This window comes from Homalodisca vitripennis, chromosome 5 (genome assembly GCF_021130785.1).
Source record: "Homalodisca vitripennis isolate AUS2020 chromosome 5, UT_GWSS_2.1, whole genome shotgun sequence".
Taxonomy (NCBI): domain Eukaryota; kingdom Metazoa; phylum Arthropoda; class Insecta; order Hemiptera; family Cicadellidae; genus Homalodisca; species Homalodisca vitripennis.
This window is the reverse complement of record NC_060211.1, coordinates 92,844,577-92,916,665: the sequence shown is the minus strand read 5'-3', so window position 1 is coordinate 92,916,665 and position 72,089 is coordinate 92,844,577. Positions and strand designations below refer to the sequence as shown.

Here is a 72,089-nt window from a genome sequence, read left to right as displayed (position 1 = left end):
AAGACAGTGAAAATATACTTTTTTTATTATTCCACATAGTGTGATAAGAATTTGAAGCGGAGCTTCGGGACATATTATAATCTCGCCGAAAGAAAAACGGTTGAAAAGATTACTGGAGACAGTGACACGTTTTCTATTAAAAAGATTAGTTTCCTCAAGAGAATAATACTAAAATATGTTCCTTTTTATTATATTAATAGATAAATAAACTCATTTTGTATTAGTTTGCTCAAATAGTGAACATGTGTCTCTTTGGAAGTAACTCTTCTTACATGTTTAGCCATAACAACATCAATTTTAGAAATTGTAACTCTACAAGTTACAAAAAATTACCATTGTTATGCTCGAAAGGAGACTCTTTTGTTCCTCGAAAAGCCAACCCATGAGATCCTAAAAATTGGACAACACAAAGTAAACATTTCAACACTTGGCTCCAATGTTCTGTTTCAGCTTGAATGGTTCTCTCATGCTCTTCGTCAATCGTTCTATCCAAACGTCCCTTTTTGCTTGGCGCCCTACGTAACCGCATACTTTGCTTACCCATTAAACCGGTTCTGAGCAGAGTCAAACCAGTGCTAATGGGTGTTTTTGATAACACCTCAGTGAGTGTTGAATTCAGACACCATTATTCCACCAGAATTGGATAACACTACAAGAGGGTTTGTATAGAGACAGCATCACTATGCTGAAAATGTCACCCCCCCCCCCCCCCAATTATCTGGTCGCTTCATACTCTAATCTACATATCCCTGTCTCCTTACAAAAATGGTATAATTACAACTCCAAGACACAGAGCAACCGATTGGTCTAAACTTACGTAAAAATACACAAGATACAGGCCCACATGTGTGTCCTGCTCGTTGTCTGCTTCACGGTTCTAGTGGAGACTACAGTATGACATGTAGGACATGTCACAGTGCAGCTATTAGGTCCTACAGCTACCATACTCATGGCTGAATCTGTAACAATAAAAACATCATTATTATGCTTTCCAAAAGACAAACTTAGCGAAATGTTTGTGTACCTCAATAAAAAAAAGAAAAAAAACCATTATCATAATACAAGAATACACATAAAATAGTCAGTATATACAGTTTAATATACCTCAAAAGAGTTTCTGTTCAAGGATTGAAATTTCACAAGGAAATTTATTGTACAAATAACTTGTATTAAAACAAAAAAAATTACTTTTTATCTTATTTTGAATTTTTGTTAACTTTCACTCATAATAAAAATCGATATCTTCCCCCAACCCATAGCAATTAAATGTTTTTTAAATTATTACTATTAAAAAAAATTACAACTACAATTTAAAGTGTACCTAAAATTGTACTTTGATCTAAAACATATAAGAGCCAGAGAGTAAAGAAAACATTGTTTAGAGATTTGTTTCTGAAACGTTTTTGTCTGCTTTCAATGTTGCTTAATTTCATTAAACTTAACGGAACAATTATGAAAAAAGGTTCAATATACCCTAAATGTACAATATAAGCAATTCTGACAGATTATGTGTTGGGAAATGAATTGACATATTGCTTTCTATAACCTTTTTCACACAATAAACCTAAAATAAGAGCCAGTGGAAATTTTGTTTACCTTTTGAATCTCTTAGTAATACACTGAAATAATACATAACAAATATATCTACTTCCGATTCAAAATTATTATATGGCTCTATAAAACTACATCACATGTGCCTCCACTAAGATTACTACAGACTTAGTATCCCTCCACTCTTGGAGTAAATATTTGAAGAGTTACTGAAATTGTTGGAACTATTCAATTATTATAGAATGCTGCAGAGACATTTGTGTTATTCACTTGTACTTATAAAAATTCAATATGAAATTGTGTGCAAAGCTACATAACTGCTAGTAAAGATATAATACTGGTAGTATCAGACTTGCTATACTGGTTAGCAACTTTGTTATCAAATATGTCATCATCAGTAATGTAGCTGCTCCATTATTTATAATCCAGCTTCATTATTTATACTCCAATTGTTTTACAGTGTGCTTAATTAAGAAACAAAGTATAATTATTTCACACCACATGTGTTGTAACAAGCTTAGCTATGGTTGCATGCAGAATTTAAAGTCTATAGCTTATTTCATTTTTAAGTAATCCTGCGGATAAACAGACAATCATACAGAAAAGAATTTTGTTATCTCCCCTTGAAATATAATCTCTCTTTAAATAAAAAAAGAAAACACCTAGGATATAAGAGTGCATAATACATACTAGAGATATCCAGCCTACGAGTATTTCTTTAGAAAGTGCCAAAGACTTCGAGACTGTTTTAGGAGTACCTGCAAATTTAGAAACATTAAGAGAGGGGGAAGAGTGATTCTGAAGAAAGTTGTTCAAGATGAAGCAATACACTTCTGATGAATATTTTTAATCCTTTTGTCATCAATCCTGTTGTTACAGAATTAATAGATTTTTATTATTGGCGTCAAGTCCCTAAAGGGGCATTCACAAAGGGGCCTGACAAAGCCAGTTTGATAGTTCTGTATTGCCGGTCAGCGTCTTTACAAAATTGACCTTCCCTCTCCTCGCCAGATCTACAGCCACGGTCTCCATGCATTTTTTACCCCGAAAAACAAGGAAACATTTTTAATCGTGAGTACTGTCGCAAGTATCAGCGATAACCGCTGTCAATGCAGAATCTATTTGCATATGACAGAGAAACTTTACTGTCCGACACTGGGATCTCCATTTCTCGCAAACATCTATCGGGCACTGGAGAGATTTATCACTAACTAATGTAGCTCTATTGAAGAGTAAAACACAGCCAGAAGTATTTCAGTCCATCCCTTATACCAAAGTAAATTACCAGCGGCGGAAATAGACGATTTTATACCGAAGGCTTCTTAACTGAACTAAATTTTTTTGAACGGGGAAAGAGGTGAACTAAGGGTGTTATGTGACTCAGGATCTTACGTTTCTACACGCACAAAATCGGAATAATAAAAGCAAGTAGTAATTTTGCTTAACGTCTTACCTATGATTCTCTCGATCGTAAACACTGCAATAATATCTACTTTATACATGCCAATTTCCGTATCAAAACCATCATTAACCTCCATCATATAACATTATAAATGATTCACTAAAAAGCCTTTGAACTTCGATTTTATTATTCCTGCAAACTGATCTAAAATATTTGTGTTACCGAAATTATTGCTGCTATTCTATTAATGGTTTTATGTGGAAGGTTAGTGAGTGCAGACCTGTTGTGACCTGTTTTCTGTAATCCAGTTATAATTATTATTTATGTTACTATTAAGAGCATGTTGTAGAGTGAGTCTACATGGGTTTGACACACAACATGGTTGTTATGATTCCTGACTTATGCATATCACAACGCTCAGGTATGATTGGTTTATTTTAACATAGATTGTAGTTATGTGTTAGGTTAGCTATTCACCTAAAGAAGATATCAGATTGCAGATCTCGAAACGTAGTGCACTGGTATTGTATCACGGAACGATGGCAAATGTCCAGGAAAAGATTCTGTTTCCTTTAGAACTCTTCCGTCATCAAAAACAAATTTCAAACAAAGCATTTATTTTCTGTCTGAAAATTCATATCATTACTAGCTCGTTTATATTTGTAGTGTATAAGTATAGAATAAGCTTGATAGTAACACCACCTCTTATTTCAACCTTTTCCTCAACCGCTGTTGACCACAGAAAACAATCCAGATAAGAAAGTTAAAGTTTTAGTTAAAATATACTTTTAACTATATATTTTAGCAAATGTTGAGTATGCAGTGCTTGGTGAACTCGCATACCACACGGCGACAACGCAGCATGTGCCACATCCGTTGCTTCCTATCTTGCAGCCGATAAGAACTCCACCCTTTTCTTAGAAATGTCTACACATTCTGTTTTCTTGCTGCATAAGCGTCTGCTGTGCATACTCTTGCTTTCACTTAAGAAGAAGTAGGTTATGTTTGAAATAACAATACTTTTGAGTTGTGTGTGAGGATAAACTAATGTTGCGGTCAAAGCTAAATTTATAATAATACGAGAGTTCTAACCACTGAAGAATATATATACCATTCCATTTCGTGTATTGGCGTAGAAATAATTAAACTTATATGTTTAATGCAACGCAGAATAGGTTTATGTAGTAAATTTTGCGTTGAACGAAAAAACGTTAAAAATCTCTTGTTCAATATTACCCCAGAGTAAATATTTTGTAAGTTAAGAATACGTGCACATCAAGTCTCGTAAAAGGCTTCACTGAGGTTGTATTGAACATTTCAAATCTATTACTCTTTTTAATCACGAGATGTCCTGCAGTCAGTTAGAGAGGCAGACAATCAAACAGAAAAGACATTTCTTACACTACCTCGGCAGAGAAAATAAAAATTGTGTCAGCCTACTAAGTGGTAAGCTTCATTGACACTCAGCCAAATTCCATGGTTGGACATGCACCACCATAGAACTCATTTTTCGCTATTCAGGAATGAAACGTCACACAAAACTTAAACCTTTTAGGTGAAATCTTTCTCTAAATATCTTACCACGTGATACATCCACATTACATTTTTTTCATAGCAGTGACTAAATAATTCCCAGTTACCTAGTAAGGACATTACAATGCAAGAGTGATACAATGCCAACTGCTGTTTTATTACCTGACAAACACATTTGAACCAAATTATACGTGTTTAAAAAAAAACTGAATCGTAATTTTAACGTCATTATATTTGTTCAAGAAGTCCTCTAATACATAGTTAAATTCATATTTAATATAATTTATAAAGACGTAACAAATTCAAAGTGTTAAGCCTGTCAAACTGTTTTTCCAGGGGCGGCCCGAGATAGAAACTTAACCCGTGCAAGACATTATTTTGACACCCCTAATCAACAACCCTTTCGCCCACCCCTTCTATTTTATCACTCCTCTGTTAGTAATTATTTTTGGAATATATAATTTTTTATTTTAATAAATATCCGCTCTGTAACGACCACTCATTCAAAATTTCCATTATATGTACATATTTGTAGTGATTTTGAGTATGCAGATGAACAGCAGGATTTTAGTTGAGGCCAAACGTATTAACATGTAGGACGTATAATTTATTAAAAACGTAGGATGTTCGGAAAGTGTAAACCAAACGTTTCCGGAAAGGCAAACCGATCTTATTACATACACAATGTACAGAAATAAAACAGCTTCATTAACTACTAGTCCAGTCGTTTTAGCATTAAAACGGCACCAACCTTGAAATGAGAGGTAATAAGCTGAATATTTGTATATACCTTCATTTTGTCGTTTTAAGGTTGTCTCAAAAGTCTCATATAATCTAGCAACTGCGTCGTAAGTTATTCAAGGTTAAGGGTAGAAAACATCTTTTCAGGATCATGTTGATTTTTATTGCTCCAATTAATTAAGTTTACGACCCATTATAAAGTTTGGGAAACATTGTATTTAACACATTTTTCATGCACTCAATCGTTGTTGAGATAGAGGGCGGTGAGCTCGCTGCGCTCAGCCATACGTACTGTAAGCAAGGTTAACCGTGAATATCTGTGAACATTACCTCGAATTTGGAATAATCTGTATTATTTATCAGCTAGTACATTGTATTTACTAACAGTTTGCATATTTTCAATACATTAATTTGATAATACTTACCTATGTTGTGTGATTATAAATTCATTAAATGAAATACTTAGTGTATATCTTAATTTATTGAAAGTAGATATAATGGGTAATAACATCATTGGAGCAGTAGAACCCGAGATAATCTCGAAACACTGATTTTATTTATTCCTTTGACTTTGTAACTTACGCCGTAGACACAAGATTATATGAGGCTTTTGAGACCATTTCGAGGTTGATCGCTAAAATGACTGGACTAGATTGTTGCACTCGTCACGATTTTCTAAAGTGCACGGTGGCCGATGTGCACCAACAAACATTTACACTCTCCAATCTTAAACAAGTTTGGAGTATGCCAACCACGTATCGCGTAGAAGGCTTCACTGATGTCACATGCCACATTTCAATAGATGTGGGCAGACGACAGAAAGGCTGAAAAATACTCGTACAAAAAAGAACAATCTTGACAGCCCCCCTACCGAATTGGATTCTAGCTTTAGCGAAATTCCCATATAAATATATTACCAGTAAGGTAATGAATAATGTCTAATTAAAATTTATTAGTCTAATTTTTCTAATTTTATCTCTAGCGAAGTATACGACAAAATCAAACATTAAAAAGAAATTGAGTTCGAATCTACTACGTGAAAATAAGAGTTCTAATATTACTGTAAAAGGTGAGCTTCCAAGGGCGAGGTCGGTCAAGTCTCGTCAGTGACCGAGGTTTGGTTTGAGCTTAGGGTCGTCGGAAGGAGGTAACTATTTTCCTAGATTATGGAAATTTCCGGATAAACCGACGGTTGCATAACCCAGGCTAACCGAAACTAGCTACTTCTGAAAAGCTATACAGAGCTTTAAGTTTTTAAAGGTAAAAATTCAGAAAATTTTCAACTTAATTTCATACCAAAATTATAAGTAGAATTATTCTTTTATTAGAGGGTTGTATTATTAAGGGCCCGGCACGGTTCGTGTCGTTGTCCGACCGTCTATCTGTCTATCCTTGGGTGCGATACCTCTTGAAACTTGTAGCCTTGGTCCATTGGAGAGCTCTAAATATTAATATTGAGTCCAAAAGATAAAAGGGACTGCTATCCACCTACATAATAAGTCTTTCGTTGCGATATGTCGAGCCTTTCGATATTTTGTCGTATCGGTTTATTTTTCTCCACAGTGTGGAAAGGAAGAGCTCTCGGGCCCCTAGATACGTTGTTGCAATTACATAGCAATAACTACTTTGATTTTTTTTTGTATAAATGTAATTTCCTCATTTTCGAAATCGCGGACAAGATCTAACGGAAAGGAGATAAGCGGTTAAGCTGAATCACCAGACGATTCTTTTTTTTAATTCTCAGAAGGACAAGGATGAGGAAAGTACCTAGTGCCTGTAACAACGCAGGAGCTCTCCACAAGCCATTTATTATTGATGTAAAATTATCGGGAATTTAAAATTAGATAATATTCCCAGGCAATAGGCCTACTTCTAAAATTCATAAATTCCCGGGAACTTATGATTAATTAGCAATATAGCTCAAAAAACTGTACATTAATAGGTAAAAAGAGTAATTGTATGATTAAATCTAAATAAAAAACTTGAATATATTTAAAGTAAAATTATATGTAAATAAAGTTCCTAGGAATTTCCCCATCAAAACTTATTCTAATTAAATTACCCTTCAGAGCTAAACCATGTTTTATGAGACTTAATTAGCTATATAATATATTAATACATTTTATTTAAACATTCCTACTTTCTATTTTAAATTATAAAAAAATAGATTAAATTAATGGGTGGAATGAAAGCTCTTGGATTAAAATGTGTGGATTTGATTAGTTAGCCCCGTTTTAAGGTTCTTTAACTGTTAGTTAGGTACTGAAAAATTCAATATCTATACATTTTAATAATCCCCAATGTTTGGGAACATCTTGGGCCAAAGAAATATTCCCGGCAATATTCCCATTTCATAAGTTCCCTCCCACTCAGAATATTCCCGATCCACATCAACAATAATGATAATATGGAACTATATCAACGATACCTTATCTAATTATAGATGTAATTTTTAGGTGAAATCGATTTTTTAAAACAAATTTTTAATATTTCAATTGATTTGGCGCTTCGAGTCTGGAAACCGTGATGTACTGGAAGGGGTAAGGGATAAGGCAGACACGCCACACAGGCTGTGGCAGCGAACATTAAGATCGCTCGCATAAACAGGCCCGGAGAGGCGCTCGCGTGGCGGTCAGGGGACTCTCGTGCAAATATTATTGTGGTCACTACACCAGTCACCCTCCTCAATACTGCAGTGCTTCCCAAAGTGTGGGCCGCGGCTCTCTGGGGCGCCTCGAAATCCTGCTAGGGGTTTCGCGGTTGAGCGACTGTGATTAAAAAGATATCATGTCATGTTAACAAAATTAAAAATATATATTTATTATTGTTTTCACGATAGACTAGTTTTATAATGTCATATAAAACTATTGAATCGTCATTAATGTATCTACAGTTCCATAAATAACTTAAAATTACTTTTATACTCTAACAGTTTGCTATAAAGGAAATTGGTACATCATCGCATTTATAGCGTTCTGGTGAGAGACTCGTACGAACACTCACCACCATTTCTTAGATCTTGTTGCCTTGACGCTACACATCACTCCACCCAGACAAGCCAATAAGCATAACATTGACTGGAAAAAATGTGTCTTAATATAATAGGCTACTGATAGTGCATTTAAATGGGGGTTGAAAAAGAGGACTTCAAGCTCCGTTCGAGCAAAAGCGATAATTGTGATTTGAACCCATTGCGTGAGCCATAGATAAGCATTAGCCGCAGAAAATCTCATTCAGGAACTGCACGATACACTGGACATTGTTATCGACGCAGTCAACTACATTTAAAATACTCCTAAGAAGTAAAATTTGTTTGAACAAATGTGCAATGATCTGACCTCATGCTTTATTCTACAGTAGTTTTTGTTGGTTGTCTCTTGGTAACCCCCTGTCTAGGACGTTTGAGCTGAGACTTGAAATATATACCATTAATAACCATTAATATACAAGCAAACGCTTTTATTGTCTTATCAATATTTTTAATGGTTATTCAGAAAAATATATCAAACTATTATTGTTTACTTCATGATATAAATACTAAAAAAGATGAACTTATAAAAAAATAAAAATTGCTTGGATGCATACCTATTAATAACATCTTCAAAATGAAATACCACTCATAACTCTACAATCAAAAATAAGGACTTAAAATTCAATCAAGTTTATTTAAGTACAGTCGGCTTTTAACAAGTTTAAGTTTGTATTGTGAACAATATATATTTAAAAGGCTTATTTATTTCAACTCTGCAGTTATTGCATTAATAATATAAAGAGTATGTTACTTTCTTAATTTTAGTTTCTGCCCTTCTTCTATAGTATCTGTGTGATCTAACTTTAAATATACATAAACCATTTTCCTAAAATATATTTGATAACTATACCCATGATAAATTGATTTCATAATTTTTGTTTACAGAAGAATGCTCTAAAACAATAAGCATTAGGATTTTAATATTTTAGAGTACACATCCTTGGATAACTCCCTCCACTGCACCATGATAGCGACTGGGCGCTATCAAAAATCTTCAATTTTTCCCACATTACCAAATGGCAACCCACTCGTTTACCACAAATATGTCATTTTTAGAATAATCTTAAAGATTCTTCGCGTTCATAACTAACTTAGTTTGAGATTTCTGAAAGTACAACGTTTTCAGAGTAGGTGTTTTAAAGCTGTTCAAAGATGTCTTAAAATAAAATAAACTGTATTTAAACTTACTGTAGAAGTGTTGTTACGTTGAAATTAACCTCTGGAGGATCACAGTATCGCCAGTCTAGGACTTGTCCCTCACAAACAACAATAACTCGAAACCACTTGTCTTCGTGGTAAACAAAGTCACCGAAAGAAAACAATGGAGCTGGTCAACCGACTAGCTGTCGTCGCCTTTCTTAGGTGTATGTAGTATGGGTTGTGTGAAAAGTGGCGCAGCGTGGCGGCGCAACAAATGAAGTGGTGGTGGGGGGGGGAAAGGAGAATAGGAAGGAGATCTCAGATATAAGGAAAACTATTAACAAATGTGTGTATCACAATCTTATCATACACGAGGGTTTAGAAAAAGTTTTTTATTCGAAACGTGACACATTCTGTAAAATGAAAGGCCAGTTTACATAGCAATGATAAAAAAATGGATTTAAAAAAATATTTGACTGCTGCCTCATCTTTTATGGATTTAAAAAAATATTTGACTGCTGTCTTACCTTAAAGGTCTTACACAGGTCCAGTTTCTATCTTGGGTCGTCCCTGCAGTGTCTAAATTACTACTTTTAGCAACTATAAGATTCATTTGGTAAAGAGGTGGTTCAAGAAAGAGATTGGTCACCTTTATCCGAACAAAAATCAGTATTGTGTTATCCAACAGCTGATATTCCAATTTAACGGCGTCCCCAAATCCACAAATTCTTCACCCCTCCCCCCCAAATTAAAAACCCCTCTATATAATTAATCTCTGTAAATATAAAGTGTAGAGTTGATAGCAATCCGAAGCAGTACATATCATGATTATGTTCTTGAACCAAACCATAAAGAGTAATGAAGTTTTTTTTAATATTCCGAGCTAAAAATAGAAAATGTTTTTAATTATCTTCTAGGAATAGGTAAACGGATTTTTTTTATCCAGGAACTGTCTAAAACACCCTTTTCAACCAGTATAATTGGTTATTCATCATTGCCTGAGCGTAAGCGAAACTTATATCACTTTGGTGAGGGAGCTGGAAACTCACACTTTTATGTGTATGTGTTACGTATGTTCCCTCGATACTAAATTTAACACGAAAACTATTTTAGGTAGACTTTAAATTTTTCATAAAGCATTATTTCCATATAGGAATCTTCAAATTCGGTAATGGTATACTCCGTGAGATTTGTAAGGATGCTAACGAATCCTATCTTCCGCAGGATATTTGAGGAGTGACAAATCAAAACGTGTTTTGTCACAGTTACTAAAATATTGGGAAATCACAAACAATTGTTGATCATATGTTTTTAAGCTTTACATTCTTTAGGCTGCCTCATTATGAAGTTCATACGATTTAAATTATAATTAACTCTGTTTTTCTGTTAAAAGTTTCCTTTTTCTTTGTAAAAAGTGCTTAAAATAAGTTGGACATGACACTATTTGAACAAACGGGATGGACAAAACACGTTTTGTTTAAATTACTCAAGGACAAATCACGCTTTGATCGAACCATATCTTATAACCACGACAATGGATAAGGGGTCATAATGAAGGTAAAAACAGTATAGTTTGTTCAAAAAGTGTATTATTTACATTGATTTTAAGTTGCCTACAGTTGAAAATTAAGAAATACATTGATAAAACTATTTAGCATTTAATTCACCTTCAAGAAATCATTGTTTATATTCTTATGGCAACCTCGTCTTCCAAACACTCACACAAAACTTCATCATTGTCATTGTCTTGATTATTTACTGCCTCAGTGTCATTGATGATTCTCTTGTACCATTCAAAGTATTCACCTGGTAAGGTCTCCCAGTCCTGTTCAAACATAATCTCTAAACAGTTTTTGAACGTCATTTTTCTTTTCACTTGAAATTGGGTGGCCTAAAAGAATCTCTTCTAGTGCGATATCCATTATCTTCTTGTCGTTTACTTGCTTTTTGTACAAAGTCACAGAGTTCCCTTCATCCATATCTTCAAAACGGTAGTTTTTTGTAGCTCTCACGCCAACTTTAATAACTTTCTTCTTTGTCACCAATTGTTTTGTCTTTATTTTTCACTTGACTTGTCACAGTTGCTCTCTTGGTTATTGAAAATTCGTTTCATTACACTAATTGCTTCTAAGTTCTTGAAGTTACGTTGACAAGGATTTCGTATTCAAAGTTTGCCAGTCAATTCCAAGTTGTTTGACCTGTCCAATTTATTGATACAACTTAGTGTAATCTTCTTTCGATAAAATTGTGACATTCTTTCTTAGAAATTTTCTCTACTCTGCCAAAAATCCGGTCCGCAGGTAAAAAGCTGTGTCCTTTGACGGGATAATATATCTGAATTTCCTCTAAGGTTGTATTTACTGTGTGCATGTAAAACATAAGTGTGTTGAAGTACTATGTTATTTTTATTTTTGAGCACCGCACCCGTCACAAAATAAACGAAGTACAGTCTTACCGTTGAAGTCCATTGTGTTAAGGTGATAAAAAAGTGCTGATGAGACCCTCTGTGCTTCCTTTTCCAGATTGGTCTTCTTCCGTCCAAGTGTAAAAAATAGGGTCCTTTGTGGCCAAGTCAACTATTACCAATGAATAAAAAATTCAATTGCCTTAAATAAAATGCTTCCTGAATGCAAGTTTTAGGCAGCGGCTGGATCTGTTGGAGATCAAAACATAATGAAATGGAGTTATCAGGTTCCGTTTTAATGTAGTCGTAAAATGCCTTTGCTCTCCTCTTGTGGATGGTTTTTTCGGCCATTCACATAGCTTTTTCTTGAGAATTTGGTGGCGCCTGTTTCAATTTTTCTTTTATTACTAGGCACTGGCTACAAACATCAGACGCTGGAGTTTCTGAAACCTATGTTGAATTCATTTCTAAAAATGTCTCTGAACATAGAAAAACTAACTTTTAAGCTACCTTCTGCATCAGAAAGCGTTGAGTGATATGAATTATGTAGTTTTCTTATACTACACTGGCTGCTCAGATAAACCCTTTTTGATTTTGTTCTATTATAATGACTTTCAGTTTGCATGCAACCCTGATATAAATTCTCTAACCTTTTCTTTCTTTGCAATGCTTTTTTCTACTTTTTCTATCTCCACCTCTATGTTCAGCGATGCATCTCCAGAATTTTACCTTTTTTAATTATACTTGCTAGCCTAGTTCGCCCAAATTTTGGTAATGGATAAGAAGTTTTTCTTGCAGACTGGAATACGTTTTATTATTGAATTACTGAGAAGGAATAAAGTACTGAACTGAGAATGCATGTTTACCTGAACTTGGTAGCTCACTACGTTCCTTACGGGGCCTACGCCTCTTCACTGGCCTAGGTTGTACTAAACTGGCTATAATATTGTCTTGTCTAATTTTATCTGGGATTTTGTACAGTTTATCCATGAGAATTTTGACATCTCTTGGCCTAATTTGACAACACATCAAATGTGATGTGTTTATGTTTGCAAGGAACAAACAAACACTGATCCGGTTGGAGCTGAATACCTTTTAAGCTTAGCTGCCTTAACCTTAGTTGTTACTTTTTTTCTTTTTCTTGAATCGTTGTTAATTAAGGAAACTGGCACTCCACCATCCAACTCACTAATTGAAAAACTCTTCCATCACTGAAACTACTGTTTATCCTTTTTAAAACACAAGCAAAAATGCCATAAGTTTTTACAGAACTCACTGTAACATAACCTCTACCACTGTGAAATCAACACAACATGGTCACATGACTCATTGAACCAATAAGAACACTTCGCTGACTGACTCCCCATTGGTTGTTGGACAAAACATGATTTGATCCAAATGAGGGTGTGGACAAAACACAGTTTGATTAAATTCATGATTTTCCTACTTAAGTTACATGGGACAAAACATTTTTTTGGTGCCTTTTGCTATGTATAGGTTGATAGAATTCAGTGAGAGGAAAAAAACCATGTGCATAACTCAATATCGAATTTTTTGGTGACAAAACACGTTTTGATTTGTCACTCCTCATTTAAAGAACAGATTAAACAACATGACTTGGAATGTTTCAGTTCTTATCTGGATGCCGGTCAGTGCGGTCGATTCTTATCTCTGCTAATTAACCTGTTCTGCCGTGTCGCCGCTTGTATACTTATAAGTGTATCCGCGTGATATTTTAGTTTAGCCATTTCAAATTTGTTATTTATATTTAGTTATTTCAAACATTTTTACATATTAATTTCATTTAATTTCTTATAATTTTGTAATCTTAACATGGCGGTCTGTACTAAGTGTGCTGTTCAAGTTGACAGCGCTCATATGCTTGTGTGTGCAGAGTGCAAAGGGGTTTTTCATCCCAGTTGCACACGTTTGGAGTGTATAGATAATTTCAAAAAACTTTCGACACGAAAACGCGCAGGATGGAAGTGCGTGCGATGCATGTGCAACAGAGACTGATTCGGTGGTTAGCCATGACGGTCGGATGGAGTCGGAGCTTTCTCTGGCTTCACTGATGGAAGCGTTCCAGAGTATGGTAAAGAACTAGGGGCGAAGATAACCGGTGTCAAGACTAGTGTGGATAGTGTGCAAGAACAGTTGGTAGGCGTAAATAATACCATTGGAGTCATTCAAGCCACCCTGAACAACATGGTTACGGAAAATGAGCACAGGAAGTCTGAATTAGCTGCACTGAAACAAGAAAACCATGAAATGCGGGAAGAGATGGCAGACCTACATCAGCGAGTGCGTGAAATTGAACAATATTCGCGTAAAGATAATGTGGAGATAGTGGGAGTGCCCTTGACACGTGGTGAGGACATCTATAGTGTTCTGGAAAGACTCGCTAAGGTGTTAAACATACAGTTCGACAGCCGACATGTGTCCGTGGTGCATAGGCTTCCACTGAGAAGTAACCAGGAACACCCCAACATCGTAGTTAAATTTGTTCGGCGTGAGGAAAAGTCAGACTGGATCCGTGCCGCAAGGGAACATCGCAGAAGACTCACTGTTTCAGTACTGTTTGAATCTTGGCCTTCAACTCCAGTATTCATCAACGAGCATCTCACACCTCACTACAAGACCGTCCTTGGCAGGGCTAGGCGGCTGGTAAAGGAGAAGAGGCTCGCATTTGCTTGGACCAGGGATTGCCGAGTTTATGTGAAGAAGACGTCTCAGCCCGACAGCCCAGCTACTCTACTCCGCTCCCTGGACGACCTGGAAACACTGGTGAAGTGTTGAAACCATTCAAAGTCACTTCATAAAATTCAAAACGTTAAGATTGATATATGTCTTATTGGTATCAATTTACAATATCGTGACCATGGAAAGGTATGTTCATTTCTTTTCCTGAAAACTACAATTTTTCCTGAAAACAATAGTGAAAAAAAATTCGTCGGCAACGAAAATCAAAGGAGTTACGATTTTTTGAAATTCTCTGAAAACTCTGTTTTTGACAGTACCTCTGGCAACACTATCCATATTTGACAGTTTGGTATTACTCCACGGCTCTCTCAAATAAAGAAGGGACGCTATTTTGAACTATTTTGTTCCTCCGTGTCTATTCTTAACCTCCTAGTTCAGTAGTGGTAATGGCACACCTTTGTGTTGGATGTTCATTAAGGTAAGTGATAAGTTACTGAAATGATGCAGACTAGTACGTTAATCCTGTCAACGATGCCTGCCCGCTGCGCAGTGCTGCGCACTGCTTGCTCTTTTAGAAAAAAGATTAACTCGAGCTTGCAAAAGTCGAATCCCAGATCACGTGATGCCCCTGCTCCTTAACGCAATAATGCCCGAAAGGCATCAATATAATACAATAATATTCTTTCCCCCCAGTTTATATGCACCTGTGATAATAATACTAGGCTATAAATGCCCAACCCATGAAAAAAGTCCATTTTCCATGGTCACGGTATTGTAAATAAATACCGTCTTATTTTATGTATAAACCTTCTATTTTTTCAAATTTGTTTAAGGTCTAAGACAACCATAAAACAAACATTATAATTTATTCCGGTATAAATCCAATGAATTTGCTTTACTATCTTTTATTTATTTTGTTTCTATATAGGTTTAGAAATTTATTATATACCATAAAAATTCACTTTAACTAAAAGTACAACACTTGTTTTAAAGTTATTTGCTATTAATAACGTCATTGAATTGGTATATATTTTATATTTCAAATTAAACAAATTATTTTATTTCAATATTTTATACTGTATTAAACTGCGTGCAATTTATTTACCAGTAGCTTATGTATAAATCACCCAAATATTTGTATATACAGTCTATGTTTGGATATCATTGTAACTTTAATCTTAACTCTCAACATGAATTACTTCACATTAATATATTTCTTATTGTAAGTATGTTTAACTACTGTAATTATGGCTATATTTCCGTAGAATGGGTTTTTTGTATGTTAATTCCACTTACTACCATTTTAAGGATTGTGTTATTCTCAAACGTTATTCTATTAAAGATACATTTTTGTTACATTCCTATTACAAATACATGCTCTATTTCAATGCGCCTACGGTCATATATTATCATTCAATGAATAATGTTTGATCTTTTGTACATTTAAGGTAATTATTAGTTTGATTTGTCATTTATTTTGTTTGTATACTCTTAAAAATTAAGTATCAACTTTCTATTACTACTATATGAAGCAAAATGATTTTTGGTTTTTATTCCTTTGTAGTAAATATTATATTTTGTTGTTAGTAAATATTACTTACAGAAACTGACAGAATTTTGTTTTCTCATATGCAATACATCTCATTTTACTTATTTACACACTATTTAATAATGCTGTAGTCTTTACTGTTTGTTTTAAGCACATTTCACTTTATTTTATTCTAAAATGGTGGCATTTGTATACCATATGTGTGTATTATTAATATGTAAATGCGCGTGCTTGAACATGATATAGTTTAAATCTAAAAAAATGTTAAATAACAATATATCCAAGCATGACACGGCAGACGGTGTAGCGGCTGATGGACAGCGACGCGCGACTGCTTGACAGATTAGATCACTACAGACAAGTATACTGCGAACAGTTCGACTCACACATACAGGTTACACAACACTTTAACAATTCAAACAAAGAATGGCTTAGCATTATTCATTTCAACATTAGAAGTTACCACAAAAATGCTGACAGTTTAATAATTTTAATTTACAGCTTGAACGTTATAATTTGATATTATTGTGCTTACGGAGGCCTGGGTTGACAGAGATAGGACCTTGGTAGCACTGGACGGTTATGACGTACACAGCAGTGACAGCACAGATAACAACTGGAATAGGAAAGACAGTGTGATTGTTTGTATAAGGAGTGAATTGAGTGGAGTGACTAAACAGATTACTTTGGGAGAGGCGACTGGACTGCAGGTGGACTTTGACTGTGACGGTAGACACTGGAGGGTACTGGGGGTGTACCGCAGTCCGACTATGAACTGTGACTTGTTTTTGGAAGAACTTCATAACTACTACTCGCTTACTTCTAACGATATGGCTCATATGTTCGTAGGAGATACCAATATTGATATTTTAAACAATAGTAATGACAGAAAAGACTTATATTTAAACATACTATACGAAGCTGGCCTTACAGAATGTATTAACAAACCGACTAGAGTGACTGACCAATCTAGTACTTGCATTGACCATATATTTATCAAACACTCTGACTATAGTGTCGTGACTGCGGGTGTACTGACCACTGACCTGACCGACCACTACGCCGTGTTGGCCTGGGTGGAGCGTGGGGCCCCCGTGCCGGCACCCACACTGATACTGAGAGTACATACCTAGACCAACAGGAACTGCACCGTCTACTGGAGACTCAGTCGTGGGAACATGTTCTTGTACAGCAAGATGTTAATAAGTGCTGTGACGCATTTTTTGATGTTTTCGAGGATTTAAAACAGCATTCTCAAAAATATAAAAGACAGAGTAACCGCAATCAGATACTTAAACCATGGATTACAGCAGACCTAATTAGTGCGATTCGAAAGCGAGATAAATTAAGTAAGACATTAAAAAAGCAACCATTTAATACTACATTAAAAAATTATTATAACTATTTCAGAAACAATCTTTCATGGGAAATTAAATTAACGAAAAATAGTTATTACGAAGAACAAGTTTTAAAATCATCGAACAATCCAAAAATGTTCTGGAAGATAATTAGCGAGATAAGTGGTGCATCACAAGCAAAATCTGCTTTTCCTGTTCAAAATTTCGCCACTGTGGCAGACACCGGGGGTGGGAGGACCTTGGCCGTGGCTAACTCTTTCAATGATTTTTTTTCACAAGTAGGGCAGAGTTTGGCGAGTAAGTTGCCGCGGCCTGTCGGTCCGCCCCTTGTGGATGACGCAGTGTATCGAACTGAGCATGTGTTTCAGCTGGAGCCGGTCACCGACAGCCAGGTGGAGAAAGAAGTGCGTGGCTGAGATGCGCGGTGGCTCTGCTCCTGGATGTGACGGTTTTCCTTCTAATACCTTAAAAAATAATATTGCACATTTTCTTCCTCCTCTCAAACACTTAATTAATCTTAGTCTAACTTCTGGCATTTTCCCCGAAAGATTTAAACTGGCTAAAGTTATTCCGTTACACAAGGGAAACAGCAAATCGGACACGAACAACTATAGACCTATCTCCTTGCTTAGTGTAATCGGCAAAGTGCTTGAGAAATGTGTAAAAAAACAATTTCAAAATTATTTAGAATCCAACAACTTAATATCGGAATTACAATTTGGTTTTAGACAGGGAACAAATACTTCAGACGCCTTTTTCAAAATTAATAATATGTTGCTTGTTTTAGGTCTTGATTTGGTCTTGGATCTTTGTGGACAATAGATAAATAAACTCATTTTGTATTAGTTTGCTCAAATAGTGAACATGTGTCTCTTTGGAAGTAACTCTTCTTACATGTTTAGCCATAACATCATCAATTTTAGAAATTGTAACTCTACAAGTTACAAAAAATTACCATTATTATGCTCGAAAGGAGACTCTTTTGTTCCTCGAAAAGCCAACCCATGAGATCCTAAAAATTGGACAACACAAAGTAAACATTTCAACACTTGGCTCCAATGTTCTGTTTCAGCTTGAATGGTTCTCTCATGCTCTTTGTCAATCGTTCTATCCAAACGTCCCTTTTTGCTTGGCGCCCTACGTAACCGCATACTTTGCTTACCCATTAAACCGGTTCTGAGCAAAGTCAAACCAGTGCTAATGGGTGTTTTTGATAACACCTCAGTGAGTGTTGTATTCAGACACCATTATTCTACCAGAATTGGATAACACTACTAGAGGGTTTGTATAGAGACAGCATCACTATGCTGAAAATGTCACCCCCCCCCCCCCACCAATTATCTGGTCGCTTCATACTCTAATCTACATATCCCTGTCTCCTTACAAAAATGGTATAATTACAACTCCAAGACACAGAGCAACCGATTGGTCTAAACTTACGTAAAAATACACAAGATACAGGCCCACATGTGTGTCCTGCTCGTTGTCTGCTTCACGGCTCTAGTGGAGACTACAGCATGACATGTAGGACATGTCACAGTGCAGCTATTAGGTCCTACAGCTACCATACTCATGGCTGAATCTGTAACAATAAAAACATCATTATTATGCTTTCCTAAAGACAAACTTAGCGAAATGTTTGTGTACCTCAATAAAAAAAAAGAAAAAAAACCATTATCATAATACAAGAATACACATGAAATAGTCAGTATATACAGTTTAATATACCTCAAAAGAGTTTCTATTCAAGGATTGAAATTTCACAAGGAAATTTATTGTACAAATAACTTGTATTAAAACAAAAAAAATTACTTTTTATCTTATTTTGAATTTTTGTTAACTTTCACTCATAATAAAAATCGATATCTTCCCCCAACCCATAGCAATTAAATGTTTTTTAAATTATTACTATTAAAAAAAATTACAACTACAATTTAAAGTGTACCTAAAATTGTACTTTGATCTAAAACATATAAGAGCCAGAGAGTAAAGAAAACATTGTTTAGAGATTTGTTTCAGAAACGTTTTTGTCTGCTTTCAATGTTGCTTAATTTCATTAAACTTAACGGAACAATTATGAAAAAAGGTTCAATATACCCTAAATGTACAATATAAGCAATTCTGACAGATTATGTGTTGGGAAATGAATTGACATATTGCTTTCTATAACCATCACTGTCTTTTTCACACAATAAACATAAAATAAGAGCCAGTGGAAATTTTGTTTACCTTTTGAATCTCTTAGTAATACACTGAAATAATACATAACAAATATATCTACTTCAGATTCAAAATTATTATATGGCTCTATAAAACTACATCACATGTGCCTCCACTAAGATTACTACAGACTTAGTATCCCTCCACTCTTGGAGTAAATATTTGAAGAGTTACTGAAATTGTTGGAACTATTCAATTATTATAGAATGCTGCAGAGACATTTGTGTTATTCAATTGTACTTATAAAAATTGTTTCACTCTATCACTTCTAGGCCTTAAAACATTGCTCTTTAAACATCAATTTTATCTATTCTAAAATTTATCAGGAGTTTGTATTATTCCATTATAAAGGAAACACCTATGAAGAACCTGTTATTCAATATGAAATTGTGTGCAAAGCTACATAACTGCTAGTAAAGATATAATACTGGTAGTATCAGACTTGCTATACTGGTTAGCAACTTTGTTATCAAATATGTCATCATCAGTAATGTAGCTGCTCCATTATTTATAATCCAGCTTCATTATTTATACTCCAATTGTTTTACAGTGTGCTTAATTAAGAAACAAAGTATAATTATTTCACACCACATGTGTTGTAACAAGCTTAGCTATGGTTGCATGCAGAATTTAAAGTCTATAGCTTATTTCATTTTTAAGTAATCCTGCGGATAAACAGACAATCATACAGAAAAGAATTTTGTTATCTCCCCTTGAAATATAATCTCTCTTTAAATAAAAAAAGAAAACACCTAGGATATAAGAGTGCATAATACATACTAGAGATATCCAGCCTACGAGTATTTCTTTAGAAAGTGCCAAAGACTTCGAGACTGTTTTAGGAGTACCTGCAAATTTAGAAACATTAAGAGAGGGGGAAGAGTGATTCTGAAGAAAGTTGTTCAAGATGAAGTAATACACTTCTGATGAATATTTTTAATCCTTTTGTCATCAATCCTGTTGTTACAGAATTAATAGATTTTTATTATTGGCGTCAAGTCCCTAAAGGGGCATTCACAAAGGGGCCTGACAAAGCCAGTTTGATAGTTCTGTATTGCCGGTCAGCGTCTTTACAAAATTGACCTCCCCTCTCCTCGCCAGATCTACAGCCACGGTCTCCATGCATTTTTTACCCCGAAAAACAAGGAAACATTTTTTAATCGTGAGTACTGTCGCAAGTATCAGCGATAACCGCTGTCAATGCAGAATCTATTTGCATATGACAGAGAAACTTTACTGTCCGACACTGGGATCTCCATTTCTCGCAAACATCTATCTGGCACTGGAGAGATTTATCACTAACTAATGTAGCTCTATTGAAGAGTAAAACACAGCCAGAAGTATTTCAGTCCATCCCTTATACCAAAGTAAATTACCAGCGGTGGAAATAGACGATTTTATACCGAAGGCTTCTTAACTGAACTAAATTTTCTTGAACGGGGAAAGAGGTGAACTAAGGGTGACATGTGACTCAGGATCTTATGTTTCTACACGCACAAAATCGGAATAATAAAAGCAAGTAGTAATTTTGCTTAACGTCTTACCTACGATTCTCTCGATCGTAAACACTGCAATAATATCTACTTTATACATGCCAATTTCCGTATCAAAACCTTAATTAACCTCGATCATATAACATTATAAATGATTCACTAAAAAGTCTTTGAACTTCGATTTTATTATTCCTGCAAACTGATTTAAAATATTTGTGTTACCAAAATTATTGGAGCCATTCTAATGGTTTTATATGGAAGGTTGGTGAGTGCAGACCTGTTGTGACCTGTTTTCTGTAATCCAGTTATAATTATTATTTATGTTACTATTAAGTGTATGTTATAGAGTGAGTCTACATGGGTTTGACACACAACATGGTTGTTGTGATTCCTGACTTATGCATATCACAACGCTCAGGTATGATTGGTTTATTTTAACATAGATTGTAGTTATGTGTTAGGTTAGCTATTCACCTAAAGAAGATATCAGATTGCAGATCTCGAAATGTAGTGCACTAGTGTTGTGTCAGTGAACGATGGCAAATGTCCAGGAAAAGATTCTGTTTCCTTTAGAACACTTCCGTCATAAAAACAAATTTCAAACATAGCATTTATTTTCTGTCTGAAAATTCATATCATTACTAGCTCGTTTATATTTGTAGTATATAAGTATAGAATAAGCTTGATAGTAACACCACCTCTTATTTCAACCTTTTCCTCAACCGCTTTTGACCACAGAAAACAATCCAGATAAGAAAGTTAAAGTTTTAGTTAAAATATACTTTTAACTACAGTATACATTTTAGCAAATGTTGAGTATGCAGTGGTGCTTGGTGAACTCGCATACTACACGGCATCAACGCAGCATGTGCCACATCCGTTGCTTCCTATCTTGCAGCCGATAAGAACTCCACCCTTTCTTAGAAATGTCTACACATTTTGTTTTCTTGCTGCATAAGCGTCTGCTGTGCATACTCTTGCTTTCACTTAAGAAGAAGTAGGTTATGTCTGAAATAACAATACTTTTGAGTTGTGTGTGAGGATGAATGTTGCGGTCAAAGCTAAATTTATAATAATACGAGAGTTCTAACCACTGAAGAATATATATACCATTCCATTTCGTGTATTGGCGTAGAAATAATTAAACTTATATGTTTAATGCAACGCAGAATAGGTTTATGGAGTAAATTTTGCGTTGAACGAAAAAACGTTAAAAATCTCTTGTTCAATATTATCCCAGAGTAAATATTTTGTAAGTTAAGAATACGTGCACATCAAGTCTCGTAAAAGGCTTCACTGAGGTTGTATTGAACATTTCAAATCTATTACTCTTTTTAATCACGAGATGTCCTGCAGTCAGTTAGAGAGGCAGACAATCAAACAGAAAAGACATTTCTTACACTACCTCGGCAGAGAAAATAAAAATTGTGTCTGCCTACTAAGTGGTAAGCTTCATTGACACTCAGCCAAATTCCATGGTTGGACATGCACTACCATAGAACTCATTTTTCTCTATCCAGGAATGAAATTTTACACAAAACTTAAACCTTTTAGGTGATATCTTTCTCTAAATATCTTACCAAGTGATACATCCACATTTCATTTTTTCATAGCAGTGACTAAATAATTAAAGTTCCAGTTACCTAGTGAGGACATTACAACGCAAGAGTGATACAATGCCAACTGCCGTTTTATTATACCTGACAAACACATTTGAACCAAATTATACGTGTTTAAAAAAGAACTGAATCGTAATTTTAACGTCATTATATTTGTTCAAGAAGTCCTTTAATACATAGTTAAATTCATATTTAATATAATTTATAAAGACGTAACAAATTTAAAGTGCTATGTAATAAGATAATCATTACACGTATGTCGTATACATTTACTTTGATATGTTTTTCCAGGGGCGGCCCGAGATAGAAACTTAACCCGTGCAAGACATTAATTTGACGCCCCTAATCAACAACCCTTTCGCCCAGCCCTTCTATTTTATCACCCCTCTGTTAGTAATTATTTTTGGAATATATGATTTTTTTATTTTAATGAATATCCGCTCTGTAACAACCACTCATTCAAACTTTCCATTATATGTACATATTTGTAGTGATTGTGAGTATGCAGATGAACAGCAGGATTTTAGTTGAGGCCAAACGTATTAATATATAGGATGTACCATTTATTAAATATGTAGGATGTTCGGAAAGTGTAAACCAAAAGTTTTCGGAAAGTCAGGCCGATCTTATTACATACACAATGTACAGAAATAAAACAGCTTCATTAACGACTAGTCCAGTCGTTTTAGCATTAAAACGGCAGCAACCTTGAAATAAGAGGTAATAAGCTGAATATTTGTATATACCTTCATTTTGTCGTTTTAAGGTTGCCTCAAAAGTCTCATATAATCTCGCACCTGCGTCGTAAGTTATTCAAGGTTAAGGGTAGAAAGCATCTTTTCGGGATTATGTTGATTTCTATTGCTCCAATTAATTGAGTTTACGACCCATTATAAAGTTTGGGAAACATTGTATTGAACACATTTTTCATGCACTCAATCGTTGTTGAGATAGAGGGCGGTGAGCTCGCTGCGCTCAGCCATACGTACTGTAAGCAAGGTTAACCGTGAATATCTGTGAACATTACCTCGATTTTGGAATAATCTGTATTATTTATCAGCTTAAAAATTTTCACATCAAATTAAAATTAAATCAAAATTATCTATTAAATAATCAAATTAAAATTTTCACATTGTATTTACTAACAGTTTGCATATTTTCAATACATTAATTTGATAATACTTACCTATGTTGTGTGATTATAAATTCATTAAATGAAATACTTAGTGTATATCTTAATTTATTGAAAGTAGATATAATGGGTAATAATATCATTGGAGCAGTAGAACCCGAGATAATCTCGAAACACCGATTTTTTTATTCCTTTGACTTTGTAACTTACGCCGTAGATACAAGATTATATGAGGCTTTTGAGACCATTTCGAGGTTGATCGCTAAAATGACTGGACTAGATTGTTGCACTCGTCACGATTTTCTAAAGTGCACGGTGCCCGATGTGCACCAACAAACATTTACACTCTCCAATCTTAAACAAGTTTGGAGTATGCTACGCCACGTATCGCGTAAAAGGCTTCACTGATGTCACATGCCACATTTCAATAGATGTGGGCAGACGACAGAAAGGCTGAAAAATACTCGTACAAAGAAGAACAATCTTGACAGCCCCCCTACCGAATTGGATTCTAGCTTTAACGAAATGCCCATATAAATACATGTATATTACCAGTAAGGTAATGAATAATGTCTGATTAAATTTTATTAGTATAATTTTTCTAATTTTATCTATAGCGAAGTATACGACAAAATCAAACATTAAAAAGAAATTGAGTTCGAATCTACTAATTGAAAATAAGAGTTCTAATATTACTGTAAAAGGTGAGCTTCCAAGGGCGAGGTCGGTCAAGTCTCGTCAGTGACCGAGGTTTGGTTTGAGCTTAGGGTCGTCGGAAGGAGGTAACTATTTTCCTAGATTATGGAAATTTCCGGATAAACCGACGGTTGCATAACCCAGGCTAACCGAAACTAACTACTTCTGAAAAGGTATATAGAGCTTTAAGTTTTTAAAGGTAAAAATTCAGAAAATTTTCAATTTAATTTCATACCAAAATTATAAGTAGAATTACTCTCTTATTGGAGGGTTGTATTATTAAGGGCCCGGCCAAGGCCACACGGGATTCTAGTGTGGCCTTGACCAGGGCTGCTGTGGGGGGTGGTGTGCGGGCTCCTGTCATTGAGATGACTGAACCTGACGAACGCATACTACGCGGCGAGTACATTGTACAGGCGCTTGCCTCCAGTGATAAGGGACCTGCGGGCCGAACCAAGTGGTCTGCTCAAACGACTGATAACTACCTGGCTGCGGATGGTCGGCTCTGATAACGCTTGAGTCTCTCCTCACTCCCATTTACCGTTATTAACTACATTTACTATAACTACTTTCAGTTGCTGTGCCGTCGTGTCAGCATATACAACATGTTCAACCGCTTGCTTAGATATTTTTGTTTTCGTAACTTTTATTTTATTTTATTTTGTGGGACTGATTGTGTGAGCTGAAGTTTGCTTATTGTATGGATTAAAAAAAAGTCTGTTCTACTAAAATTGTTGTAAATAAGAGCTCGCCGTCACGCACAGGCCTCGGCCCATGTGACGGTATTTTCATAATAATAATCATTTAATTGTAATTATTGTATATTTGAAAATAAAGAGTAATTTGAATTTGAATTTTAATTCATAATTTCCTAAACATTGTAGACTGTCGAAATACTTCCTACGTATGTAAGTCTGCCTTCCCGCAGGATATTTAAAGAATGGATTAAATAACATGACTTGAAATGTTTCATAATTTCCTCCACATTGTAGACTGTCGAAATACTTCCTACGTATGTAAGTCTGCCTCCCGCAGGATATTTAAAGAATGGATTAAATAACATGACTTGAAATGTTTCATAATTTCCTCCACATTGTAGACTGTCGAAATACTTCCTACGTATGTAAGTCTGCCTCCCGCAGGATATTTAAAGAATGGATTAAATAACATGACTTTGAAATGTTTCATAATTTCATCCACATTGTAGACTGTCGAAATACTTCCTACGTATGTAAGTCTGCCTTCCGCAGGATATCTCAACGGATCAAGCAATACACATGGACTTTGTTGTACTTCACTACAAACACTGTTCTTCTGTTTGCCTGTCCATCCAGCTATCTGTGCTATTTTGAGAAGTAAATGTGCTATAAAATAGGTCGAACGAGTAAAATGATGGTGCTTGTCAGTCTATGGGAATTAGCTGAGTGTTAGTACTGGAGTGCGATATCTCGATATCTGGGTTAAATATAAAAATATGGATTAAACTTAATTTTTATATTTAATCGAGATATCGCACTCCAGTACTAACACTCAGCTAATTCTCATAGACTGACAAGCACCATCATTTTACTCTCGATAGTTCGATAATGGTTTAAGCACCTTCATGGAGTTAGCCTGATAGCTAATACAGATTATTTGGGGACATCTCAAGATAGAACTGTACTATAGGCTTGAAAATTGAATGAAACTTCGTTTATAAATAGGCATTATTAAGGTCGATGGTAGTACTGGTGTATGTCCCTTCATGGGATTTGACTGAAAATTAGCAAAATCCTTTCATTGTAGAGGATATATCGACAGTGAATTAAGTTATGGGCTTGAAGTTTTGATAAAACTTAACTTTTACACACAGGCAAGTCCGACGACCCTCATCTGGCAGAAACATGCCCATTGCTTTCAAGTAGCGGGACGGCCCGTGGGACAGTTAACGTCTTGGCATCATTATAGGTTACTTTTAGTACTTGTTGGCGGGAGTTAGGTCAAAGCTTTTAAAACAATGGATGCATACCTCAATGATGTTGTTGATACAACGTCCATAACATAGAGATTCAGGGAGGCCTGATATGCGACTCGGTCTTGTGTACTCCTAGCCACCTACATAACAAAGTGCGTGCAACATATATGATCTTATATACTTTTAGCGATAAAGAATGTGAACTATCGCATATATCATTTACTTTTCCTGATCTTATACTAGGGACAGGCTAATTAACGATACCAGATTTAAATTTATGCCTAACCTTATTAGTATGGGATTTTATGACATTCGTAGGCCTACTTAGGTTTGTAGCGAAAAATTTAGATTATAGTCAAACATTAAATGTAAGGTGGTTTAATGGAACCGATTTTTTGGTTTGGAGAATATTTTTTAAGTTAAATCCATTGATAGCTCTGATAACTTCCCAAATACAGAAAATGTTCTTGACAACTTCATGTTAACTTCAAATAGGCAATTTTGTAATTAGGGTCAAAAAAAGGATGAAGATAAACATGTGAAAGTTTTTAATTATGTACATGGGTCAGGCCTATAACTTCTGAGAGTCTTATACAGGGTGAGTAAACAGTCAGGATCCCCTCTTATGTTTTTTATCCTTTGGGTAGTGGTGCTATGTGGAAAGGAAGTTTCCATTCTTTTTGATAATTTTGAACATTTTTGTGTCTCCCGAAAATGCGGGATTTTGGAGGCAACCCAAAAATTTCAAATGTTAACCCCCGTCAAGTGACTTCTCGTTTTGAAGAACATAAACAAACTTAAAAAATGGTGAAAACCCGAGATCGCTATAGGTCGTCAACAATTTTGATAAAGTCTTTATACTAGCATTTACAAAAAACCAGTAGAAAACACTCAAGATTTAAGAAACAGGATTGATGAGGCCTACAGCCACATACCACTTCAGACTTTTAAAAACGTGAGAGAGGAGCTCACCATGTGTTTGTCTCACTGCCAAATAGTAGGAAGGGATTCAGTTCGATTTGATTTGGTAAATTAAAAATATTGTTCTGGTAACACTGGCTATTACTTTGATTGGGGGAGAATAACTGATCTCTGGTTTTCACCATTGTTTAAGATTGTTTATGCTCTTCAAATTTAGGGGTCTCTTGAGAATGTTTACATTAAAAATGTTCTAGTTACTCCCAAAATCCCGCATTTTTTGGGGATAAAAATGTCAAAATCATTAAATGAAACTTCCTTTCAACAATGTACCACTACTCAAAGGATTTGTCCTTATATAAACTTTAGAAAAAAGGAGGGTCTGACTTTTTATCAACCTGTATTTTTTACTGTAAAAAAGTTAATTTTTGTTCAGAAAACAAGTTAAATTCATGTAATTTTGTAAAATTATATTTAGCTAAAAATATAATTCCCTAGTCATAAATAAATAAATAAAAACATGTCAATCGCTGAAGCTAGAGCTGGGGCGCTGTTGCTTTGACAGCCTCACGGTTTGTGAGTTCAAATGAGTGGCAAATTAATTAAACATACTCAATTAAATAAACGTTAAAAATAAAACCATTAAGTTACATATTATACATACAAACATATATATATATATATATATATATATATATATATATATATGTGTGTGTGTGTGTGTGTGTAGAAAAAGGCCAACATATTAATATTAATTAACTATATTTCGCATTACGTTTCTTCAGGTCAAAAAAACATAACAAAACACATAAAATAATTAAAAGCATATATATATATATATATATAATTTTTCATTTATTGGAGTGTTTGATCATATATATGTATATATATATATATGATCAAACACTCCAATAAATGAAAAATTTTTATTTTGTGAGGCCTTTCGTACTCAATGAACACATCGTCAGACCCCCCAGATAAAAATTTTTCATTTATTGGAGTGTTTGATCATATATTAAGCATTTAGTTTCCAATAAGAAGAAGCTGGTAAAATGTATATATATATATATATATATATACTTACGTAGGACCGAGATGCCTACTTCGGTAAATAGTGCCTACTTAAGACCATTAAATTCACTTACCTACTATGTCACAGTTTAGCTTGCCATATTGCATCGATCAAATTTTATATACGTTCGATTATCTAGTCTCGGAAATCTACTTTGGTGAAAATCGTGCTGACATAGTTGAGTTTTGTCGTGATGAAGAAAATACACATATAAGTAGGACTGAAAAGCCTATTACGACCTAGGGGAGAGTCCTACCTACTTTTTATGTACTTTCGGTATAAGAGGGAAATTCTTATTAAGGATTTGCAACTTTCCAAAATAATCGTGATTAAATTTTTGTGTTACACTTGTTTTTTGGACTGTAGCCAGAGAAAGAATGAATCGTTGAGGCATGTTAGTATTCATTTCCCTGTTTTTCCATTAGCCATTGTTAAAATGTAATATCATAATGTCAAGGAAGCCCGCCAGTTTAAAGTAACTTATGTAAAAACATTCATAACTGTTCATTAAGGTTATTTTTGTAACAGTATTTAATGCATTAGATGATTTTAATTCGTCACTGGTGCAATCTGGAGTAAAATTTATATATTAATGTTTTATTTACTACCTACATTACACTACCGATCAAGCAATTTCAGTACAATCAGTATAGCAGTTTCAGCGTGATTCGAAGACAAACCTCCAAACTTTCGCATTTATAATATTAGTGGGATTTTCTGGTAGTTTTATTCTTCGTATTACTCGTAATAACAATATGCTGCTTTGCACTAACGATGGGCCCGGTAGCGGAGGGCGATGACGTTCATTGTCACACACTGGGCAACATGGCTGCGAAACGGTCTAAATAGTAGAATAAACATAACAATAAAATTGCTTCATTTTGTTGCTGCTCCATATTGGCTCAGTCTGTAACTAATCCCGGTACTTTTGCCTTAAGTGTTGTATATTATTGTAAAACGAAGATTCTCACAAAAAATATACAATACAAAAAATCATTTTAGGAGGAAATTAGCCGCAGAGGTGCTGACACCCATCAGATAAACATTTTATGCTATTCTTAGCCTTAATATTATATTTATTCTATTCTATTCAAAACCCTGTATAGAAATAGTTCATTAAAGCTTTCTGCCACGTTTAGAATAATTTGCGCGTGGCGTAGGACTCATACAGTACAGTATTCTTGAGGCAGACATATAATATACTTTCACATTTATATTATGAATTTAATAACATAAAAAACAACCACGTTTGAATAAAACAATATTCTCAGAGTTAGATTATCTCAGAAGAATTCCCAATTACACTGTGCTGAAAGCTATAAATATCCACTTCCATTTTTGATATTGTTGGTCTAAATACTCGTACTTGCAAAACATAACATGAAAAAGTACTCTGATTGTTAAACAACACACAAACATGTTCAAACCATCGTTTTCTTGTGTAATGTTCATCCTAAATAATATGGTTGCAACATAGAATAATATCGTAACTCTAATTAAAGTATAATATTGTATAACACTGATTTTTATCGCATGTTGATGAATATTCATATAGATAATGGGGTTGTGGTTCTCTATAATAATAGTTTTATAACTTAAAGAACGAAAGCTTATAAAAAATAGTCTGGATTAATTCGGGCCAAAAAAAGAAGAAATACTTGTATATGTTACACGTTTCACTTATCGTGGCTATAATGACACAGAGGTCAGGAGTACACGATGCCACGTATCGTGACAGGATTCACCGAGATCGCTTCCGGAATTTCAACTATATAGCTCATTTCAATCTCGAGATGTCTTTTGGAGATATAGGCAAACAGAAAATCACACATAAATGAAATTTGTATATCCCCCGGCAGACAAAAGAGACAGTTTTTACCCTACTAAGTGAATGAATGACGCTACGCAAAATTCCATCGTTGGGCATGCACCATTATAGAACTCAAATATCTATTAAGAAATTAATTTTCATTCACTGTCCAAGTTATACATTGTTTTCTCGGTTTGGAAACGAGAACCAATATAACAAACTACACCTCCTCTCTGTGTTGAACTCAATAATCTTTCATAAAATCCATTACAAATACACTATTAGTATTATTTATTCGTTTCATTTCGGTGATATTGCAAATGAACACTTATTTTTTTTATATAATGAGAAAATAAATTTGTAACATCATCTGCCAAAATACCCATTTACGTATGCCAGTTTAGAAGTAACAAACGGGCAGACGCACAATAATATTGTAATTTGGCATAAATAGAAAAACGCTGTAAGATACTGGATGTTTACGTTTATGTAACATTTTTAGTAGTTATGATTCCATACGGACCAAAATTTAAATGTTCTAGAAATTTAACGTATCTTTAATCAATATTTAAAAATCACAACCTGCACTTTTCTATTTTGGAAGATTTTAAAAAGGAGTATCTCCAACATTATAAGAAGCACTTTGACATTTTTAGACGTACTGGCTTCCAGGATTTGTTTTTAATGTGTCTATAGACATTACAAGCAAGCTGCTGAAAATCTATTTGTAAATATATACTGAAAAAAATATTGACCAACATCCCAAAATTAATTATTTTTTTTTTATAAAATAATTTAAATTTAACACTCAGTATTCCAATTAAAACTTTTCATAAGGGCATGCATTTAAAATTGTTTTGAATTTTGAATCTTCACCATCACAGTTTCCAAGTAACTTTAAAGAAATAGTATTGCAATCACCCTTTTATGCATTAATAAAAACTATGGAGAGAAAGAGAGAACTTATTGTAATGTAATAATTTATCACATTAACTGAAATGGCAGACTAACTCAATCTACATATATTTTTGGAAACCTCTGTTAATAGGGGCTTACAGCAGGTATCATTGGTTATCTTAGGTCATCATTGGTTCAGCTCATGACATTGGTCATCTTAGGCTCTTGGAAACTGTAAATTCAGTGCTCCCGTAGTCTATTATTACAAAGTTTATTTTGGTAATCATATACTTGCTATTTCCATGCATAAATTTAATTCCATTTTAACATTAAAGAAACGAGAGGTTTTGCTTTAGCTGTAGAACTGTATTAGAAAGGTTGGTGCTCCTGACAGCACCCACTCGTTCATGATGTTAGGGGTGTTAAATCAGTGCAGGGGCCATTTCCATGCCCGGAATAAGCACCCCCTCAGAATAGGGGGTCATTATTCAGCACCTTGGCTGCGTCCATAACCTATTTTAACACCCCCCTCGTTTTTATTTGCAATGGTCACAGGGTCGAAGCGCTCACTTATTCCTCAAATATTGTAGTGACAGTGCAAATGGTTCATTGGATCACATTTGCGCCCAGTCGCTCTTTTGTAATTACTTCAGCCACTGTAAATACTCCGTGCCACAATGTCCAAGAATCCCTATTATGACTAACTTATGTGCATATATTTACAATTTTGTTCATGAAATTGAATTTTATAGCATTAAAATTTTAAATTTTAAATATCCACGATAGCATTATTTGCAACTTACTAAAAAGTCAGATATTATACATCGTCATTGCTTTTAACAGTACACTACAATTTCTTAAAATGCTTTAAAATTAATTTACAGCAATTTATCTTTGTAGGACATACGGCAATAATAAAGTTATTTCTTGAGAAGAGATGATAAAGAACAGTCTGATACAGGTAATAAAGAAATCATTTCATTAAACCATACAAAAAGTGTCGTAATCGTTTACACTGATGGTTTATGCCAGAGTTAATTGTTTAGGTTTGGTGTACTCGTATATAGGTCACAATCCAGATTGGCGGTTCCCTTAGGAAAACCAACCACAATATTCCATGCAAAAATCATGGCAATTCAAACATGCTCCAGAATACTTGTTCAGATAAGCCTAAAGATGGATTTAGGTCAGACAGATTAATGCAAACTCTGTGGAAAAGCAGAACCAGTCAAAGAACAGGAACCTATAAATCTCATAGGTTTTAAATCTCAGATTTAAGGTTAAACAGAAATTAGCGAAATAAAAAGGGCCAAGTTTGATATTTACAATATCTCTTGAAAATAATTAATTATTATCACTAACCAGCTTATGAAAACCTCAATTAGAAAAGTTTCTGGTGCATATTATGGTTACTTTATAGTAATTGTTAATTATTTACTAATTAGTTTAAATGTTAATTAATAGTAAATTGTAAATAATTTCTGATTTTTCAATGCATTTAATTAATTTTTATCATATTTGTACTGTGGTAAATCTATTTTTACAGGGGAGTTACTTAGTAATAAAAATATTTGTAAAGTTTATAACAGGTTTTAAGCATACATTTTTTAAAAGTTTGGTGTATTGCAAAACCAAGCAATCCTTATAAAATAATCAATTTCTGCAGGGTAAATAAAATTGACAAATCAATTGACAGATCCTATACAGTGGACACAATGTTGACTTTTCTGTTTCCTCCTGTCTCTCACCAAGTACATCTTTTTATCACAGACTATATTCCTATCAAATCTAAAAGGAAACGAAGGAAATTTGACAATGAAACAAATTACCCAAGAAGCACAATATATTTTGAAATTACAAACATTTTTGTATAAAATCTAGGATTACGGAACACGTTTTACAAAACTAAAATCTTCTGTGACAATTTTATCAATTCAATATAAATGTTAAGTATTTGTATATTGGTGTATCATTATTTAAGGCACATTATTGGATACAATTAAAAGTGTTTTCAAATTACTCAAGAAGCACAATATATTTTGAAATTACAAACATCGTTGTTCAAAAACTAGGAAATACGGAACAAATTGTACAAAACTAAAATCTTTTGTGACATTTTCATTAATTCAATATGTATTTGTTAATTATTTTTATATTGGTGTATCATTATTTAAGGCACATTATTACTTAATCCTATGTATTTATATGAAATAAATCTATTCCTCGTTCAGAAAAACTAAAATACTAATTAAACTGGCTGAAACAAGAGTTGTTGAATAGCAGATAGGTCAGAGTAAAAAATGCAACAAAATTGTTCTGAAATATAAATATTGATGTAACGTAATTAAACATGGAATAGTAGTACCACTAATAATATTTTGTTTTGAAAACAGCTACAATTTTAGTATTGTATTTGTCAATTTTAAGGTTGTAAATGTATTGATTTTTGTGCTACATTTAATTCATCAGAGAAAAATGTTCATACTGATTACTACACAGTATAAATTAAAATAGTACCAGCCAAAAATACCCTCATTGACCTCTTGAGGATTGTTTTCATCTCTGAGAAATAAATTAACAATGAAAAAAAAATGAAAAGTCCTATAAAGAATCAATGGCATTTTTAAGAGACACTCCTACACTTAAGAATATAAGAAGTTACAGTTATACAATGTAGTTAAAATAATAAATGTCAAAAGAACGACAACAAATACTAACACATAGGACAAATAGGAATGTGAGTGGGCTCTGCGGCCCACAAGAGCTGCAAGTGCTGCATCAGTGGTCATAGGTGCCCAGGAAGGTGTTGCAGCTTGGACAGTAGTGGTTGGTCACTTTGCAACAGTCGCAACAGTAAGGACATATTGCGCACAGGCAACATCTGGAACGTAAGGCTTGTTTTAGTTGATTTATTCTATGTTAGTTGGCAAAATGGAACATCTTTAAGTCAATTACATGGAATTTTGAGCAACAGTATTAGCCATTATAAAGAGATAACATAAATAAGACATATTTCTTTTTAATAACTTTAAACACCTTCTAATATAAAGCATTCTTCTATTCCCAACATTTGTCTCAAAAGCCTATAAAAAGCGCATGCGAATTATTCCAGGAACTTACGTTAAGTCTAGATACAGGTCATAATAGGTAGATTAATAGTAATCTACGTTAATCGACTATATCAAATAAATAATAAAACACATTTAATTAATAATGTTTAATTCACTCCACTCTCATTGTTCTCTTGAGAGATTCAAATCATAATTTTCATACTCTAATCTACATATTCTTGTCTTCTTATATAAGTTCAGTAGATAATATAATGACAAAAATGAAATAATAGCAAATCCAAGACACAGTGCAACCGATTGGTCCAAACTTACGTAAAAATACACAAGATACAGGCACACAGGTGTGTCCTGCTCGTTGTCTGCTTCACGGCTCTAGTGGAGACCGTAGCGTGACAAGAAGGACATGTCACGATGCAGCTATCGGGTCCTACAGCTACCATACTCGCCATGGCTGAGTCTGAAACCATAGACAACATTCTTATTACATATTCTAACAGAATATTTTTGAAAACTTAATAGACAAACTTAGGGAAATGTTTGTGTACGCTTACTGTACTTTTTGAACCTCTTAGTAATGAACTCTGAAATAAATACGTAACAAACATATCTACTTCCAATTCAAGTTCTGTCATCAAATATGTCATCAGTGGCAATGTAGCTTCTCCATTATTTATGATACAATTTTTTAACCTATATTTTTGGAATTCAATAAAAACTATAACACATGTATCCTTTGTAGGATATTGCTTTAAAACAATATTTATTTATATATTATTCCAATTTCAAGTTCCATAATGTGCGTAATTATGAAAAAGTACAGTTATGCCACACCACATGTGCTGTAACAAGTTTAGCTATGGTTGCTTGCAGAATTTCAAAGTCTACAGCTTATTTCAATTTAAGTTGTACCGCGGATAAACAGAAAGACAACCATACAGAAAAATATTTTTCCATTCCTCCCCCAGACATAAGAGAAATTGTGCCAGCCTACTGAGTAATCACGATTTTGCCTTCATGAAAGTGAAGCTTCATGTAAAATTTCAAATCTGTAAGTCAGTTTGCTCTTGAGATATTTGAGTCTTTCAGCCACTATACCTCATTGCTATCTTAAAAGAACAATGAGAAAGTTATAAAATAAATTGTGCGCCCTGGGTAGCTCAGAGGAGTGCCAATACTGACTGAATCATACACTCCTGGATAGTTCAGAGGAGTGCTAATACTGACTGATTCAGACACTCCTGGATAGTTCAGAGGAGTGCTAATACTGACTGATTCAGACACTTCTCGATAGTTCAGAGGAGTGCTAATACTGACTGATTCAGACACTCCTGGATAGTTCAGAGTGCTAATACTGACTGATTCAGACACTTCTCAATAGTTCAGAGGAGTGCTAATACTGACTGATTCAGACATTCCTGGATAGTTCAGAGGAGTGCTAATAATGACTGATTCAGACACTTCTCGATAGTTCAGAAGAGTGCTAATACTGACTGATTCAGACCATCCTGGATAGTTCAGAGTGCTAATACTGACTGATTCAGACAATCCTGGATAGTTCAGAGGAGTTCCAATACTGAGTGATACAAACACTCCTCGGTAGCTCAGAGGAGTTCTTATACTGACTGATTTAAACATCCCATGCATTTATACGCAACTGTAACCTTCATGGAAACTAATTTTTTTTCATGTAATTATTATACTATAACATTTATTCTCCTAATCATCAACATTGGAAAACTGATCCACAACATTATTGATTTTTGAGGCCACTTTTATACTTTGTGTCATAATGTATTTATTCTGAAACGATTTAAAATAGATTTGCGTCTAAGAATAATTATGCAGCCTTTACATCTAGACCACCATATAAGCTAAATGCGAACTTAGGTATGTCGCTTTATAATGCAGCACCTTAGAAGATTACATATCATCTATCCTTCATTTGAATATCATTTAACAAAGCATACGGTACTTCAGGTATGTCGGAACATCAAGTCGCCAACTGATAATTATTTCGCAGGTTAGAATACCAGATGAAGAACCGATATTTGAAAAGTAAATATAATATAGCCTAAACAGCAATTAATAGAAATGAAGGTCAATGTTATGGTAGATTTTAAATCACTGCTTTTTGAAACTCTGCCTTTGTTCAGACGGACACGCACGTGTGATTTTACGAGCGGCCTGTGTTTTGCTTGCGAACCATAAATAAAGCGAATGCCTGTGCTCAGATGTCGGTTTAGTCAACAGTCTTATCAAAGAGCCCTTGTTTTGTTATATCCACTGTAGAAACCACAATCGATCGTAAATTCTAACCAAACGATACACGACACAATTCTTATCTTTGCTCCATCAGTAACAAACCCAGTAATGACTACCGCTGCACATTAGACTGATAACAATTCTGTAAGAGAACAAAACGATGTTATCGAAATAAGTAAATAAAGTTTCAGCGTGGTTTATGGGCGAGTGCTCACCAGATGGATATAGTATGTAAAGAACTTGCAAAGCACAACTCAAGTTAGTGATATACATAACTATATAACAAGAAATAGGCATAATGTAGCACAAAAAAGATGCATGTTTTCAGCGACTCTACAAAGCTTTGTGTATCAAGATATTCAAATGTACAATGCCTTATGGAAAATTAATTAAAAACTCTGAGACCTGAAAGTTTTAAGATAGCACTTAAGGAAATGGAATTGAATAAACCACTGTTTAATATTACAGATTTGTATGGTGTAATAGCTGAACTATTTCCTTGAGTTTATATTTAAGTTGCAAATTGACGTCAGTCATGCACTTTGTAAAATATCAACGACAATAAAGATTTCTGATGATTCCGCCAGAAGTACCTGGCGCTTAGCTTTGTAAACTCGCTTTGCTGACCGAAAGGCCCCATAGCGTATAATTTCGAATACACTGTATTGGAATTTATACGCAACACAAAATTTTAAACCACTCTATTACTGATTTTCACAATGGTTACTCCCAGCTTCCAATATAAACAATAGCTTACACCGGATATCTGTAAAAATAAATACTTTTAGCTAAATATTATTACCTCATTTATAAATTGGTGAACATAAATAAAAAGCAATATTACTTTGCAACGAAGTGAAATTTTACACAATGATTCTATATCATCAAAGTATTATATTTACCATGTTTATAAAGTCAAAGTAAACTTCGCTGCTCATTCAAGCAAGAATCTGAAGATATTCTTCAGTAATTACATCGATTCACTGTAAATCAAGAGAAAAATTCAGCATTTCATATGTTTTATAAATAACCAATTACTGGTAATGAGTATAAAATGAGTTCTCTTATAACCTTTCATTCGACGGTACTAAGGATCGGTAATTGGGTACAACATTTCTTTCGTAATTTATTATAGGGTTTAAATTCGAGAATCATCTATTATAGTACACGAGGAGCGAGTTTTTAATGTGCTCTTTTCACTTGACTATTTATTTCTTCAGATGTCTATACCGAAGCACCGTCCCTGATTATTAGTGTTTTGATAGCTAATTTCTTTTGGCTTGTATCAGTGTTTCAACTGTTGTTATATTCATAATAAATATGGTCATTAAAGATCCACCTTTTAATTCACCGTATTTGTTCTCAATATACAACTGTTTTCTAGTGATTTGAATTCTATCTATTGCGTTGTTACTAAACAGGAAGCATTATGTATCTATTATCATCACGTTTACCAATTGTAATTTAACCGATCTTTATTAACCTCGGTAAAGGGCGTTCCAAGCTTTAGCGGTGTACTTTCTCTGAGACAATCTACCTGAAGAGGGTTGAGTCACATTATATTGTATTCCACTCGACAATTCAATATACCTTGGGGTTGGATGGATTGATACCAAATCTGCCATAAATATTCTAAGGATGAATTCTTCCCGATGTTAGATCACAATCCAGAGTTAAAACCATTTCATGATTTATAATCCTTTAAGTTTTTAGGATCATCAGCGTCAAATCCTGAGCTAGTTGCGTTTTGGTTTACTGTCCGAGATCGCGGCGCGTGGAGCCTGTGCGTGTAACGTGGTCCTAATCGTTCTTTTGACTTACTGTACATTGAATGATTCGGTTGGACCCAACCTTAATTGTACTATACAAATTGTAATAAATATATTGTAAAAACATAATAAAAAAAATAAAATTAGTTGGTAATTTAAATGTGGCGCTATCCGTTGCCTGTTTGATTAATATATCCTGCATGAGTTTCAATCAAGAAATGTCAATAGTTAAGACATATAAAGAATGTTAAACGGCAGGGCCGTGCGCAGAATTTTATTTAGGGGGGGGGGGTTCTATACTTATTTTATGAAATAAAAAAGAAGAAACTTAAATAAGTAATAGATTAAAAATTAATACGTATGGAAAATGAGTTTATTATAAAATTGTAAAACTACATACTTTTAATACATTTTTAACTCATTCTTTAAACAAAGTAAAATAGAGCACAATTAAACTGATATATGGAAACAATATGATATATCCCAATCTTCAAGGGGGGGGGGGTTTGAACCCCCAAACCCCCCCCCCTTGCGCACGGGCCTGTTAAACGGATTCGGGTCAGTATGAAAGGCTTCGCTATAGCCCAACATCCTGGCCCGAAGATGGACTGTCAATGAATTAATGTGTACTATTTTTAAGTTATCCACTTTCATTTTCGATATAGAGGTGGAATTTCAAGCCAAATTTAATCCTGGAAGTTACCTCCGTCCGTTCAAGTTTTCATCAGTAATCCCAGCCATAACACACTAAAACCCCTGTACCTTGTGATGAAAATAACTTTGCAGGTTAAGCTAAAATATAAAAGCATTGTATGAAACCAACCAATCCAATAAATTTCATCACATGTGTTAATCAGCAAATGGAAAATGTATATGATTAACCTTTACCACATATTATGTTTATAATGTGTTTTCCTAGTTTCCAACATGGTTACCCATTAGACCAATGTAACCAGAGTCACTTTGTTGCAAAGCGATATTGAATTGAAACTTCCAGTTGACCTATGTATACCATTGTCAATAGCGACGTAGAGATGTATTAGAATTAAAGTTGCACTGAAAATGTCCTCTAGGTCAACTATAATTTATTTATTTAGAAATGTAGCCTCGAAAAGTGTTTGATATAATATACAATAATAAACCTTTTAACACTTTATATATATTTTATTCTACAATATAATTTCGAATACAATGAAATTAATCATCAGGTACTTGTTGGTTAAGATAAATGAAGTAAATAAATAATTGAAATCAAAAAATGCCACATGTTTTCAACTACCTTGTATATAGATATGCATATCAATTTATATAGTTTAAAAATCTATCGAATAATTATTTTTTTTTTTTAGAAAATCTTTGTCATATAATAGTACATTAGGATTACTTTTGACACTTTTGTAAATTTAAAAATGTTCTAAAGTTGACAATAAGTGACTTTTTTGCATGTGTTTAAAATTTCAAGGTTCTTTTCGATGTTTTTGTATGTATGGCTGGTGTTATTTAAATGGTCTGCATATTTTGAATTTGATGATGTCTTCAATACTTTTATATGTTCATTAAATCTAATTTTAAAGAATTGGCCGGTTTGTCCAATATGGTGGTTTTGACAATCATTGCAATATAATTTGTATAATACACACTATACTCCATTTACTTTAACCTACAAGTACCTGATGATGAATTCATTGAATTCAAAATGTACATTGTACAATGAAATATATAAAGTGTTAAAAGGTTTGTTATTGTATATTATCATTAATTTATAGTTCGACAGAAACTAAGAAATCGGATTTCGTTATCAACAAGTAACTGGCGGGAGGATTCGCTTAAGGGAACCACAAGAATTACATCTTCTCCATGTTAATTTTCTATACTTTGTGCACTATACTTGTACTTTCCATGTAGGCCTATTCATTAATATAGTAGTATAATTCAATGCATGGATTTTAAAAAGTATACATAAATAATTATTTTTCAGATTTTCACAATTAACACAATTTATCAAAAAAATTTGACTTATTATTTTTCTGAATTGAAAAAGAAAAGTAATTTTGTCATCTCTCTGTGTTAAAGTTTGTATCAGGATGTGGGGAATATGTGGTCAGAAGTTAGTTCAATTATAAGCAGTAGTTCCTTAGAAAATTGCGCACCAAATTATAAAAACATAGTTTTAGGGAAACGGTGATGAAATAAATAAATGAACAAACATGAATGTAAAACTTGATTTAAACAGGTCAGCTCTATAGCTTGAGTTATTAGGGTCTTCTTCAGAGTCCTCCACCTCTCTCTTAACTTGTCTTTTCTTTTGTCTTGCTAGTTTTTTTCATATCTGACCCAGTTGCATTTGGAATCCTGAATTCTGTGTTCATCCATTTTCTTTGTGCTGTGTATTTTTTTCTAATGTTCACGCCTAACTTTTCAAAAACCCTACTCTTAGTTGCATTTCCACTGTTAAAAGATGATACAGCATCATATACTCCAAAATGTAGTTTTTAGATCAACAAAGTCAATTATTTGTAACCGCGACCAAATCACAGCATTGACACTTTCATTAGGATTTTGTGCCTCACCATAGAGACATTTATGAAAATAAATCTTTGAAAGTTTCTAAAGACTGGCTTTATAAACTCTATTATGGTGACTGGAATATTATTCTTGTGAGAATTAGTTTTTCCTCCAGCAACAGCCTTTTTGGTAGCTGCACCAACACGTTTCGTCTTTAGGGCATATCCCATGGTGTGGGTCATCATCAGTTCACAATTTATAATAGTACAACGCCCAAATGTCTTTTGGCACTATCTCTACACTATGGGTATATCTCCTGATACCAAAACCATACTAAGCCTGTTTTTGTTTTATAGCTGCCTTTATAAAGCCTATTTTTCACAATAATACTGAGTAATATTTTGTCTCCCTTGTTTTGATATTAAGACTATAACAACAATAAAAACACATCACAGTTTGTTTTTTAATTATTTTGTGCACTTATATATATTTTTCCTTCAAGATGTTTTCCCGTTAAAGATGTATTGAAAATCAAAATGTTCGTTTTGCGTTCCTATTTCATAACATTTTTTTGAAATAAGTCGACTTTTTCATATTTTGTCCTCGAGGTGTCCAGCCAAAAATGTGCAACAATAAAATTTGTTTGACAGTTATCGTATTCACAATATTGCCTTACATAAAATAACCCCATAAAAACCAAAGTACATACATTTTCGAACTATGCAGATTTTGGGTACTACCCATCAACGTTTTGAGACGCAACAAATGTTATATATGTATAAATGCATAGGCTAATCTTGATCATTCATTTATGGTCATATTGTAATATAGGCTACCCTTAAATATAAATTATAGATTTTATTTATATTTGCATTTAAGTACAAATACAAGGTATCATGAATTAGATAGAAAATATCTAAAAAGAACATTGTATATTTACAATAATTTTATTCAGGAGAGAACATAAGATAGAAATAAATAGATGAGGAGGGGAAGTGACGAAAGTTACAGATAATCTGTGTCGAATGTTTTTTTATATCAGTTATCATCCAACACCAGATTCATTCATAGTCTTGTTACAGTTACTGCAATAATAATATTTATAATACTATTTCGATGAACTCTTATTGTGAGTAAACAATACATTCAAGTTGTAATTCCTAATAAATTATTTTTATCTGTGAAATCTGCAACTATACGAGAAAAGATCCGAGACACAACCTCCTGAAGAATCTCTTTGCATGACACAGTTCCCAAGGACTTATTTATTTGTTTCTTAGAAATATATATATAAAGATAGTCAAGCAAGGATTTAGGAACCTACAATTTTAAATACAGTAACTGTACACAATTTACAGTACAAATTCTTTATTGCTTGTAAGCAATTTAGTTATATTACAGACGAACATTATCTACGATATTGTTTGTGTTTATATATTCATGTGTATAAAATCTATCACTTTTCAATTTATACATTCCATAAAAAAAATAACATTTGATCCCAACTTTTTATTCTGAAATTAAATTTTATATAATTTCTTTCTAAAAAAAAAGGGACAATCCACAATCTGTGCTCCTTATGTGGAAACAGACTAGAGATGTATTGTATATAATACAAGAACGTCGTTCAATATCAGTGATATCTTGTGAGCTTTGTTATAACAGCTGTCAATTGCTGTCTGCAATGAAAATAATAAATTGATTCTGTGTTCATATTGGCAAATATTCTGTTGTACCAAAACATTTTTCAATATTTTTGAACGCATTAGGCGTTTATTTACTGTAATAATCTTAAAAGATTTCCTGTTTCACAAAACATGGCTAGTATAATATGCAAACGAAAGGCATTTGCATTTAATAATACCACAGATTGTGATATAAATGTAGAGTAAACCACAATCGTAAAAGTAAGCTGATAGTATGTTGGTTAGTCAACCAATCAGCTGATATTAACTTGTGGATTAAGAATGCCTAAGCAACACAGGTGTGTTTTAGTGATAAGCTGTTAATGTATAAAAATTATTGGCAATTTAGGCGCTCATCGGACATCGCCTCAAAATTCTTTTTACACATGGTAGTTTTATGTATTTCAAATTCACAAAAACACATTAAAGAGTAGAGCCTTCAGTTAATACCAAATATGTATAATACAAACTGAAAATGTTTTAGATATAAAATCGCCGTACAAAAATTAAGAAATTCTTTTAAAAGTATAGATATTTGGAGTAAAAGTTTGAGCCTTGATATTTTTTATACGGTAACATTATTTTGTAAATAGATGTAAATTTGAGATTTGTATTGTAAGTTTTATTTTAGAAAGAGGATCTCTAAGTCAGTTAAAGTTATAAAATGCCTTCTAATCGGTAGTAAGGAATTACCCACCCACTTATTGATAAGCTTATCAGTTAACAGTGCACCTCAGTTGACCGGTCAGCTAATCGCCTCTTGGATAACATTATTGAAAAGCCTGACTGTCACAACAACCAAGCAAAGCCTGACTGTCACAACCATCAAGCACGTTTCTTGTTCATGGACACTATCCAGGGTCTCCTGGACAGATGGTTGCTTGTCCTCCTTGCCCGCCCCAGAATATTGGAAAATATCCTCTTAGGAGGTAATGATCGCACTCCGGTGGACAATCTTACCTGGATCTATGTGCGGTCTCAACCATACTCTCCCGTATGAGCGAGGACAATAGACCATCAAACACAGAAGAGTAATACAAAAATATATTAATCTAATACTGTCTCCGCCAGGTGAGCGCAGCCTATACAAATTTAGCGGCAACCGTGAAAGAATCGTCCTATATATTTTTTATAGTAGCGAAAGGTCTGGGCAATGGGCAGAATAGAATACGCCTATACAAATACGGTGGCCACCATGAAAGAATCGCCCTATATAGTGGCGAAAGGCCTGGGCAGTGGGCAGAATAGAATACGCCTATACAAATACGGCGGCCACTGTAAAAGAATCGCCCTATATAGTGGCGAAAAGGCCTGGGGAGTGGGCAAAATAGAATACGCATATACAAATACGGCGGCCACCGTGAAAGAATCTCCCTATATAGTGGCGAAAAGGCCTGGGGAGTGGGCAAAATAGAATACGCCTATACAAATACGGCGGCCACCGTGAAAGAATCTCCCTATATAGTGGCGAAAAGGCCTGGGGAGTGGGCAAAATAGAATACGCCTATACAAATACGGCGGCCACTGTAAAAGAATCGCCCTACGCAGTAGCGAAAGGAATGGGCATTGGACACTGTTCCTGCTTGCTCCTCGAGTTGCCTTACTTGTTTTGTTTGTGCTGAATTCGCTATGGAGAATTTGAATAGTAGCAATATGATCACCTGACGGAGGCCTTTAAATAAGCTTATTTCACAATTTTCTGTTGCTTGCTGTTTCAACAGAGGGACAAATGAAGCTACCTATTAGTATTATGCGAACCAGTGAAATAATATATTGATTTAGAATTACAACTGTAATTGTAACAAGTATATGTTATTTAGTATTTTTAATAAACATCCTCTAAAACAAACTGTTCTTTATCATTTAGTATTACTATTTAATACTGTGAAGCGGAAACATTATACGAGTATATCTATAAAGGGTGGTGTACGCTGATCTGTTTGTAAATTGAAATTGAATAGTAATTATTGAAACTATTTTAGGTAATATTTGACCATAGTTCTAATACTGGAGCAGCAGCAAGTTGATGGCGACTTGTCCTCTAGGTCTTGGTTATAGGGGTTGAGTGCGATAACGTTAATGTTGAAAGTTATCTTACTATTGGAGATAAACAAAACTGCATACATATTCCTATATTTTAAATGTACTAAATTAAAATTATCAATGCATAACTTAAAATCCGACTGAACAAATTAATAAATCTGCAATACCTTTGTCCTATATTTCACAATAAATAAACCCCGGTTTTCGCAACATCTTCCAATTTCATTTTTTACACTTGTAGAATTGTATTCCTTAAGTGAAGCAGTGGTGATGGCAATTAAAACTGACAATCTCACAACTGGGAAGAATATCTTTTATATACATTAATTGTATTAATTAATATTATTATTAATTTATAATATTAATTGTAATATTCTTGAAACATTTTATAAGAATTTTCTTGTTTCAAGAATATTACAATTTTAAGCAGAAACTTTAATACAAACAAATAACTTTATTAATTCAAACTGTGTGAAAAACTACCGCACTGTAATGCAGCATTATACTTGTAGGAGTTTTAAATATATTTTATCTATTGCTACAGCAATACAATTGCTAACTTAAATACAACATTAAAACTTAGTTTATTCTGTAATAATTAATACTATGTCATTTTGTGTTACCATAAACTAAATGAACAAAAAATATTTTAATAAGTTTGATTAGCATTTATTAGTGCAACGATACAATTAACTTTTTCTCTATCTAATATTACATATATTTTTATTTTCCTCGACTAACTCCCTCAGGACGGGTTCACTGTCTAGCCCTTGCTTTAATTTTAATTACACGTAGACATGTTTAATACAAAGAACGTTTTATTAAACACAAATTCAGCATAGAAATTAAGATGATGACAATGGAAAATATGGAAAGTGACAAGAACTATTAATAAGTTTGCGTAATTGTATCGATCTATATTTCCTATTTATGTGGATAGAAGAAGCAATACGCCAAACAGTCTACCCCTTACAGGTGTGCAAAGGTAAACAGACTCAGCTGTTTATCGCAGCTTTCAATTTACGCGTGATTGTATTGTTTGATAAATATAATCAATTGGAAGGATCGTTAGCACAAGTAAACATGTTAGTTAGAATGTATAATGTTTTGAATTTGAAGGTAGAGTACGGTAAGTGGACCCGGTTTTTATATCGAAACTATCAAACAATGTTTAATAATAAAAAAACCATCAATGTATCAACCAATAGTAATTAATTAAAACAATAACTAACTTAAATCATATGCACCAACTGTACACACATTTTCATATTCTAAACAGATTTTGTTCTGCACATAACTTCTTTGAAATAAAATCAGATATTTAATAAAAAAAAACTATACAAAATAAAAGATGATCTACTATGTCTATCTTGGTTTCAAGATGTTTGTTTTGTTAAGTTATCTTTATTATTTAAATTACATTTTCGTGATCACTTGTTTTAATTTTTCGTTTGATTAATAGTTATGGGATTTTCATTACTGATGACATTACGTACTGTTTAAACTATTTCTATTAATTTGAAACATGTGAGTGTAGTTTCGTATTGTATATACGTTGACATCGATTGATAGTTTTGATATTCGGTATATAAAGTATCGATGATTGTAATAAGCGATATAAAAACCGGGTCCGCTTATCGTACTCTGCCCATATTTCGAATTAGATCTAAAGTATTTAGTTACTGTTACTGTCATAGATAATCTGAAACAATAGTTTACGCGTTACCATAGGCGGATTTGGAAATCTGCCCCCGCCCCCCGATGGCGCAACTCCCTCCCCCACAACCGATGACCGTCTTATCAGCTACCTTAACATAGCCTACCACCTTTGCAACAGTCTATGAAGAGATATAAATAATAAAATCTAAAGTCACGTCAAACATCATTGATGTGTTTAAAGATTTTGCGCTATCTAACGAGAAATAAAGGAAATGTAAATGATAAATATATTATACGAAACATCCAACATGTTATACTGAATAAAATATAACAAAAACGTAAAGTAGTAAATATTTGAATGCAATTTATAAAAATGAGAAACACACAAGAAGGTTCAAATAGATTACAGCTTTTAGCAAAATATTTAACATTGTAACACTAGACATGACTGAAATCGATTAATGTTTTGAGGAGAAAGCACTACACTCAGCTAATCAAAGGAATAACAAAGTAAGTACGCCTAATAAAACATTATATGCGATTCGTAGAGCTTCTGAAACTAGATGGAGTTCCAGAGTAAATATGAGAGTTTTATGGTTTAATTTACATGTCACGTGAATCTCAATCGCTCAAAAAACTTGCTCCAAATAATTTTATCTTTGAAACCCGTTAAAAGGAACTGAATTTGACCAGAGGAGGTAAAAGCTCTTACATCATTTATTAAATTACATAACTTAGATATCTTTCAGACAACATCTATTTGGGTAGATCTGCAGTTGTAATATAATTAATTTTAGAAATATAATTCTACAACATTACACTCGAAATAGAAAAAAAAACATCTAGGATATAAAAAAGGGAATAATGCATACAAGAGATATACGGCCTACGAATAGTTATTTAGAAATTGCCAAAGTCATCGCGACTGTTAAAGGAGTATCTGCAAATTTTGAGACATTAAGAGAGAGGACAAAAAATTGATTCTACAGACAGATGGTGAAACAATACAACTTTAAAATTTCTAAGTAGAAAATCTTATGATCAATTTTTTTTAATAATTTTGTCATCAATCCTGTTGTTACAAAATTAATACATATAGCCTACTGCCGTTTTTATTATTGGTGTCAAGTCCCAAAATCAGGGTTATATTTATAGAACATCTAAGGAGATATATCTCAATTGTATTAAAACCACAAAATAGTTGTGCTTTGTTTCGACAAAGCCAATCAGCTTTATTGTATTGCCGTTCAGCGTCTTCACAGGTGACCCTCTCTCCTCGCCAGATCTTCAGCCACGGTCTCCATAATATATTCTCTAAGCCGGAAAACAAGAAAACAATTTTAATAGCGAGTAATGTCGCAAGTATCAGCGATAACCACTGCCAACAATGCAAAATCTGCTTGCATATGACAGTGATCTCGACAATGCAATAGAAGATTTACTGTACATTTCCAGTTCTTGCAAACAACTGTCCGACACTGGTTGCGACACCGCAGAGCCCTTGCGCCGGTTTTAGACTAACAATTTTTACGGACATAAAACTTTCGCAATGTCTTGCGAGTTTAAACATAACTTTATCCTATTGATATTGAAAATGCGAAAGTTTGTGAAGAATGTTGTTACGACGTTTGGATATTTGTATGCTTGGGTGTTTGATAGATATTAGAATAATACACACACACACACACATATTTTTATTGATACACATATTATATATGTGTGTGTATGTATATTATTGATCGAGAAACAAAGCAAAGTGAACCATGGGCCAAAAGTACTAAGGCCGAAGTAAATTGTAATGGCCATAAATATTTGACAGATTTTTACGATTGTTGGTAACAAGGCAAACGCAACATTGGCGTCGAAAATATAACTCACTCGCGCGTAACTGCTAGTTATTTATATTGAAAACACACGCGTTGATTTACTATTTACAATAAATTTGAGAAAATATTTCTTAAAACATCAGAAGTTATTTTTACTAAAACCTTTAAGTGTTCATTAACTGCGTTCTATACTAATTAACTTATTAAAAACAGAGGAATTATTACTTAAAATTGTTAATAAGAACGTGTTTTTGCTAATCTTGACATTTTAAAGGATTAGTATTAATTTTACTGTACAAATTTTGCCTCCAAAGTGCTCTTTAAATGTTGAGCTTGTACTTCAATCTGTTTGGCCGTAATAATGTGTCACCGGAACAAACCACAACCACCGTACATAGAGAAACAGAATTGTAGTCCACAGAGTAAGTATTGTATTGTATTGTATTAACGAGTTTTTTGCTTATGATTGGGAGACCACCAATTAAAAAGACTGACAAAATTCGTCGCTGGAAGTGGGAATAATTGGTGAATGAATGGATGTAGGTACGTTTGCAGAATTGTATGTTTGAATGGAATTTATTGTGGTGTGTTTGACAAAAATTTTAGCAAGTAAAAAGCAAAAATGTGACATTTGCCATGCGTTGTATAATGTTCCGGCAATAAAAATCTGATTTGATTTGATTTGTATATATTGTACAATACGTTACTCTATGATATTGTTCTTTATCCGTGACCTTATCCATACAACCGGGGGTGACTTCATTCAAGCTCATTCAAAACTTAAAACTAGGGCCTTAATGTTCACATAATGAACTTTGTGAGTTGCTAATGTTGTCCATGAATATTTCCACTGAGGGAAAATATTCCTACTAGAATTAATTATCGTTACCAACAAGTGCCGGTATAGAGTCATGCTTACGTAAGAACAGACTGTTCACGTTACGCTAGTGTCAGCGTTGGCACTTTCATCTCACAATAAGCACTAACTTGTATAACACAGCAGTACGCTCTACATCCGCTACTTCTTATCTTGCAGCCGATAAGAGCTCCCTCCTTTTCTAAGAACCGTCCGCACATTTAGTTACTTTCTGCATAAGCGTCTGCTGTGCATACTGTTGTTTAGAAGAAGTAGGTTATGTCTAAAATACCTATAACTTTGAGTTGTGTGAGAGGAGATGTGTTACGGTCTAAGCTAAATTTATAATAATACAATATATTTTATAACCACTGGAGAATATTTTACGCTTCATTTCGTACACTTAAATAGAGATAGTTAAACCTACATATTTAATACAACGCGGAATAGTTTTGTGGAGTAAATTGAGCATTGAGCGAATAACCGTTGAAAAGGTCCAGATCCAACAATATCTTAAGTGGAGTAAATATTTTGTGTACTAAGTTGTTGTCAGGAATACATCCACATCTCCTGTAGGCTTCGCTGAGGTTGCATTGAACATTTCAAATGTATAACTCATTTTATTCTCGACATGTCCTACGGACAGATAGAGAGGCAGACAATCAATCACACAGAAAAAAAATTTTCTTACATAACCCCGGCAGAAAAAATACAAATTGTGTCACCCTACTAAGTGACAGGCTCCCTTGACGCCCAGCCAAATTTCATGGTTGGACATGCACCGTCATAGCACTCATTTTCTCTGTCTAGAAATGATGCGTCATACATAATTTAAAGCTTTCAGGTGAAACCGATCTCTAGATATCTTACACCACGTGATACATCCACATTTTTTTTTCATAGCAGTGACTAAATAATAAAAGTTCCGGTTGCCTAGAGAGGGTATTACAAGGCAAGAGTGCGCTAAAACCAAATCTTGTTACAGAATTTAAATACTAACTTTCCACTCTATTATTATTGTTTATTTCTTCTCTATAATAAAATGACACGTGTAATAGTCTCATACGATTGTAGTCACTTTATTTAATATTTTATTTATTCTGCTATTTTCTCGTTGCCATCATAGTCATTCAGCCATGAGACCGGAACGGAAAAGCAAACTGATCTTATTACACAGACAGTGTACAGAAACAAAACAGTTGCATCAACGACTAGTCCAGTCATCTTAGCATTAAAAAGGTACCAAGCTCGGGATGAGGAATTTTTGTTTTTTTGTTTTTTTTTTTTAGGAGAGGCCGACCCCCTTTTAAGCCTTATTCTGCCCGTCCTCATGAGCCACTGGCCTGTGCGAGGATCTTATAAAACAGAATAAGGGGGAGAGTCGATACAGTACGAGGTTGATTGTACTGATAAAAAGTGCAACGGTCACAGTCAGGATTTGAACCTGCGCTATCTCTAACTCAGACCCGAAGTACAACGACTTAGACCGCTCGGCCATCGTCACTCTCAATAAGCTGAATATTTGTATACACCTTCATTTTGTCGTTCTAAAGGTAGTCTCAAAAGTCTCATTTAGTTTTCGTCGTACGTTATTCAAGGTCAAAGGTAGAAAACCTTTTCTAAATTATCTCGGCTTCTATTGCCCCAATGAAGTTACGACCCCTTGTAAAATTTGGGAAAATTTTATTCAAAACATATTTTCATGCGCTCAATCGTTTTTTAGATTTGAGGGCGGTGAGCTCGCTGCGCTCAGCCATACGCAGTGTAAGCAAGGTCAACCGTGCATATCTGAGAACATTACCTTGAATTTGGAATAATCTGTATTATTTATCAGTTAGTACATTGTATTTAGTAACAGTTTGCATACTTTCAATACATTAATTTAATAATACTTACCCATGTTGTGTAATTATAAATTCATTAAATAAAATACTTAATGTATATCTTAATTTATTGAAAGTAGATATAATGGGTAATAATATCATTGGAACAATAGAAACCACGATAATCCCAAAACCCGTATTTTTATTCCTTTAACCTTAATAACTTACGACGCTGACACAAGATTATATGAGGCTTTGGAGACCTTGCCGAGGTTGATCGCTGAAATGACTGGACTACGGTTCAGTCCTTGGGCTACTTCTATTCTCACTGTTCATTGATGACATTACTACTCAAATCACTCATTCCAATGTCCACTTATATGCAGAAAAGTATACCGCCACTTTTCTATAAGAGAAATGCAAACTTGTGTGACTCGTGAATTCCGATATTGACGCTGTTATTCACTGGACTTGGAAACATGGACTAAAATTAAACGTAGACAAAACTCAGTGTATTATGATAGGTCATTCAAAGCTTGTCCGTAAAATTGACTTTATGATCAAAATTAAAACTAAATGATTATGAGCTAGAATACTCTGAGAAAGTAAAAAATCTAGGAGTTATTATTGACAAACACTTAAGATGGACTGAATAGGCTTCCTTGATATGTAATATGATCTTTGCTGGTACTCACAGCCTCAAGCGGCTGTCTTCATATCTATCACAGTAAGTTAACATAATGTTGATAAAGACTCTTGTACTGCCTCACTTCAACTACTGTGACATAGTGATGATCACGTAACGCCCTACTTAAAACAATTATCCATCTTAAAATTACAAGATCTTCGAGACTATCACTCACTCACTCTGTTGCACGCTGTTTTAAATACAAATTGTCCCAGTTATCTATCAATTTTTAATTTATGTCTGAAAGAAGTGAACGAAGTGCAAGGAGAGGTACGTCCTTATTATCTATCCCAATTCATAAACAAATACCTTTAGTAAGTCGTTCACAGTTTCTGCCTGTCAATTGTGGAATGCTTTACCTGTAAACATCAGAGCCATTGATAAGCGCGCTCGCTTTGGGGCAGAGGTCAGGGCCTTGGTGCTGGGGGCTCAGGGGTATAGCGGTTGGCGGCTTCGGAGAGTGGTATTTGGGGCAATGAAATGCAAGTTGAATTAGTGTGAGCGTGTCTTGTACTAGTAGTGTAAATAAGTATAAAGTTACATTAATTATTGTTGATGCGTGTTCTTTTTAAGCTAAGGTTCATTTACATTGAATATATAATTTAAATAAATGGATTAATATTTAGTTATAAGTGTATATATGTCAGTTAAATGTTTTAAGAGGTTAAGTGGTAGAGAGGACTTTATAGTCCTAACTTCTCCTCTAATAAAGACATTTTTTCATTTCATTTCATTTTATAAAGTGCACAATGGCTGATGTACACCAACAAACATTAACACTTTCAAATTTTAAACAACTTTGGAGTATGCCAACCACGTATCTCGTAAAAGGCTTCACTGATGTCACATGCAAAATTTCAAATAGATAGTTTAGTTCGCGCCCAATACATGCAGTGGACGGACAACAGAAAGGCGGGAAACACAAAGAAGGGAAATCTGGCCAGCCCCCTACCGAACTGGATTCTGGCTGTAACGACATTCCCAAGCTTAACCAAAAAGGTAATGAATAATGCCCGATTAAAATGTATGTATAATTTTAACTCTAAAGAGTTATACGAGATAAGCAATTAAAAAGAAATTGAGTTCTAATCGAGTCCTAATCTTTATTGCAAAAATTGAGTTTCCAAGAACTAGCTCGGTCACCAAGTCGTATCAGTGGCGCCGCTGATGTGACGTTATGGTTCGGTCTTTGGTGCCGTTCTAGCTGGGCGGCAAGAGCGACGCGACGTTGTTGTCGGCGGCAAAATGTGTGTAGTGGATGCCGCTTTGTCGCGTCGCCGGTGTAGCGCTAAAGGCCATGTCACACTGCCGTGGCGTCGCGTCCGTCCATCTGCGGACGGATTTTTAAAATAATCGCTAATCATGTTGTCAAATAGGACAAGTCACACTGACATAACCGACGTGGCGCAACGTTCGTCGCGTCGGCCACCGTCTGCTGCGCTATGCGGCTGGAGCGATCCTTGGCCGACGTCGGCGATGCTACGAAGGCTCGCGCATGCGCATAAAGCACCTCCCCAACCCCCTCAACGGGGCAACGCGCGCTCTTGCCACTGCCTACTCCTTTTATTTTATATTTTTAATAATATTTGTTTAAAAACTCTTGCGCGAAGCTCTAAAACAGCCCGACACTCCAGGATGAAATGACCGCCAGTTCTAGGGTTAATGAATACTCTGGTGTCATGTTTATATTCAATCATTTTATTTGTTATTTTTCATATTATGTTTGAACTATAAACAAATTAAATAGGCCTTATTTTAAAAACTTAAAGACTTATTATAAAACTGAAAACACCATCTTATATAATAACAAAATAGTTTTAAAGAGGTATATCAAAGTATTGAATGCCCTAATTACTAAGTTCATAATAGAAATAGTGTTGCATGTAATAATGAAAATATAATTTTGATAATAATAATTATTAATGAATACGCTCCAGAACATTAAATTAATTTTGTAGAGCTATAACAAACTATTAATTCCACTATCAATGTATAACAACAAATTCAAAGTAGTTGAAATGCATAGGCAACTCCTAGAAAGACGTGGCGTTGGCCGCGGACGCGGACGCGTGTCTGGTAGACGGGATTCGAGACCGTCGCGGCATACGCGGACGTTCATACTATGGATGGACGGACGCGACGCCACGGCAGTGTGACATGGCCTTAACCTGTTTGCATCTTGAAGCGATTGTAGCGCGACCGACGCTCGCGACTGTCGCTCTTGCTGCTCAGCTATATAGGACACTCAAATTACCTATCATGTGTTTGTATCTGTCGCTCTTGTCGGGGCCTTAGGGATTATGGATTAACTAATATCCTGGATTATGGAACCTTCTGAATTATTAAAGGTTGTATAATTCAGACTAATATAAACGAATTACATCTATATTGGTGAACAAAGGTTTTAGTTCTCAAAACTAAACATTCAAAAAATTTCCAATTTCATTTCGTCCCAAAGTTATAAGTAGAATTATACCCTAATCAGAGGTTCGTATAATTAAGGACCCGACACGGCCTTTTAAAAATCGTGTCGTTTTCCGACCGTCTATCTATCCGTGTGCGCGATAACTATTGATAAAAAGGCTCTACAGACTTTAAACTTGGTACGCCTTGGTCCAAGGAAGAGCTCTAAATATTTTTATTGAGTCCAAAAGATGAAAGGGTCTTCCTTCTTTAATAACTCTTTCATGTCTAGGCCTTCGATGCATTTAGTTTTTCAACCAATTTGGAAAGGAAGACCTCCCGAGCCCCTGGACACGTTGTTGCAATTACCCAGCACAACTACTTTGATTTTTATTTCTCTAGATTTAATTCCTTAATTTTCAAAATCGCGGACAAGGATCGAGCGGAAAGGAAGCAGGCGGATCACCAGACGATCCTTGTTTTAAATTCTCAGAATGATGAAGAAATTAGTGCCAGGAGCTGTCCACAATCCATTAGATTAATGATACTATGGAACGATAACCATTCTTTATATATGTAATTTTATTTCTTTGGATTAGGCGCTACCCGCCAGGAGACTTTGGTGGCTAGGTTATGCACTGAGGGTGGAGGGGTAAGGGATGGGGCATACAAAGGCCGCACGGCAGAAGGCATCACGTCACACAGGCTGTGACAGCTGCAAGGCGAATATTCACGTCGCTGAAACGTGGGTGTGGCGGTTATGGGACTCTTTCCTGTAAATATTATTGTGTGACTCACCGGGGACTCTAGTCAGCACACTCATGGCCTGTGCAACAATAACAGTCACAGTATAATACGATTCTCTTTAATGTTGCCTCATCTAATTTTGGGAATTCCAGCTCAGAAATATTACGTAAACATTTCGAATGATCAAAAACAAAATTTGGACAAGAAGAAATGTTTGATTTATAGTCAATTTTAGTTCATATCCAATCCACATTCTACTATCTTTAATAAAAAATGTGTATTTAATAATTATAACCAATCATAAGAAATCATCTATATGATGTTTTCATTTATTGAATACATATACAGAGTGATTCATGAAGTTCTCCCCCCACTTCTACATCACATTGTACTAGTAAAAATAATGAAAAAAATGTTATATAAACATAGGTCCGAAAACGCTTCGTTAGCGAGTTACAGCTAGCGAAAGATTTCGCCTGAATTCCTGGGTAAAGAGTAAAATAAGCCATACTGAACTTTTGGAAAGGTTAATTAAGTAAGAAATATCGTGGATTCTTATGTATTTTTACGTGATAAAGCTAATAAAATAGGTTTCAGAACTGTACCTGTAGTAGTTGTTGAGGTATTCAGGGTTAAATGCAAAAAATTGGGGCACGAAACAATGTTTTTTTAAGTTTGATGTACAATAACTTTGTTAAATTGGTAATAAATACATAAAATCATCAAACATTAATTGTAGAGAATTTAATTCTGAGAAAATTGATATAATCAAAGTCTAAAATAAAACAGAAATAAGTACAAAAAAATCGATTTTATTCAGTATAATACATTACTAGCTGTAAAGAAATACCGTACGGTATTTAGTTAAAATAAAACAAAAACAAAATGTTTGTTCCTTAATGATGAGATAAATTGAGAAAATAAGATTAACCTAACTGTTAAAATAATTTGTTTGTAAATAAAAATATCATGTTTTATTACGTTGTATTTTTTTTTTTTTAAATAAAAATTTACATCAAATGTTCGAAAATAAATGAAGCAAACATTTTCCCATTATTGTTTACTAATCATCGAAATACAGTTTTTTGTTTTATTAATTTCTAAGTTGGTAACGCACGAATAACAGCTGATCAACAATGGTATTCTGTACTGTTACGTTAGAACAACTGTGTATTAGTGGTGTTTTGCAAGCTACAGCAGGAGATCGGGTTCTGTGAATCGTGTTATTAAATGCAATTTTTCTGTGAGTTATAATTCGATTGTTTATTCAGCGAAAAAATGCCTTACTTATTTACATCAGAGGAATACGCTGATATGGTTTTTATTTTGGGTTACTGTAATGGTAATGCTAGAGCTGCTGTAGAAGAATATGAACTACGTTACCCTAATAGGAGGATTCCAGATACCAAAACAATTTCAGGAACTTTTCGTACTCTTCGGGAAACAGGATCACTACCAAGTACTAGAACCAATTATGAACGAGCTGTCCAACTTGATGATGATATTGTTATTAATGCTGTTCATCGCAGTCCAGGTGTAAGTACACGACGTATTTCTAGGCGGATAGGAGTTTCGCAGTCAACGGTGTGGAGGTCACTTAATCGAATCAAATTTTATCCGTTTCATAAACAAAAGGTTCAACATCTACAGCTAGGGGATGGTCCGCTTCGCTTGGAGTTTTGGAACTTTTTTAATATTAATAATCAACTCTACAAGCGTATTTTGTTTACGGATGAGACACAATTCACTCGGGATGGTGTCAATAACTTGCACAATGAACACTCATGGGCAGAAGAAAATCCACATGAGGTAGTGGAACAGAACTTTCAACACCGATTTAGCGTCAATGTCTGGTGTGGCCTTTTGCACAATCGGCTGATTGGACCTTTCGTATTACCTGGATGCCTAAATGCTGAGTTCTATTTGCATTTCCTTCAAGAAGAGTTGCCGCAGCTGTTAGAGAATGTTCCTTTACATCTCAGACAAAATTTGTACTTCCAGCATGACGGAGCACCTTCCCACTTTTCACGTGCCGTTTCTGCTTACTTAAATCATCAATTTCCTGGACACTGGATTGGTCGTGGAGGGCCTCACCCTTGGCCACCAAGATCACCAGATCTATCTCCATTGGATTATTGCATCTGGGGATGGATGAAAGACATTGTATATGTTACGGCAAAGTGTAAAATCAGGCATTGTATAGAATACCTAGGCATTCTATATATGCCAAACGTAAGCAGGCAAAAGTGTGAAATTTTAAACATTTCATACTTTGCCTAGGCATTCTATAGAATGCCTGCTGGAGTTCAGGCAGAGTTAAAAATCTGTCTGTTCCATTGCTTTAAAGTTACAACGTGCTTGTCTCACCTACTCCCCCCTCACATCCCCGCTATAACGCTGCTCTCAGTTCTGTTCCGTCACGCCCACGGTATTGTGCTAGGCCTACGCTTCAGTCTGTTCTGTCGTGCCACTGTATTGTTGCTTGAAAATGTCACAAGTGAGTAGTAGTATCAGTAGTTCTAGTGATCGTTTATCGCTAATGAAAACTTCGTTTTAAGTGCCGAACTTGTAAAAATTCGGAATGCAAGTGCTAAAAATAAGTGTTTTTTGACTGAAGACCGACTATAAGAAGCTGGTGTTGGAGGTCGAAGATGCCAAGGCCAAGCCCAGAAAGGAACCTCGTCCACTACTGGCTACTCAACAGGTATGATGTAATGATCGTAGAAAATGTGCAAAAACTAATACACCCCATTAAAACAAGGAGACAGTGTTGTAAAATTTCATGTCCACGATTCAGATTTATTTACTGTTCTCCATGAAGCTCATGTAGCTATTGGTCATGGTGGAAGAGATCGAATGTTAAAAGAGCTAGATATTAAGTCTAAAATGTTACACGTCATGATGTTGAGCTATATATATTAGTTTGTGTGAGCCATGGTCAGAAGAAACAAAAGGGTTCGAAAAGAGGAGTGGTAGTAAGGCCCCTGATTTTCATCAGAATTTAATTCTCGTTGTCAAGTAGATTTAATTGATTTCCAGTCACAGCCCGACAGGGAGTTTTAAGTTCATAATGGTCTATCAGGATCATTTGACAAAATTTGTGATTCTTAAGCCTCTCAAAACTAAAACCGGTGAGGAAGTAGCATATCACCTAGTAGATATTTTTTACTCTCATTGGAGCACCAAGTATATTGCAGTCAGACAATGGAAGGGAGTTTGCAAACAAAATAGTTTATAATTTAAAAGATTATTGGCCTACGTCAAAAATCGTTCATGGCAAACCACGTCATTCTCAAAGTCAGGGTAGTGTAGAACGTGCAAAACCAAGATATTGAAAACATGATTTCGACTAGTGAGGGATTGAGATTTGTGCAACTTATGAAAAAATAGAGCTTTACATTCAGGAATCAAAAGAACGCCCTATGAGGCTCTCTTCGGCTGTAAAGTAAAGGTCGGTCTTAAAACATCTTCTCTGCCTCGAGACATTTTGGATTCCATTAACAGCGAAGAAGATTTGGAAAGAGTGGTTTATAACATGCACACAACAGAAACACAAACAATGCCAATTCTAGAACCTCCACTCTAAACCGATCATAACACTTCAGAAGTTAATGAGGCAACCGTTGATGTCTCGGTCAGTTCTAGCCTGTCTTGAAAAACATGCTAAGAAAATGAAATCTAATTCCGATAAAAAGTTTCCCCCCGTCACCAAAGGAGTCACTGTTCGTGTTCCAATTTCCTGACGTTGACAAAAAGAAGAGGTGATTTGAAAAATATTCTGGCAGTGGTCATGGATACGACAGAAGATGGGTTTTTTACAAATTAGGGACCGCCAACGGAGTTTTTTGAAACAAACTGTACGCAAGGTCACAGTTTACAGTTTGCCAAAAAAGCCTAGTTCGAGTAGAAGACGTGCCTGATCAAGAAACAGGACTTCGTACCGTTGCAACAGCTCACTCAAACAGGAAGCGGCCAAGGATTTGTGAGATGCACTTGCAAAACTAAATGTCAAACCAAACAATGTGCTTGTGTTAAAAACAATCGAAAATGCAACTCGAAGTGCCATAGTTCTCTTTCCTGCTGTAACAAGTAATTTCTTAAATTAATAATATTTCACTTTTAAATTTTACTCTAGTAAAATAGTAAAATATGAGGATTTTCAGATCCTATGTTTTAATAAATTTCATGTTTGTTATTTGCAATAAACAGTTTTTAACAATGTTGTTCATTTTATACTTTGCCTGCAAAACTTTCGACATTCTATAAAATGCCTAGGCATTATACACAATGCCTAGGCAAAGTTCGTACAATTGTTAAGAAATGAGTTTATTTCATACTTTGCCTGGATTCACTCGGCAATGTATACAATGCCTAGGTATTCCATACAATGCCTGAAATTGTACACATTGCCGGTAACATATACAAGACAAAAGTGAATTCTCGTGATGAATTAATTGCCCGTATTATGGATTCGGCTGTGCAGGTACAGGGAAGTCCTGAAAAATTAAGAAACGCAACAAAAGCAATACACAAACGTGCTGCAAAATGTATTGATAATGATGGCCTCATTTTCGAACATCTATTATAAAAATGTGCGTACGGTTGGCCCAACCTGATTAATTTTGCTTAAAACTAGTAATGTATTATACTGAATAAAATCGATTTTTTGGTACTTATTTTTGTTTTATTTTAGACTTTGATTATATCAATTTTCTCAGAATTAAATTCTCTACAATTAATGTTTGTTGATTTTATGTATTTATTACCAATTTAACAAAGTTATTGTACATCAAACTTAAAAAAACATTGTTTCGTGCCCCAATTTTTTGCATTTAACCCTGAATCCCTCAAAAACTACTACAGGTACAGTTCTGAAACCTGATTAATTTTGCTTAAAACTAGTAATGTATTATACTGAATAAAATCGATTTTTTTGGTACTTATTTTTGTTTTATTTTAGACTTTGATTATATCAATTTTCTCAGAATTAAATTCTCTACAATTAATGTTTGTTGATTTTATGTATTTATTACCAATTTAACAAAGTTATTGTACATCAAACTTAAAAAAACATTGTTTCGTGCCCCAATTTTTTGCATTTAACCCTGAATCCCTCAAAAAATACTACAGGTACAGTTCTGAAACCTATTTTATTAGCTTTATCAGGTAAAAATACATAAGAATCCACGATATTTCTTACTTAATTAACCTTTCCAAAAGTTCAATATGGCTTTATTTTACTCTTTACCCAGGAATTCAGGCGAAATCTTTCGCTAGCTGTAACTCGCTAACGAAGCGTTTTCGGACCTATGTTTATATAACATTTTTTCATTATTTGTACTAGTACAATGTGCTGTAGAAGTGGGGGGAGAACTTCATGAATCACCCTGCATAGCCTACATATAAACGTAACACCAAAGCATCTTCCATACTAATATTATTTGGGGACGAAAAAATTGTGTTTTCTGTTTACCAATCAAATGGAAAACATGGATAAAAGTTTTGTCTTAAGTCTTCGTGTGTGGTCATGTTTGTCAGCAAAATGCAAAAAAAAGCTATTTAGCCTGAATGTTTTAATAATCACACTCAATACTGCTGCTACAGGTGAACTACTTGAACCTCGCACAATTCCTACAGCTCTAGTTGTCATTTTATTCAGTCACTTGAAATTCATCCTTGGGAAACCTAAATCTTGATTTCTCAGCCATCATATCAGGTCCTAGCTCATACAAATTCTATGCTCTGAACAGACAAGATCCTACACCAAGTGAATATGCATAATGAGAAGACAATGTTATGTGATCATATGGCTGCCTCGGAGAAACTTAAGTCCAACCACCATATCAGATCCTAGATCCTAACTCATAATAAATTCTATGCTCTGAGTGGACAAGAAGTCAATGTACGTGATGAGATGACAATGAGAAGAATTTCTGTAAAAAAATCATATACTTAGAAAAGTACTTTATACATATATAAAGAATAAACCATTTTTTATTACCTGGTTGTAATATGCCAATAAATTCTACTTCAAACGAACACTACAACTTTTGGAATCATAAAAAATTGTCTATTTGTCTTGCCTTCAGTGAAAATAATGTATCTCGAAGGGCCGACACAAATGTTTTGTTCATAAACAGCATCATGACTGAAAAGTGATTGCACCACTTAAGAAAGTAAGTAAGTACACACTGAAATATAAATTGCAGTACTCAACTGCCAAATCCTAAAACAACCATGATAAGATAACAACACCAAGGTATGTTGTTTAAGTTGTAAGTTTTAAAAAGTGTATCTCCTTGTATCTGTGAGGAGACATACGTAAGTTACAATAATTATCAATTTAAAAAAAAACAAACTGACAATAATACTTAAATCTATTTATATGCATGACATTAATGTTTATATAAACCGGAGATATGAATTAATTACTAAAGCCTTGACTACACTTGCAGACTGTATAGAGGTTATATGCACACAATTCACAGACATTTCTTGTACATGGATACATTTCAGCAAACGGTTTTTACACAGAAAGTAAACTACTGTATTTCCGAATCAGAGACCTATACGAGAACTTTGCTTAGTATATACGTACTCACTTGTTCACACTAGCCAGCCTGTGTTTGTTGAGATGGTGATTACAGATGATATGGTTTTAGCTTATGTTTCTTTTGTAGTTAAATGTACAATAAGCCATTTGGCAATTGGTCAAGGATAACCCCCAAATGTCTCGAAGAAAGTTCATATTATGAAACTTAATCTAACATCAGGTTTAGAATGATCCAGGTTACAAAATCAGAATCACCCCTACAAATTTAATGTTGCCTCAACTAATTTTGGGAATTCCAGCTCAGAAATATTACGTAAACATTTCGAATGATCAAAAACAAAATTTGGACAAGAAGAAATGTTTGATTTATAGTCGATTTTAGTTCATATTTAATCATATGAACTAAAATTGAGCATAGTAAAAATTAAGTAAGAAAATAAATCTAAATGCTACAGAATTTTCTTTTCAGCATTCAATCTACTCTAACTATGAGCTACTACTTAGCAGTTGGTGATTCTTAAACCAGTTTGCAATATACCTTTAAAATATAAAAAAAGACAATTTCAAGATAAATTCCACAAATCTGTGAAGCCATCATTGCCACACTAGTAAAAATGAGTTAAATAAAAACTGTGAGTATTTAGTTTCATATTTTTAATGCATGAATGTTATATTTTAATATTAATATTTAAAACACTTTACATAAAAATGGAAGACATTCTTTTTGTGGATAAAATATGTACCACAGATTTAAAAAAACGCAAAACAATAAGCACTTTATACAAAAATTATGATTTAATTTTTCTAGTCATTTACACCACATGTACGTGTGGTGTATATGAGAGATGAGAAAATAATGAAAAGTCTGAAATCAGAACATTGTAATTAATAGGTATTGTCTTCCAAATATATTCATTTGTCCTCTCTGTAATGTAAATCCGTTAATTTTAATTGAGTGGTGATTATTCAAACATTCAGGCTAAATAGCTTTTTTTGCATTTTGCTGACAAACATGACCACATATGAAGAATTAAGACAAAACTTATATCCACGTTTTCCATTTGATTGGTAAACAGAAAACACAATTTTTTCGTCCCCAAATAATATTAGTATGGAAGATGCTTTGGTGTTACGTTTGGAACGCTAATTATTTATCAACATTCAGGGTGGGTTATTCAATTTTATGTCCATTTATTCTCAACAAGCACTCCTTACAAAATGTGTTGATTCAGTGCCTCGAACTGTACATGACATAATATGTGGATATGTACTGATTAAGCACTTTCATATACATCAATTCAGAACACTGGTGATACTATTCCCGGGTGTGTTAAGGAAGCTCATTCCATTTTATTGCTAAACTAAATAAGCAATACTTGTAATTCTTGAATTGTTTTCTTATTATAAAAATGACATACAGTTACACTCATGTTTCACTCAAACTTTGTAAAAATAGTTTCAGTATGAAAATTATTAAGCACTTGACAGATTTTTCTTCTTTAAGGGCTGGATAGGTACACCTTGTCCATTATAATAAACAATTCTTCAATTTTATTATAATATAATATTAGTTAATTAATAATGATAGGAAATAAACACAAAATGTATTAATTTTATTGGTCATTAAACTAAGCTCTAATTATTATAAAATTTGCTAAATTAATTTACAACTTGATATTATATATTTATTTTGGAATTGTTGTGTTACAAAATCAATTACCATACTTAGAAACATTTAGGTATTAAAACTAGTTAAAATTTATAAATTAAAATGTATAAGTGTTTAAAGAATTGTAGTTTGTTGTAGTTGAAAGGCAGTGATTAGTTTGAATTATTAAAAAGAGGATATATGACTCGTAGTTCCCAATGCGTTAACTTAAGCTTACTGCACATCCAAGGTTCTATTAGTAGGACCTGTCTATACCTGCACCTTTGAGATCCAAGAGTTTCTGCCCAATACTGACATCAAATTTATCACCATGCATAATATCAAACCTCTCACAATCCGAAATAATTTTTTTTGCAGTATCCTTCAACTATAATCTACACCTAGGATCTTCAATACGGAGTCTGAAGGTGTGCAAATGTTTCCTGAACTGACCGTGCCCAGTAATAAGAAAAATGACCTGCGTCAAAAGGTCTTTGTTTAGCTTCATCAGCAAGTTCATGAACTAGATGTGCTTCTAATGCGTTTCTTACAAAAAAAATGTCCAGAGAGACTCACTGATGACAGTGCCTTTCTCGGAACCATTCTCTAATGGCTCGGTAACCAGTTGACAATATACCAGAAACCTGTTGATTGTCATAGTTCCCCATCAATCCCATAGAGGCAAAAGCCAAAATAGAGTAGGATTCAGCTTAACAAATTGTGCATCACTCCCCAGACTTTACACAGAGCTGTTCTGCGAGAACTGTAAGCCCTGCACTGGCCGCAATGAAAACCCAACAACTAAGTTAATTTAATTATTGTGTAGAAGTGGCAATGTTAAACTTCTACAGTAGCGCACTGCTACTGGTTTCTGTGACTCTCACCCAATTGTGTTGCATATTGATTTCTTTACAATTAGTTGCAGTTTCATAACATGACAAAATATGATAGTGATACAGAATTTTAGTTGGACTTATCGGACTTATCATGTGTAAATCCAAACATTTGATCAACATCCTAACTAAAGTACTAAAATCAGCCCATCTTTGAAAACTAGTACCAACATTTTTTACCAAGAAATCATTATAAAAAAAGTTGCCTTAAATGGTCACCTATCGGAACAGTTAGAAAAAAATTTGAAAACTACTTAAAAGAAAATTTGTAAAAAAATGAAAATAGATTCTTTTGACAATTTTCAAAACAGCTAAATATCTGATTTATACTCTAGTATTTTTCTTTTTTTTTACTTTTTTCCTGCTTATCAAATATGAAATAGATTGTTTTTTTTCAAGAAAATTATGAAAAAAAGGCCTAAGCAATATGACTACAATAACAATGAAAAGGTTACTACAGTCGAATCTTGATAAATCGAAGTTTTGTCACTCCACTTGAATACGTGCCTTATATCAAACCTCAATATATCAAATTTGTTGATAAATTGAAGTTTTGTCATTCCACTTGAATGTGCCTTATATCAAACCTCAATATATCGAATTTGTTGATAAATTGAAATTTTGTCATTTCTCTTTAATGCATTGTTTACTTCAATGCTAATTTTACCTAGGTGTACAGGCATATCGAAGGTTTAAGATAAATAACCTCGAATTTTCACACTTAATTTTGCCTCCTGTTAACCTATAGTCAATAGTCAATTATTTATTGCAGAGACAAAATACATGTGCATAGCAAACATCAAAATATGTTAAAAATTTGGACATACATACCACATTGAGCTTTCATTCATACATACATCTGACCGCTCATTCCACATTCATCCATCACCAATACTTCCCACTTCGTTCGAGAGTCAGTCTTGTTATTGTGTGGCCTCCCAGTCATATTTCAAAAACTCTTTTACATTATAAATTGCATTTGATGCTACAGAGCGTTTCAAAACGAGTTTTTAAACACCTTGAGAGTAGAAGCTTTTCTTAATTCATCAGGCAATCTGTTAATAAAATGAACCCCTGCCTTTGAAGGCAAGCGTTCATAAACCACCATCCTGTGTTTCCCAGTTCGGTGGTTGTCTCTGCCTCTAGTCTCGTACGAATGAATGTACATTTAGACATACAATACAATGTTGTTTCCAAAATGTAGAGGCTAGGCAGAATTAAAAGTTACGATCTTTTGAAAGTTGACCTGCATGACTCTCTAAACTTCAATTTTGCAATGATGCAGATCGTTTGCTTCTGTAACTTAAACACTCTTGAAAATTGATTACTTGCACAGGCAACCTCTAAGCTATATATTAAAGTTTCAGTTTATAGTTCAGTCATTTTAGGTTTTTTAAACCTGAATCTGCAAAAAAATTCCTAGTGAGCTGGATTTTGGAATACAACTTCATTATTTTAATGAAGATGTGAAAAATCGACATTGATATAGTGCCGGCTAAAAAAGTTACAAGGGTCAAAAGGTCACGAAAATCAGTTTTTCGTGAATATCTCGTAACCTATAAATCGGAGGTCAATAAAAGTTGACAGACGCGCTATAAGAGAAGTGAGTATTCTCACATTTAAAGACGCGTGGTTACAAATATGGAAGAAATGTAGAAGAGGGTGTAAATTTTGAGTATGACCTTGGCTCTGTTGAATCTAAGTACCATGATAACTGTTTCTCCAATTTTTTGTTACTTAGTGGAAAGGGTGATATAGGCCGTCCATTGGATGAGAATATCAGAACTGCTAAGGCCAATGTTTTCCATTACATTGAAAACAATGACGATTGTCAATTCACATTAGCTGAGTTGAAAGATGTAATTCAAGTTTACGTTCCAGATGACAAGACAATTATAAAAAAATGTATTGCTCGATATTGGAGTAATATTGTAATTACCACGAATATCAAATCTTTGTATAATTTGCTTTCGAGATAATGCAGCTAATATTTTAACTTATTCGTGGTACGAAGAAAAAAATAAAAATATTTATCTGATCGATTTAACAAAAGAAAATTAATTGAAATGCTTATTCAAAATTTAGAAAAAGTTGGTATTTCTACAAGACAATCACGTCGTGATGCTGATGTCTTAATAGTTGGAACAGTAATTGAAAAAATCAATAAATAATACTATAATTATCGTTGGCAACGACATAGATCTATTGGTACTTCTCATAGCACGCACACAAGTACTTGATCAATCTACATCCATTTTTTTAAGAAACCAGGGAAAAACAATGTTGAAACAAAAATATACTCGACTGAGAAAGTTTCTGGGCCTCCAGATCGAAGGCAGTGTCACCTTGGGAGCTCAGTGAGAAGACTTTCACACACTTTAAATAGAGCCCACTGTGCCATTCTCACATTATCAAAAATTGTAGACCTGGACGTAATTTTGATGGTTTATCATGCCTATGTACATTCCCATCTTCTCTATGGTATTATGTTTTGGGGATCTTCACACCATAGTCAAATAATTTTTAAAATTCAAAAGAATAATTTGTGTAATTGCTAATGCTACAAACAGACCATCATGCAAACCTCTTTTTTCAAAATTAAACATACTTCCGCTCCCACGCATATATATCTATCAAACACTATCATTTGTAAAACAGAACCCTCTCAGTTCCCCCAAAGCTTTCACACTCAATCATCCTACCTTACAAGACATAGAAATAATATGATCCTTCCACTTCATAATACATCTTCTTACGAAAAAACACCTGGCTATATGGGAAGAAAACTTTTCAATGAACTCCCAATATTTCTTCAAAACGAACCATCAATAACAATCTTCAGAAAGAGGCTCTGTGAGCTCCTCGTGGATCTCCTGTTTTTCCGTAAGCCATTGTTAAAATGTAATATCATAATTTCAAGGAAGCCCACACGTTTAAAGTAACTTATGTGAAAACATTCATAACTTTGTTCAATAAGGTTAGTTTTATAACAGTATTTAATGCATTAGATGATTTTAATTCGTCACTGGCGCAATCTGGAGTAAAATATATATATATATATTAATGTTTTATTTACTATCTGCATTACACTACCGATCAAGCACTGTTTACTTATTATTGATAAAATTTAAATGTAAACAGATGTTTCAGAAAGTTTGATGAATTATAGTTGTCAACAGTTGTTTAGTGCCAGTTTAATTTGAATTATGAAACGTTGTTATACTACGTTTCGTTCTTATCATAACATTCAAATGTAAACAAACTAATTTTTCAATTTTAATTCGACTTTATTTGGTGAAATGAATGTGTTATGGGTGGTAAAAAGCACTCTAAATGTTAATTCAGACCAAAAGCTGTACCTGTTCCAAATTTCAGAACAATCCATATAGCAGTTTTAGCGTGATTCGAGGACAACCTTCAAACTTTTGCATTTATAATATTAGTGGGATATATTTTTAAAAAAAAAACTGTTATTACAGATCATGGATTGTGCCATGTAAAAAACGCGCTTTGCACTCAAAGGTGGTGCAGAAATGAGTGCATCATTTATAATGACCTTTATTGACCTCCAAGCCATAGGTCGCCAGATATTCGCGAAAAACTGATTTTCATGATCTTTAGACCCTTATAACTATTTTAGCCGGCACTATATCAATGTCGATTTTTAACATCTTCATTAAAACGCCATAATGAAGGTGTATACCAAAATTCAGCTCACTAGGAATTTTTCCGCAGATAAAACCTTAAATTATTGGACTATTTATCAGTGTAATGAACTGAAGTGCAGTACAGTATCTTTCATGTTGAGACTTGAAACCCCTACCAACAACACTCTTTTATTTTCTGTTGTCGCCAGAGGTGAAACACCATTCCACCCTCAGTTTTATTTGGATGTTATTGTGATTTGAGCAAATTTAAATTAATTCAGTGATCTGTCCACAATATATTTTCACTTTGACAGTATGTCATGTAAAAGTGCAATGGCAAAAATATTGTATTCATATAACTTTTTCAATTATTATTGTATGTTCTCATTTATACTGTAATACCTACTGCAAGTTTCATTACAATTATTAAATTTAAATTGATGTATAATTGAATAATTTCTTACTACATATTTTGCGATAAAATATTCAGAATTAAGCTTACATTATAACTGTAGTTGTTGTGGGCTCCTTTATGTCAAACTTTGCTTAAAACAACACTGATAAATCGAACCTCATTACATCGAAATTCTCGATATATCGACGGTTTGTATTTCCGCTTGAGGTGTGATATATTGAGGTTCATTGTAGTCTATATACATTGTAAATAGCTGCAAATATTTTAAATAAAACCATTTGTAAAGAGACAAAAAATAAAAATAAAACACCAGCAGGTAGTATATTTGTAGTGTATTCTTACAATTATAAACTTTAATTTGGTACTAAGGTAAAATCAAATGTTCACAAACCGCTAAAAGCAATAAAAAAGTCAAAGAGTTAATAATTTTAGCATTCTTTTGCTACTTTGACGGCTTGTGACATAGTACCAATACACAAAATTGACAAAGAACACCCACAATACAATAGCGACATAAACCAAATAATATTGTGTAGCCGGGAAGACGCAGCAAGCATAATGAATGACTCATCTTGAAAAAAAAAAACTAGAAAATAATTTACTATATAAATGTTTGCCACTAGTGTGATAGTGATAAATGATCTTGATTTTTATCCAAAGTTAATATTTTTGTGTAATTGAAATAAATTAAGAAATAAAGAGACATATAACGTTATCATCAGTGTATATTTTCAGGTTTATTGATTGTATAATAACACCTATGTAGTTACGAATAACTAAGTGAAAACATAATTTAAAAACACTTGTTCAAAGGGCTCGTTACGAGTTGTTTGCTATTGTTTGATAATAAAAATACAAGCACACACAAACTAATAGTGAAACAAATTAATTTTGGATTTCTTTTAGATTGCAGTAGGAAACATAAGTTATCATTTACTAGACTTGCCATGCAGTAGTATACATATTTATACTAAACACATTCATATCCAGAGAGTACCGGGTTTTTGGGAATCCAAGTTTTCTTACACAGTATGTGACTGTCCTAATCCTGCACAAAGAGGAAGGTGAACTGAACCTCAAGTCAACATTTACACTGAGTCAACCATTCCTACCATAACTAAGAGCCAGCCGTACTGGCAGCCATCATGATTTTATTTTCATAAGAACAATATTAAATCTCATCCACTTTTATGGCCTTAACTTTAGTTTTAGAGTTATGTGAGATGTTATTTTAAAGATATAGTAGGTAATACATAGAAACGTTTTGATTGTATTATTGATATTTTTAATGGTTATTCAGACAAATATATCTCACTATTTTGTACTTTATCATTTAAATACTAAGAGGGTATGAACTTATAATAAAAGCTAAGAAGTGTTTGGATGCATGCCTATAAATAACATCTGCAAAATGAGACACCTCTCATAATGCTGCAATAAAAAATAAGGACATAAAATTGTATGAGGTTTGACAATCATGTTCTTATGGAGAAAATCAGCCATTTAAGTTTAAAAAAAAAACTCTTAATAAGTTAAAGTTTGCATTGTAAAAAATGTGTTTAAAAAAATCTAATTTATTTTGGACCATAGGCCTAGCCACTACAGTTTATTGAATTGAAAAAATATAAAGAGTATGTTACTTTCTAAATTTTAGTTTTTACCCTTGTTCTAAAGTATTTGTGTGATATAATTTGAAATATTAAAAACAATTTCTCTAAAATATATTTGACCATTAAACATAACAATATGATTTTGAAATTCATAGAATAAACTAAAAACAATAAGCATTTTAGGTTTTTAAATTGTTTGGTACACACTGCACCGTTGGACACCCCCTCCCTTGCACCATGATAGGGACTGGGCTCTATCTAAAATCTCTTTTTCTCACTTTATCAAATGGCAACCCTATCTATAAACACATATGTCTTTTTTCGAATAACTTAAAAGATATTTCATGTACAAAACTGACAGAGATTCCTGAAAGATGTTTTCAAGGTATGTTCTTTAACACTATTCAAAAGCACCTTAAAATAAAATAAACTGTATTTAAACTTACTATTGAAGTGTTGTTACGTTGAAATTATCCTCAGGAGGAGCACAGTATCGAGGACTTGTCACACACAAGCAACAATAACTCGAAACCACTTGTTTCTCCGTGTAAAACAAGGTTACCGAAATCAAACTTGGCGGAGCAGACAAACCGACTAGCTGAAGTCGCCCACCTCTAATGCTCTAATGTAAGTTAGACTGTTAAGACTCTGCTGAAAGGTAGAACAGTGGCGCAGCGTGGCGGCGCAATAGATGAATGGGGTGGGGAAGAGAGGGAATGTACACAAGAAGGAGGGAGAGTGGGAGGGAGAGTTTCAAATATAAACTATTGTAACGTATTTATCACAATCTTATCGTTTATGAGGGTCGAGAAAAGGGGGTTTGTCTTAAACTGATACATTCTGTAAAAGAAAAGGCTACTTTGCATAAAAATAAAAATTAAATTTTAATATGAGCTGATGGATAACACAATATGTACTGATTTTTGTTCGGATACAATTTGGTTAAATTTTCTATTGAACCACCTCTTAACCAAATGAGTGTTTAAAGTTTCAACAAATAGTAAGGTATGGTAGCCCCAGGGAGGCTCAAGATAGAAACTGAAAGTTTGTAAGACCCTTTACGGCGCCCCTAAATCCGCAAACCCTTCACCCCTCTCCATCAATTTGAAAACCCCTTTATAACAATAATATTACTATACTATATATTATATAATATTAGAGTAGAAAGAGTAGAGTTAATAGCAAACCGAAGCAGTACACAACAGGATTGAGTTTTAGGTCCAAACCATTAATTCACATTTTATAATGGAATAATAGAGTAATGCCGTTTTTAATACGTATTATGTACTAAAGATGTACAAGATGTTTTGAAATTTGTAAAACTTCTAGAAATAGGTAGTCTGATTTATTTTACCTATGAACTGTATAAAAACAGCCTGTTCAACCAGTAGAATTATTTACTCATCTTTGGCTGAGCGTTAGCGAAGCTATCACTCTGATTGGGACTGGAAATTTTCACTTTTGTTTGTATGTCTGTTTGCATGATATATTGATACTAATTGAGGCAGACTTTAACTTTACATGAAGCCTTATTTCCTTTTAAGCATCATCAAATTCTGTGATGTATATCCCTCCATGGGATTTGTCCGGATGCTAACGAATGCTAACTTTCCGCAGGATATCTAAAAAAATAGATCTACAGGACTGTATATGACTTGGAATTGTTCATATTTTGCTTCCACTCACTAGACAGGCGAAATACTTCTTATGTATGTATGTTTGTCTTCCGCAGAATATCTCACTTGGAATTTGTAGTACCTACTTTACTACAAGTGAATAAACAGACAAACATTCCTCTTCTGTTTGTCTGCCCATCTATCTATCTGTGATATCTTGAGATGAAATGTGCTATAAACCTGACATTTTCTATGAAGTTTCATTTTTCTACATGGGCAAGATGGTGCTTGTCCGCCTATAGGATTTGTCTTAGCGTTAGTACAGATTACACAGTGCGATAGCTTGATATCTAATTGAACTTGGAATTATGGGCTTGAAATTTGCTGGATTAAACGTAATTTCTACTTAGAAACAATTGATTACGATAATGGTTTATTCACCTGCAATGAGTTTGGCTGATAGCTAGTGACGATTATGTAGTGGCGGTAGTTAGCTCAAAGCTTTAAAAGTTAAAACAATGGATACATCCCACCAGGATGTCGTTGAGATAACACCCATAACATAGAGATTCAGCAAAGCCTGGTATACGACTCGGTCTTGTGCACTCCTAGTCACCTACGTAATAAAGTGCATGCACTATACATATGATGCTATATACATTTAGCGACAAAGAATGTGAACTACCGAATATATCATTTACTAATACTTAACGTATACCAGGGACAGTTGACTCTGAGGATACTTCCGAATTAGGCCTAGCTGCAATGAAATTCCTAAGCTGAACAAAATCCAAATTATATCAATCAATCATCCACGTAATCAATGATACCAGATTTAAATTTAAGCCTAACCTTATTTTCATGGCGTTCTATGACATTCGTATACATGTTTATAACGAAAAAATTGGATTCTAGTCGAAAATTAAATATAAGGGGGTATAATATAACTAACCGATTTTGGGTTTGGAGAATAGTTTTTAAGTTAAATCCATTGATAGATCTGATAACTCCCCGAATACAGAAAAATGTTTTTGACAACTTCATGTTCACTTCAAGTAGGCAATGTAGGCAATTTTGTAATTAGTTCGAACTAAAATCTGATGAAGATAAAAATGTGAAATTTTTGCACTATGCACACGAGTTAGGCCTA

General features: G+C 34.0%; 2 protein-coding genes across 2 annotated transcripts in view; both read right to left on the bottom strand.

Annotated features, from left to right (window-relative positions):
• Positions 1-11,235, bottom strand: part of LOC124363552 (lipopolysaccharide-induced tumor necrosis factor-alpha factor homolog) — a 15,089-nt gene extending 3,854 nt beyond the window's left edge. Inside the window, exons 1-2 of the mRNA XM_046818803.1 lie at positions 11,121-11,235; positions 818-959 (exon numbers count right to left, since the gene is read on the bottom strand). Coding sequence (XP_046674759.1) covers positions 818-959; positions 11,121-11,235 — 257 coding nt within the window. The remainder of the gene's footprint in view (positions 1-817; positions 960-11,120) is intronic.
• Positions 11,236-33,045: 21,810 nt separating this feature from the next.
• LOC124363551 (lipopolysaccharide-induced tumor necrosis factor-alpha factor homolog) lies at positions 33,046-70,007 on the bottom strand. Its single transcript, XM_046818802.1, has 3 exons — positions 69,770-70,007; positions 34,604-34,748; positions 33,046-34,101 (listed from the first exon to the last, which is right to left on the bottom strand). Exons 2-3 carry the CDS (start codon positions 34,738-34,740, stop codon positions 33,999-34,001), a joined length of 240 nt encoding a protein of 79 aa, XP_046674758.1. The 5' UTR covers positions 34,741-34,748; positions 69,770-70,007; the 3' UTR covers positions 33,046-33,998.
• Between the last annotated feature and the right edge of the window lie 2,082 nt (positions 70,008-72,089).

What these genes read in the sequence shown, in the direction of transcription:
- LOC124363551 (XM_046818802.1), bottom strand. Translation starts at nt 34,740, where the DNA reads ATGGCGAGTATGGTAGCTGTAGGACCCGATAGCTGCATCGTGACATGT. An exon ending in TGTATCTTGTGTATTTTTAC is followed by an intron (nt 34,102 to 34,603) that starts GTAAGTTTGGAC and finishes CTTACGTTCCAG; the next exon opens with ATGTTGCCTGTGCGCAATAT.